Source organism: Pongo pygmaeus, chromosome 1 (assembly GCF_028885625.2).
Source record: "Pongo pygmaeus isolate AG05252 chromosome 1, NHGRI_mPonPyg2-v2.0_pri, whole genome shotgun sequence".
NCBI classification, from domain to species: domain Eukaryota; kingdom Metazoa; phylum Chordata; class Mammalia; order Primates; family Hominidae; genus Pongo; species Pongo pygmaeus.
In genome coordinates, this window is record NC_072373.2 from 124,313,583 (window position 1) to 124,385,671 (window position 72,089).

The following is a 72,089-nucleotide window of genomic DNA, read 5'->3' on the forward strand; positions in this document are numbered from 1 at the left end:
GGCCTCCCAAAGTGCTGGGATTACAGGTGTGAGCCACCGCGTCCGTTTGGGATCTCTATTGATATACTTTCAAAATCACTGAATTTTTCCTAAGCTGTGCCTAGTACACTGATAGAGTACCTAAAAGGACATCTTCATTTCTGTTACACTGGGTTTTTTTGTTTTGTTTTGTTTTGTTTCAGAATGTATGGTATTTCCTTTTGCTTACTTCTAGGGTTTTTATCTCGTTATCTTCTTGCTTGTATTACCCATCTGCTTTTGCATCTTTTTCATTTTTTTACAGTAGAATCCTTAATTTATTAATAATAATTATTTTCAATTGACAGTCTTATAATTCTAAAATCTGTAACACGTAAGAGTCTGGTTTTGATGTTTGCTTTGTCTCTTCAGATTATGTGTTTGCCTTTTAGCATGTCTTGCAATTTTTTTTTTTTTTTTTTTTTTGGATGGAGTTTCCCACTGTTGCCCAGGCTAGTGGCACGATCTGGGCTCGCTGCAACCTCTGCCTCCTGGGTTAAAGAGATTCTCATGCCTCAGCCTCTGAAGCAGCTGGGATTACAGGCACCTGCCACCAAGCCCAGGTAATTTATTATGTTTTTAGTAGAGATGGTGTTCCAAACTGGTACATACCAGTTTGGCTGGTATCAAACTCCTGACTTCGTGATCCACCCACCTCGGCATCTCAAAGTGCTGGGATTACTGGAGTGAGTCACTGTGCCCGGCCTCCTGCAATTTTTTGAAAGCCAAACACCGTGTATCATGTAGTAGAAGTAGAGACAAACAGGCCTTTATCTGGCTAAAATTTAGGCTTCATTTAATCTTTGCTGTAGTCATATGTAGCTGTAGGCATCAATAGTTTCTATTTCCTTCAGTCATTTGTTTCTGTTTCCCCTATTGTCTTTGGGCTTCCCTAGAAACTCATTATGTAAATTATGTGTCTTGTAGCTCTCTCAATTATAATCCACTCTTATGCAGGAACCCTGTTGATATGCTATTAGGTATTAGGGAGAAGAAGTATTCATCTTAAGATTAAATCACTCTCTCTCTCTCCCTTTCTCTTTCTCTGTAAGTGTGCCAGAATCCCTGAGCCGTGGTCTTCTGATTATGTGAGACGGGAATGCTATAAGAGGCTCCAATTGTCTAATGATCCTCCTTCTAGGCCTGATAAGGCTCTCATAAAGTAATTTTTCTTAATAGAAAGCATTTGGTAAGGATAACAAACATTTCCAAGGTGGAAACAACTCCTACTATCCAAAGGTAGAGAATGTTTTCCTCCATTCTTCATTGTGGGTACCTGGTGAAACTCTTGGGGATAAAACTCACAAAAGTATTTCCTCCTCAACTCTTCTAAGACAGGGCTTTCAGCAGTTTTTAACTAAAGCTTGTCCACATACAGCAATTTGTGGATTAAGTGTTCCCACTTTTTTCTGGTTTCTGCTGTTTCTGCTCCTGATAAGCTGTGATTTTCTGCATCTGTCTGACACTAGTTTTCAAGGGAATGGTTTGCTTCATACCTCAATTCTCTAATGGATCTAAGAAAAAATTTTGAATTTTAGTTTGTTCACCTTTTTCTCCTCAGGTAGACAGGAGTGACAACTTCCAGATTCATTAAATGACGTAGTGGAAAACAGAAGTCAAGCTTGTCTATTTCTATAAGAATTTCTGCATCTATAATCAGGAAGAATATTGGTAATAAGACTGACTCAATCAATATTCCTATTCTTTTATCTTGAAAAGACAAAGCTTCCAGGAAAGTTATAATTTTGTGAAAACAAATAGGTCATTTGTACATTATTTATCAAAAACTGTAAATACTTCCAACAGATTACAGTCTATTCAAAATATTCATTAAGCAGTATTCACAATAGCCACGTTATGGAAACAACCTAAGTGTTAATAAATCAGGCACAGAAAAAAAATACATGTTCTCCTTTATATGTAGAATTTATTTTTCATGTTCATGTATAAAGAAACAGAGAATGAAACTGTGGTTGTCAGGGGAAGGGCAGGGCCTGGAGGGAAGAAATGGAGATGTATACCAAAAAACATCAATTAAAAGATATATAGGATGAACAATTCCAGAGATCTAATGTACAACATGAGGACTATATTTAAGGAAACTTATATTTGAGATTTTTGTTAAATAAGTAGATTTTAGCTGTTCTTGTTATGCAAAATTAATTATACGAAGAGAGATGTTAATTTTTTAATATAATATTTTATTATCTCTATATATTCCAAAACATCATGTTGAAAACCTCAAATATACACAATAAAATTTATTTTTTTAAAAAATAAAGTATCCATTTAAGACTGAATATTTCAACTGATTGGAAAATATTTATAAATTGAAGTGTTCTTACTGAGTTTATACCGTTGTCTTGATAAGTGAAATCTTTACCCAATAAGATTAAACTAGATTATTTTTGCAAGTTTTGATTCATTTTCAAGTATTGATTTTAATTAATATTAGTAATCTGTGTTGGGCGCAGTGGCTCACGCCTGTAATCCCAGCACTTTGGGAGGCCGAAGCGGGCAGATCACCTGAGGTTGGGAGTTCGAGATCACACTGACCAATATGGAGAAACCCCTCTCTACTAAAAAAATGCAAAATTAGCTGGGTATGGTGGCCTGTAATACCAGCTGCTCGGGATGCTGAGGCAGGAGAATCGCTTGAACCCAGTAGGCGGAGTTTGTGGTGAGCCAGAGATAGTGCCATTGCACTCCAGCCTGGGCAACAAGAGCGAAACTCCATCTCAAAAAAAAAAAACAAAACAAAACAAAAAAAAACTTTAGTAATCTGAAAGGAAACAAAAAGTCTATGACTACGAAAAGTCCAGCTTCTTTATGACTCACACTAAACCTACTACTTAATGTACTCAAATAATTGAATATGCTCACATTTCTCATTGACCATCTTTAAGAAAGTTGAAACAGGATAATTTCCAAGAAGGCATTCATATTGAAAGGCTTCCACAGAAATCAGATCCAGGTTTGGAATTTTCATACCAACTAGCTGAAATGGCAATATCTGAAATAATGAGAAATCTTAAACTGTATAATGTGGCAGGTACAAAAATAATTCATAGAAATCATAATTCAGCCTCTAAAAGATGACCATTTTCCTTACATATCTCTGGTAGGTTCTACTGACTGAGAAAAATTGCAAGTTGCAGCTTTGTTTTTTTTTCCCCTCTCTGGTAGTGCTAGAAATTGTGGATTTGGGCACTTTTAAGTAAATCACTAATTTTCCATATCTCTGTCATGGTAATGGATTAACAGATTGTACCTTTCAAAGTTAATGGATTAAACAGAATACCACTCAGCTATAAAAGAAAACAAGCTATCAACAGACATAACTTCAAGGATGAATCTCAAAATTATTATGCTAAGTCATAGAAAAACAAAGAAAACAAAATGGAGTATCTACTATATGATTCCCTCTATATAAAAGCCTGTACATTTATTATTAATAAATATTGACAAAAAAGAAGATTAGTAGTTGCCTTGACCCTTGGTGGAGAGTATGGAAGGTGACAGGGAAAATGAGGGTTTGATTTATAAAGGGACTTGACAAAAGGATTGGAGGTGATGGATATCTTCATTATCTTCATTAAAATTTTTTTCATGAATATATGCACATTCAAAACTCAACAAACTGTACAGTTTACAGCAGTGAAGTTTACTGTAAATCACTTATTGTTCAATAAAGCAATATAAAAACAAAAAGTTTTTAAGAGTATCAGTATGAATTCTAGGCAATGGAATCCCAATTTTTATGAAACCCCATAACTGAAATTTCCCTGTGACACTAAACAGAAACAGGAACTGTGCGATTTAATTAAAGTTTTGATTTCTACTCTGCATCTTCTTAGTTATCATAAACCCATAATGCCTATTTATATATGAGTGCTCTGGGCAAGACCTTGGAGGTTAGACTCAATCTCATTTGAATGATCTCAGACCAATTTCTTATTAAAGGTGTTCCAGAAACCCAGTGGCAGATATCTAACCATATTTTCTATAAGCAATAGCAGCATTAAATAAATAACGAGATTTTTCAATTGTGAATTTAAAATGTGCCTTATATTTGATGGTATTTCGTGCTTTCAATTATTGTTAATTATTGAAAATAGGAAACGTTTATTAGCAAGTAAGCTCACATCTTACAAAATTTCATAATGTTTACCCCTGAAACATTTCTATTCATTGCTATGAATTATATCCTCTTGTTCTTTCATTACTTAAAGAAGGGGAAATCCATGACTTTTTATCCTTTCTGTTGTGAACTAAACATGGTTTTAAACAATTTATTAGAACTCTCTGCTTAAAAATTCAAACATTCCTTGTTTGTTGGTGGATCATAACTTAAGGCTGAAATAAGGAAATAGTAGGCAAAATAAGACCTCTCAATGTAACATTAAAGTGAGATATTTTACTAAAAGTAAAATGAGCTCAGATATTAGAACAAATTGCAATTACCAGATGTTGCTTAATTTGTGGAATGTGTAAGATTTAATCTATACCTGCTGTCAGCTATATTTTGGAGTATGACTGCAGAATACAATACATTGTGGAAACAGTAAATGTTTTTACCCATAGTCTACAATTAAAATAAAAAGTTTAAGGATTATCTAACAAGAGAATCACATATGGAAAAAATAACATGGAAGCTGTTGAAATGTATTAGCTGAATATTATGCCAAAAAGGGATCCCTCCCTAAGATCATGAACTATGTAATACTCCAAAGAGTCAATTCATTGGATTTGTGAAAAGATACTGTTATAGAATGTCACTGATCCGCTCTGGAATTTGCAAAAATTACTGGAAAAATTTTGCTTGAAGATTATTTCTAGTACATTCGTGAGAGTTGCATGAGGTGACAGAGACTTCAGGTAGAAACTTTCAAAATATTTGCCATTGTACCTCATCGATAATGGTGAAGATATTTTACTAATCTTACTGTCTGTCTTTTTCTAGTGAACTCCTCATTTATCACAAGCATCATTCTGGAAAAAGTGTCAAAATGGAACATGGACAAAATCCAAGCCTCATTGTCCAATATTTCAAAAAAAATCTTCAAATAGATTTCAAGAAACCACCCACCTGCTACAGGTTTTCGCAATATGTTTGCATTTTTTCCTGACCTTTTTTGATGAATTAAAGCTTTCCATTCCCAAAGAACTATGACTAATGGTAGCATAATTTTTCATTTGATTTTGTGTCCCAGGCTGGGGAATTCCAGCTTATCTGTCCAATGATAGAGACCTTCACTTTACTTGGATTCTTAATAGAGAAATTTGAAACGTCTTACCACTTACTAAGAAATTTTACTGCTTCTGTCATCCTTAATACTCAGTAAAAGTAAAGAGAAACAATGACGTTTTAAAAATACATTAGCAAATATATTTGGCATTCTTGAACTTCCTTGATCAACAGTGTAACCTCTGGCCCTCCTGTTAACAATGCCCATACCAAACTTTCACTAGCAAGTTTGACTCCGTGATGTTGAATATGTCACGCCTGATTTTAAACTCTAGCTTATCTCATCAATACATCACAAATTATTCATATGATGTATGCAATATATCCAGTCTTTTTAATAATAAGTAAAAACTTCCTTTCTTTACATTCTTGCAACAGGCTCTAAATGATCCAATACTAAAGACTATCTTAAGGAAAATATACCAGAAAGAGAAATGCCTTAGAACAATTTTGAAAAGACCCAGTTAAGTACTTTTGAACATTAAAGCAGCAGTTAATCTCCAGCGCATTGATCTATGGCTAAATGTGTTCTGGTTTAAAAGATATAAGACATGGACTGCCACTATATCAGGAAATGTAAAACACAGTCTTAATAATCCTCCAGAAATAGATGGCTTTGGTTGGTGTATCAGTCACAGTGTAGTCAACAGAAAGGAAACCACAAAGTAATTCAAAAAGGAAAAGATCAATATGAAAAGTTATTAACTATAGCAAGGGATTGGAGTAATGTGATGTTGGCTAATGATTAAAAAAAAAAAAAGAAACTCCAAAGAATATAGTACAAAGCCAAGATCCAGAAACTGCTGGAGACGGCAAGGTAGTGACTCACAGAATGGCAGGTAAGTTGTTGGGGTGCTCACTGACTGGACTTCTGAAAATCTGCCCTCTAGAGCTTACTGTAAATCCTTAGGGTTCCAGAAAAAGACAGAGGTAATCTGCTATAGAACTACCGTGGCAAGTGTGGTCGGGGGGAGAAGTAGGTTCCAGGGGAAGCTGTCCACCATATACTGCATGTACTGGATTGTTTAGATGCTACCCACACTGCAGGAGCTGGGAGGTAAGGAAGATGTGTGTGCTTCAGGAGCCAGCCAAGTGAGCACACTGAAAAGAGAAAGAAATATCCTTCCTCCTGCAAGGTCTCTTTAGTAACCTCCACTGACAAAAGTTACCACCATGCCAGCTGGTAAAGAAAACATAGTTAAAGGATGCGGATCACATTTTGCATAGCAGGGAATGAAAGATGAATGTGGAACTGAGAGGCAATAAATAGATAACTGGCACAGAAACAGACAAGGCTTCCCCCAATACTTTCGAATCAAAATAATTGCATTACGTGAGCATCTAATTGTAGGCACAAATTTTATATTTTAATTGGCATGCTGTTATCTAGCTATTATATTTTCTCCTTTCTGGAATAAAGTTCCAGATTGTTAGCATTTTTAAAAATCTCATCCTTGATATTAACAAGGTCTCTATCCTTAATTTTTTCTTTTGTGTATTTAGTCTCTCTTTGGTATTAGAATGCAAACATTGGCTTCACTTTATTTTTTTAATTACAAATCAAAAATCTAAACAGCAAGCCAAACAGTGGTGATTCGGACACTTTTTTTCTGAGTGCCAAACCTCTCCCTTTGGAACCAATGAATTATTTTAAAAATGGTCTTACAACTAATGTACTCTACTGATTTTTTAAAGATGTAATATAGCAAAAAAAAAAAAAAAGCAACCAAAATGCTAAAACTTTTGCACGTCACATCTATGAAGGGAACAACAATGAAACAATACCCAGAGAACATTTGTAAGAGATACCTTCTGTAACTAAACTTTCATACAGGTAAGGTTCAAGAAGCAAACAGATAATGACAACATGTATTTCATAACAATCATAGAAGTTTTACTATGCTTGCAAGTTTTCTTGATTCATTTCTTCCTAATTCTTTATTTTCTTTTTATATTCTGCATATCTAATTATGCTCCTATCTCAGAATGTTACCAAAATTATACAGTAAAATATACCTAGCTTAATGGGGAAATTTTGCCTGGCAACAAGTTATTGGATAACCTCCCAAAATATGGTATTAAATGTATGGCACAAAAGCCTATTGGCCACTAAAAGCCAATTAGATATGAACTTATTATCTTTGTAAACTGCCACAAGTATCAAAAATAGCCCATAAGGTCATACACAGTTCATTTTTGTTCAATTGTTTTTACCAAAATAAAAATAAAAAGAAGAAAAATAATAGAAAGTAGGGATTGCTCAATAACTTGAATCAAAAGGAAAAATTGAGTTCTGAGATCCCAAACTTTAACGCAAGATGAATTATTTGTTGTTTTCAAATCTCTTCATATTATGCTATAAAAAGACATGAGAAATTGGAAAAATTTTGCATGCAATAGTTCAAAGATTGACCAGGGCTAGAAAATGTTATTGGGGTGTTATGACTTCTCACCAAAAAATAAATACATAAATAAAATAAAGGGAAGAGCAGACATAGACATGATATTGTGTTTTTGAAAGATACATGTTTTATTTTAGCAGAATCGTGTACTCAAACATCTAGTGAACCCTCTGAGCTCTTTAATATTATTATCAAGGTCCAGGAAACAAAGGAAAAACTTAAGAAATTATTAAATTTTGCCAATACTCTCATATCTGAAAGTATTAGTATCGAGTATTAGTATTGAGTTCTCAATCCCTGAGAACCAAGGATTGCTTTTCTTGGTTCAGTTTGTGCACTATTGGCTTCTAGTTTAGAAGTGGACTACAAACTTTGAACATAAATCATCTCTTCATATTTATCTTGGTTGTAGTATCCAAATGTGCGATCTCTAGAGTCCCAAACTCTGTTATTCAGACACTCCCATCAAATGATTCAACAAATGATCATTCATCTAAAAGATCAGGTAAACCCAACATATGTAATGGTTCAAATAACTGCCCCTCTACGGTCATGAATATGCAAAGAGTGCAGTAGATCTGAAATTATCATTTCATCAGTTGGTAATGCTCTATCTTCCAACTCATACGAAATAATGAATATAGAAAGAGTGTGAGAATTAAAACCAACCCTCTCACCACAACTTAGATATGACATGGACCACGTATGTCAATATTACTTAGTTTGCTCCAGGTAAATTTTGCTGCAGAGTTAGGACTATAAAACAATAAATTATTTTAATGTGTGCTTGAGGAAATCCCTATAAGTCAATTTAATGAAGTCAGTATTTTGCTCATGGCATCATACAGTTCATGTGTAAAATAAAGATTTACTTCTTTAATGCACATCAAGATCCTCAGTCCTCTAATCCTAAGATACTATGTCACAAATTTTGCCTACCACATTTTTAATCCTGGAAAGGCCCATTGCAAATTATGTGAGCTCAGACCCCAAAGCCCTATAAACATCTTACTTGTAACTTACATTTTCTGAGACACTGATCAGGTGGGATTATTTGCTTTGTTAACAGATTTTGTAGTGCTTTGGGGAGTTCAATAATACTAACCTTTATAATTCCAAATCCTCATTTGTAAATTAAATTATTTAAGCTAAGAAAGTATTTTCCTAAATGTGTTGTTCAAAAATGTTACGAATTAAAATGCTGATAAATATATTTTAAAATGTTTTACTCCAAATGTTTACCAAGAATTTTTAAACATCCTTGATATGATATTATGCATTCTATAATATTAAGAATAAGACATTAATAAGTAGAAATTTCATAATTTATTGTATTTTTAAATACAAACTTTGTGCAAGACGAAGTAGAATAAAATTTACTGGAGATAGGTTGAGAAATATCTAGAATCCTAAGGTTATTTCTGGTTTTAAAATATTATTTTTTCCTGTTTAGCAATTGGGAGATTAGTCTTCATTTAGGTGATATTTTTACCTGCTAATATTTTATACAACATATTTGTCAACGCATTTTTTGAATTTTGGGGGATTTTTTAGTTATTTGCTTTTCTTCATGAGGGAGCTGGCTACTCATCATGAATTGTATTGGTCATGGTACTAGTGAGAGGTGAGAGAAGAGAAGAAAATGATACTGGAAATGTCATACATGCATACTCACCAACTTTTCACTGCATAACTCCTTTCTTTCATAGTGTCAGAATGCAGATACATATGATATGGTATATGAAAGGTATTTTTTTCATGTACACAAAATTTATCTTTTATTTCTTTCATGTAAGATGTATACATTCAATTTTCCATATCAATATATAAATAAAATAATATTTCATTGTTTTAATAAAATATTGAAGATTTTCACTTATAAATTAGATATGATCTCTTAGTTGGCAGCTCACTATAATTTTACTTGATGTCAGTGAGAGTACGGCTGAATTGTTCATATACTTTTTATTTTGTTTCACTTGTGAGACTGTTGCCTTAATCTGGGATAACATAGAGTTTATCTTCAAATATTATATCACTATTTATTGGTTATTTGTTTTTCTTCATTAAGTAGCTGCCTACTCTTAATAAATAATATTGAATGGAGTTTATCTTTGGAATAAACAAACCACTAAGATGAGATCGAATGCTTGAATCCTTAGTAATTTTAACACTATAATTATCATAGCTGAGGTAGATGAACTTCTTTCCTCATCAATAAAAATGTCTTATTTATAGCTTTCAAACCACCTCTCTTAAGCTGCATCTCAAGCACAGATACAGCCAGAGTCCAAGCCCAAACATCTACCTTGATCTATTCTGTTAGACCTGAAAACTAAGCTCCAAATGCAAACATATGTTGTAGAATACAAAATGCTTCAGAAGACCAAATAACAATAATAATTGATCTCCTAGGAAGAAATTTGCATTTAAAAAAACTTAGATATTAACATTTCATTTGAGGATTCCAAAATAGAAGCTATGTTCGATCTTTAATAGAGTGATTTTATATTCAGTAGGACATCATCAAGTGTGACCTACTAATCATAACCCTTTATATTGCTCTCTTATCAGGCTTGTTTCAGCTTGTGTTGTTTCTTTTTCTATTTATTATTATTGCTAATACATTAATGAGGTCAACTCATAAAGCACATTACACAACATTAAAACTTTCATCAAGGTGTACAGTCTTTGATAACGGTATTTTCAATAAAATTATTTTTTAAAAGACTTCTTATTTTACATGCAGCTTTATTTGTTGTTAGTGCCATATAGATTTATATAATGTAATGTACATTTGTTTCTTTTTATAGCAAATTTGTTATCAGCATGACAGATGCTCTTTAAATGAGTGGGTTTTTCTATCTCGTTTTAGCAAACAACTAATGTAACGTATTCTTTATTACTCATGCTGTTCAATAGGCCTTTCTGTGATGGTTGAAATGTGCTAAAACTCCACTGTCTGATATGGTAGCCATTAGCCACATGAGGCTACTGAGTATTTGAAATGCAGCTAGCATAACTGAGGAATTGACTTTAAATTTTATTTAAGTTTACCTACTTAAATTTAAATTAGTATGTGTGACTATTGGTTACCATATTGGACAGCAAACTGTTTTTGAAATATGTCATCACCAATGCCACTTGTTATTGTCTTGATAATTTCCATAAATATATTTAATTTTAAATTTTCAACCATAAGACATATTATTTAATACTATTATATAGCATGTACCTTACCATTCGTTTGTTAAATGGGCATAGGTTTAAAGGGATTAATAGGTTATTTTCCATCTAGCACACTAACTTTATATAGGTCCTCTTTCTCCAACTCACTTTCACATTGTTTATCTTGCTATGAAGTATAAGAAATATGGAAAGTCATCTTAAATATATATTATTAAGTATATATCATTTTATTTATAACCATTGAAGTTCATCTGTTCTATTTTAAGGCAAATAATATATATGTTTTAACAAAATTTGTCATTACAGATATAGCCGTAAATTGCTTTTTGAGAGTTACTGCAGAAACAATAACAGGGACTTAACCTTGTATATTAACATAGACATTTGGATGAGGGGATGACACTCAGAACTCAGTAACTGGCTGAAAGAGTCATGTTTTTCTTCAACAAATATTCGAGTTAAATATTTTGAAGTTTTATTTGACATATCCAGACAGTCACAGTCCATATCTTTCTCTCTGGATAATATTTGGATAACGATTCTAAGCATGACTTTTAATTTGATATACAACATTCTTTTGAAAACTGATATCTGAATGAAAATTGAGTCTTAAATGTCAATATTTTGTACCTACCAGAAAGCTGGCAGACTTTATGAAACTCTGAGTGTCTCTAAAGTAAGAACTTTTCATGAATTTCATTTGTATTGTTTAAATTTTTATTGTGACACTCATCAGAATTATCACTTTACTGATTTCAATAACATTAGAAGATAGTAATTCATTCCCAGAGTTTCTGGAGTCAAGAAAATGTATAAAAACACTATTTTTGTTGTCTCATATCCATTTTGTCAATGTAAATCTTACAAAAGTTGAATTTGTAATGAGAATTAAGACATACCATCTCTTTAAGTTTCTTTAGAGGTGACTAAATAAAAAGAGATTTGTTATCAATTAATTAAGGTGAAAAAGCTTTGTAAACAGTAGATGATAGATGTCTCTTTTTCAATCCATAAAAAGATGTCCTACATGCATTTAAATAATTTTCTATAATTAAAAAAGAAAGAACCATATATTTAGTGGCCACTACATATTTTATTTTGTTTACTTGATTATTTAGCTCAGGAGCAAACATTTGCTTTAATTATTCTTTTGTATTCATAGCAGTGAGTTGACATCAACACTCATGAAGGCCCCCTTCTATTTTATTTGTATATTTGTTTATTTACTTCATTCCTCAAACCCTGTTTCCAAATTTCTCCATGATAATCCATATCCTCCTACTGATACATGTCCTTGTTAAATGTTAATATATAAGGTTTATTTTTAATTTGTTTTAGGTGTATGCATTTTTATTCTAAAATGATATTGCACTATAGATATATTTTTTCTTTACCTCACAGCATTATACTTTTAAGATGTAAACATCAATTGTATAGTCTTCTTATATATTGCTTTTAACAAGTGAATATTATTTCCTAGGGTAAATCTATCTACTTTTTTTTCTTATCTATTTCCCTACTACTGGAAACCAGTTTTCCCCAACTGCCAGTTACCACAATCAATGAACATTTTTTTAATGGACATCGGGGAGAATTTTTCTCAGAAATAGGCCATAAGTTTACATGGTTGTAAAAGTCTATATGTTTACAACTATGCATACAAATTTATGTGCTGTCATATCCCACTTGTTGGCCTTATCTGCCTTTTTAATTATCGCCAGTCTTATGGTTGAGCCAACTGAGTTCAGATTTGAGCAGCATTTAGATTTTCTTGTTGCTATTATTACAACCCTCACAGCACTACAGACTTTAAATATTTCTAGAGTTATCTTGTAATGCGTATAGGGGCTAATTTACAAGTGAGTTGTTCTTAACGTTTGATCCAACCTCAGCTTTAGAGTCTTTTCTTTGCCATTCTTCCTTAGAGAAGATTTTTCTCCTTTCTAACTTCCCCAAGAATAGATTGCTGTTACTTGTTATTTTACTCTGTGGTAGTCTGGAGTTGGTATAGAGTGGAGGAGTAGGACATATTCCTCTTGTTTTACCTTCAGTCTCTTACATTTCCCCTCCTCCTCTTGCTGTAGGAGAGTTTTGATGTTCTGGGACAAGAGCCTTCCCACATCCTACTGCGTCTTCATTTGTGCCCTATGGGTGAGGAGTTTGTTGCCCTTTCCCAAATGGCTTAAATATTTTGTTTCATAGGGAATATTGGAGACAAGAGTCCAAGTGGGTCTTCATGCCTTTTCTCATATAGCTGCTGATCTGCTTCCCCAGGACTACTCCATGAGAGAGATCTTTCTGAGGACTTCAACCCAACTTCTAGTCTATCTTGTGAAAGAAAGTCTGGTGAGGTTCATGAAGAAAAGACTACAAATGGGAACAAATTTCTCTTGTTTCTGTGAATTCCAGGAGTACCAGATCAGTTTAGCTTTTAGAAATTCGTTACAAATTTTAGCTTCATTCTTCTTACTGACCTCCATAATATATGGTGTTTGACATCTTCCCCAGGCAATACTCATGTCATCTCTCCTTTGAAGAGATCTGTTTTTTCAGGTTTCTTAGTTTTATAGTAATCTTAGCTTTCTAATGAGTTTTTTTTTTTAAAAAAAAGCCTTTGTGTTTTGTGCATTATCTGGCTTATTTTGTTGTAAATGTGGAAGCTACACCATTTTAAGCTTCCTGCAACCTAAGCAGAAGCTGAAAGTTTATCAAGGTTAACTTTTTTTTTTCACATTCTGTGAGTAATTTTTCCAAGTATTGCACAAAACACATTTCACCTCTTCCCCATTCATTAGGCATTCTAAATTTACCAAACATCAAGTCCTCATATATTCATATATCTCTGAGTCTTCTATTTTAATTTTGTGACATATGTCACATGTGTTCTTAAACAATACCAAAATATTTTTGTTACTGTAACTTCAGAGAATGCCTTTATATGTAATAGGGAAAATACCATTCTTTGCTCTTAAATTTGACATAAATTGAAATAAAGATGAGATTTTCAAAATTCTGGCCTCTTAATTTCTTGATCTATTTCCTTTCAACTGTTCCTTTCTGCAAGCTTCCTGCTAATTCACCCCTATGGTCCTAATTCAGACATTACCATTGCCAGTAAATATAACCCCTCAAATAACTTATTTCAAATATCCATCTTTGTGGCCATTACCTCTTACCTTTTCTTCTCACATCTTCTAGTAACCCAGTTCTAACTACTCCTTGACCCCACTGAGACATAAAATTAGCTAATACTGCCAAACTGTCATTCTCATTCATTCAATGATTTATTCATCAACAAATATTTAGTATGCATTTACTTCGTGTGAGGTATTTTCTAGTCAGTGAAGATAAAATAGTAAACAAAACAGATACAAATATATACCACTCACAAGTAAGTTGAAATAATTGGATGTTTTATACAGTGAAAAAAATTAAAGAAGAAAAATAAATAAAATAAAGAAGGGAAAATAGAAAAGTCAAGAAGATAAGTGAAATTTTATATATAGTGATATAAGAAGGCCTCACTGAGAAAAAAACTGTTTAACAGCTTTACTGATATATAATTGCCGCACAATAATCTACACATATTTAATATACACTATTTTTTGTCATATGAATATACCCATAAAATCACATGAGTATCACACTCTAGATAATAAGGACATTTCACATCCCTAATTATTTATTCATGCCTCTTTGTAATTTATCCCTCCCATTTTCTACCCCTCATCCCCAATCACTGAGCTCTTGATCTCCTTTCTTTCTGTATTTCTTTATTTCTGTATCTCCTTTCTCCTGTATTTCTCCTGTGTTTCTCCTGTATTTCTCCTGTATTTCTGTATCTCCTTTCTTTCTGTATTTATTTTCTATTTCTAGAATTTGTATAAATTGGTTTATGTGGTATTGATTGATTATCTGACATTTTAAACAGCATAATTATGTTGAAGTTGATTCATGTTATTGAATGTATCATCAGTTCATTTATATTTAAGGGTGAATAATATTCCGTGGCATAGAATGGTGTATAGTTTGTTAAACTTTATCTCTTGAAGAGTACTTTTTTCCTCTCAGATTGTGGCTTCTAAAACTAAATCTACTATGAAAATTCATGAACAAGTCATGCACATACACTCTCATTTCCTTTTGGTAATTGCCCAGGAGTGTAATGGCTGGGTCATATGATAGATACGTATTTAGCTTTTTGAAAAGTAATATTTTTCCAAAAACGATTATATCATGTGTTTCCAACAGCAGTTGTTTCTTGTCAGTTGCAGAACTTGTATGGCCAGTCTCTAAAATTTAACCATTCTATTGGATGAGTAGTGGTATTTCACTGTGATTTCAATTTCATTTCCTCAAATATTAATAATGTTGAATATATTTCCATGTGCTTATTTTCTATCTCTGTAAATGCCTTTGCAGAATGCCAGTTAAAGATCTTAGCAAATTTGGCTGGCACAGTGGCTCATGCCTGTAATCCTAGCATTTTGGGAGGTCGAAGCGAGCAGATCTCTTGAGTTCAGGAGTTCGAAACCAGCCTGGGTAAAATAGCAAAACCTCACCTCTACAAAAAATACAAAATTTAGCTGGGCACGGAAGCACATGCTTGTAGTCTCAGTTATTCAGGAGGCTGAAATGGGAGGATCGCTGGAACCTGAGAAGTAGAAGTTGCAGTGAGCCGAGATCATACCACTGAACTCCAGCCTGGGCAACAGTGAAACTCTAAAAAAAAAACTTGGCCAATTTTAAAACATTTTGTCTACTTATTAAATTATAGAAGTTATATATTCTAGGTATAAGTACATATAAAGACATATGCACTGTATATATTTTATCCCAGTACATGGCTTGAGTTTTATTTTTATACAAATATAAGAAATAAAACTGTCCTTTGAAAATAAAAAATTAAAAAATTTTTGATTTACTGATGTTTTATAGATTGTATTTTTTGTGTATATTTAAGAAATCTTTTCTTATACTGAGGTCATTCAGATTTTCATTTATGCTTTCTTCTTGTATAGGAATAGTCAAACATTTTATTAAAGGACTAGATAGTAAATACGTTAGGCCTGCAGGCCATATGATTTTTACTCCAACTACTCAAATCTGTTGTGATAGAATAAGAACAATTATAAATAATACACAAATGAATGGAAATGATTATGTTAGAATAAATATGTAGAAAAGTAGGCAGCTAGCCTTTATATCATAGTTTGCTGACCCTTGCTCTGAAAGGAGTTTTGTAATGTTAGCTCTTATACTTATGACTAATTTTGAATTAATTTTGTATTTGTTGTAGGTCCAATTTTTTTGTTGTGTTTGTGAATGTGTGTATTTTGGAATATTTGTATCCAATTTTTTCATTGCTGTATTTGAAAAGATTATTCTTTTACTATTAAGTGGACATATTTGTCAAAAATCAATTGACTATATACTTGAAACTATTTCTAGATTCTTTATTTTATTTCACTCATGATATAGCTGTCTTCGTGTTAATAACACAATACAGATTATAGGTTTATATTGTTGAAATAAGGTGGTTATAAATTCTCTAACTTTTTAAGGAAATTTTTTCACATTTGTTTTGTTGTTCTAGATTGTTCATTTTTCATATGAAATTTAAAATTACCTTAGCATTTTCTCTAATATGTTGTGAAAATTTTGACTTGTTAATAGGCATATTAACAATATTGAGATTTTTCTCACTTTAAGAGAAATGAGAAATATTTAAGAATAGACATACTAACAGTTGAATTTAAAAAGAATAGTTATATTTAAGAATAGATATATTAACAATATTAACTTTTTTCTCATTTCACTTTTGATTTTCTCTTTGATCAATCAATGACCTATTGGCAGTGTGTTGTTTTATTTCCAAATAGTAATTTTATGTATATGGCTGTTTATTTATATATCTTTTTATCTTTTAAAATATAAATTTGACTTTATATTCTTTTAAATAATGGGTGTGCTACTGTAGTTACATATTTAAACATTCACAGTCTAGTTACATGTAAAATATAGAAACCTTGCAACCATACAGATCTTTGTAGGTACACACTCCCCATTTTTTGTTGTAGTTATTGTTTGAACTTTATTTATATACACTGAAACCTTCTTGAGACAATATTTTAATGTTTGCTTTACACAGCCATAAGCCTATTGTAAAGAACTTATGAGAAAAAAATGATTCTGTTAGATTTTCTCCAATATTTGTTATATTCAATGTTCTTCATTTATTACTGAACACCCAATTGTACCTTTGGTATTATTTCCATTTAACCTGAGGAAACCCTTTGTAATATTTCTTTTAGTATTGGTCTGCTGGCCACACATTTCTTTTATGTAAAGTAAGTTCTGATTTTGTTTTTCTTCTTTAAGAATATATTTGCTAACTGTAGAAAGTGGAGATTCTCATTTTTCCTTGTAATACTTTAAAGATCCTGCTTCACCCTTTTCTGGTCTTCATGTTTTTTATTAGAAATTTTCAGTCATTCAAATAATTGTCTTCATTTTCTCAATATGTTGATTTACTCTGGCTGATTGCAAGCTATTTTATTCATCTTTGGTGTTCAGCAATTTGATAATTTTGTAACAAGGTAAGGTTTCCATTATATTTATCCTGCCTTATTTTTCTGAAATTCTTGAGTGTATAAATTTATATATTTCACCAAACATGAAAAACTTTTGATGCATACACAAGTATCAGTAGCCAGATCAACCAAATGGAAGAAAGGATGTCAGAGTTTGAAGACCATCTTGCTGAAATAAGGCATGTAGTCAAGATTAAAGAAAAAAATAATGAAAAGGAATGAACAAAGCTTCCAAAAAAATACGGGACTTCATAAAAAGACTGAACCTACAACTGACTGGAGTACCAGAAGTAGATGAGGAGAATAGAAATGAGCTGGAAAACATGCTGCAGTATATTATCCAGAAGAACTTCCCCAACCTACAAAGACAGGCCAACATGCAAATTCAGGAAATACAGAGAACACCATGAAGATACTCCACAAGAAGATCAACCCCAAGACACATAATAATCACGTTCTCCAAGGTTGAAGTGAAGGAAAAACTGTTAAGGGCAGCCAGAGAGAAAGGCCAGGTCACCTACAAAGGGAAGCCCATCAGACTAACAGCAGACTTTTCAGCAGAAACTCTACAAGCCAGAAGAGATTGGGGACCAATATTCAACATTCTTAAAGAAAACATTTTTCAACCTAGAATTTCATATACAGCCAAACTAAGCTTCATAAGCAAAAGAGAAATAAAATCCTTTCCAGACAAGCAAATGCTGAGGATTTTATTACCACCAGGCCTGCTCTGCAAGAGCTCATGAGAGAAGCACTGAATATGGACAGGAAAAGTGGGTACCAGCCATTGCAAAAACACACCAAAATATAAAGACCAATGACACTATGAAGAAACCACATAAACTAGTGTACCAAATAAACAAATAGCAGTATGATGAGCATGATGACAGGATTAAATTCACACATAACAATACTAACCTTAAATGTAAATTGGCCAAATGCCCCAGTTAAAAGACACATACTGGCAAATTGAATAAAGAGTCGAGACTCATTGGTGTGCTATATTCAGGAGACCCATTTCAGGTGCAAAGACACATAAGCTCAAAATAAAGAGATGAATAAAACTTTACCAATCAAATGGAAAGCAAAAAAAAAGCAAGGGTTGCAATTCTAGTCTCTGACATACAGACTTTAAACCTACAGATATCAAAAAAGACAAAGAAGGGCATTACATAATGGTAAAGGGAACAATTCAACAAGAAGAGCTAGCTATTCTAAATATATATGCACCCAATACAGGAGCACCCAGATTCACAAAACAAGTTCTTAGAGACCTACGAAGAGACTTAGGCTCCAACACAATAACAGTGGGAGATTTTAACACCCCACTGTTAGTATTAGGCAGATCAATGAGACCGAAAATTAACAAGAATATTCAGGACTTGAACTCAGCTCTGGATCAAGTAGACCTAGTAGATGTCTACAGAACTCACTACCCCAAATCAACAGAATGTACATTCTTCTCAGTGCCATATGGCACTTATTCTAAAATCGACCACATAATTGGAAGTAAAACACTCCTCAGCAAATGCAAAATAACTGAAACCATAACAAATATTCTATCAGACTACAGTGCAATCAAATTAGAAATCAAGATTAAGAAACTCACTCAAAACCAAACAATTACATGGAAATTGAACAATGCTCCTGAATGACTGATGGATAAATAATGAAATTAAGGCAGGAATCAAGAAGTTCTATGAAACCAATGAGAACAAAGAGACAATGTACCAGATTCTCTGGGACATAGCTAAAGCAGTGATAAGAGGGAAATTTATAGCAACTAATGCCCACGTCGGAAACTTTGAAAGACCTCAAATCAACACCCTAACATCACAATTATAGGAGCTAGAGAAGCAATAACAAACTAACCTAAAAGCTAGCAGAAGACAAGAAATAACTAAGATCAGAGAAGAACTGAAGGAGATAGAGACACACACAAAAAATCCCCAAAATGTTAATGAATCCAGGAGCTGTTTTTTTGAAAAAATATCAACCAAATATATAGACCGCTAGCTAGATTAATAAAGAAGAAAAGAGAGAAGAATCAAATAGACACAATAAAACATGATAAAGGAGATATCACCACTGACCCCACAGAAATACAAACAGCCACCAGAAAATACTATAAACACCTATATGCAAATAAACTAGAAAATCTAGAAGAAATGAATAAATTCCTGGAAATATACACCCTCCCAAACTAAACCAGGAAGAAGTCAAATCCCTGAATAGACCAATAACAAGTTCTAAAATGGAGGGAGTAATTAATAGCCAACCACCAAAAAAAGCCCAAGACCAGATGGATTCACAGCTAAATTCTACTGGAAATACAAAGGATACCTGGTACCATTTCTTCTGAAACTATTCCAAAGAGTTGAAAAGAAGGGACTCCTGCCTAACTCATGTGATGAAGCCAGCATCGTCTTGACACCAAAACTGGGAAAAGACAGAACAAAGAAAAAACTTTCAGGCCAATGTCCCTGATGAACATCGATGTGAATATCTTCAGTAAAATACTGGCAAACCGAATCCAGAAGCACATCAAAAAACTTATACACCACGATCAAGTCAGCTTCATCCCTGGGATGCAAGTCTGGTTCAACATATGCAAATAAAGAAATGTAATCCATCACATAAACAGAATGAAAGACAAAAACCACATGATTACCTCAGTAGATGAAAAAAAGCCTTTTGACAATATTCAACATCCCTCATGTTAAAAACTCTCAATAAACTAGCAATTGATGGAACGTATCTCAAAATAATAAGAGCTATTTATGACAAACTCACAGTCAATATCATATCAAATGAGCAAAAGTTGGAAGCCTTCCTTTTGAGAACCAGTACAAGATGAGGATGTCTTCTCTCACCACTTCAAATCGACATAGTATTGGAAGTTCTGGCCAGGGCAATTAGGCAAAAGAAAGAAATAAATAGTATTCAGAGAGGAGGAGAGGAAGTCAAATTGTCTCTGTTTGCAGAAGACATTACTGTATATTTAGGAAACCCCATCGTCTCACCCCAAAAACTCCTTTAACTGATAAGCAACTTCAGCAAAGTCTCAAGATACAAAATCAATGTGCAAAAATCACAAGCATTCCTTCACACTAACAATAGACAATAATGGAGGCAAATTATAAATGAACTCCCACTTACAATTGCTATAAAGAGAAAATACCTAGGAATACAGCTAATGAGACATGACAGAACTCTTCAAGGAGAACTACAAACCACTGCTCAAGGAAATAAGAGAGGACAGACACAAACAGAAGAACATTCCATCCTTATAGATAGGAAGAATCAATATAGCGAAAATGGCCGTATGGCCCAAAGTAATGTATAGATTCAGTGCTATTCCATAAAACTACCATTGACATTTTTAACAGAATTAGAAAAAAACTATTTTAAATTTCATTTGTGATCAAAGACGACCCTTTATAGCCAAGACAATTCCAAGTAAAAAGAACAAAGCTGAAGACATCATGCTACCTGACTTCAAACTATACTGCAAGGCTACAGTAACCAAAAACAGCATGGTACTGGTTCTTTACCTGATGGGATTACCCATTTTATTTCTCAATGGTTAGTTAATTAATAGTCAGTTTTCCTTAATCTGAATCATGAGAATGGTAATACTAAGTGATACCCTAAGGGATCTTCTGTATTCCAAACACCGTCTTCTTTACCTTTATTGTTGAATTCCTTACCTTTATTGTGGAATTTCCCCTTAGTAGTCAGTATTAATTACCCCAGCCAGTACAGTAACTCCCTTCTTAGCCCATTGATTCAGAGATATGAGGGGTCCAAAGTGACTAGGCAGCAATCTTAACTTTCAGTTCAATGAAATAATTGTGTTGTCTCCTTAAGGATGTACTTCTCCCTTTGGAAAAAGATCTCTAGGCCAACAAAGCATAAAGTCACAGGAACAGACAACAAAAATGTTGCTAGCATGTTACTAGAGTTAACAGTGTGTGGTGAGGATGCCATGCACATAAATCCTAGTCATGGGGGAAACAGCACTATATATTAGAGGTTGCCTCAGAGCATATACAGCCTTGTGGAGAACCTTGTTCCAGTCCTGTAAGATATTGACATTAGGTGATATTTTAACTGTGTCTTCAAAAGGTCATTTTACCATTGTATTGTCATATGCTTCAGGATGCCATGGAACATTCTAAAAACCAGTGAATTCTATAAACATGAGCCCATTGCTGCACTCTATTTACTGTAAAATGAGTTCCTTGGTCAGAAGCAATGCAGTGGGGAATAGCATAATGGTGGACATGACATTCACTAAGTCCATGACTGATAGTGTTGACAGAAACATAGTGTGCAAGGCAGATAAATCTGTGCCAAAGTATACATTCCAGTAAAAAAAAAAATACTTTCTATGATGGAAGCAGTCCAGTATGATGGAAGCAACCCAACACTAGGCACCTGGCTGATTACCCCATGTAATTGCATCATATCAGGGCTCAGTGTTGCTCTCTGCTGCTGGCAGATTGAGCACTTAGAAGTAGTTGTGGCAAGCTCAACTTTGGTGAGTAAAAATCCATGTTGCTGAGCCCACGTATAACCTTCATACCTGCCAAAATTGCCTGTTTGTTCATGAACTCACTGGGAAATGACAAGAGAGCCTAGGGAAAGAGACTGACTGGTATTCATATAATAGGTCATCCTATCTACCTGATTATTAAAGTCTCCCTCTGCTAAGGTCACTCTTTCCTGAACATTCATGTGGGAATTCACATGGGTGAGGGATTCCCATGAAATGTGATTTTTTTTATTATAGCTTTTGCCCATTCATTTCTCTTCCCTGAATTTGCTTGTCAACAATTCTTCCATCATGTCCCTTCCAAGTCCAATTATTCAGCCAACTATTGCCAGTCACAGACCATGAATTGGCATATAATTACATTTGGCCAGGCTCTTTACAAAGTCACAACCAGGTGCTATGCTGAAAGTTCTGCCCACTCAGAGGATTTTAGCTCATCATTATTTTTCAGGAATGTCCCAAAAAAGAGCTGCAGTGGTGCAACTGATTATTTTTATGTAGTGCTTGAATATCATGCAGAGCCATCTGTAAACCAGGCCTAAATCTTCTTTTCTTCTGTCATCCAATTGTAAAGCATTCTCCATAAGCCCATAGGTGCAGACTGGGGAGAAAAGTGTAACATAGCAGGAGGGGGTGGCTATGGGTGTTTGGATCACTTTTTTATGTAGCTTACATATTTATACCTTCAAGGCCTGCTGAGCCTAATTACATATATACCACTTCTATCTGATGATGAAATGTCAATGTACACCCCGAACTTTATGGCTTTATGGGTCATAATACCTAGTTCAAGAAGGGCAGCTCAAGTTGCATAGTAACGTGGTGGCCTATGGATAAGTGTTCAGCTTCTATTAAGTCCCAAGAGCAGGCCCAGAACTCTTTCTCAAAAGCTGAATAGTTGCCCACAGAGGACTTCATGGCTTTACTCCAAAATCCTAAGTACCTTCAGTATGATTCACTTATAGGGGCTGCCAAAGGCTTTATACTGTATTTTTCTCTGCAACTGACACTTCAAGCATGGTTGGATCTGCAGGATCATATGGCCCAAATGGCAGCACAGTTTGCACAGCCTCCTGACCTGTTACAGAGCCTTCTTTTGTTCTGGGCTCTAATCAAAATTAGCAGCTTTTCAGTCCATTCAATAAATGAGCCAGAGTAACATATTGAAATGAGGAGTTTGTTGACTCCAAAATCCAAATAGGCCCACTTGGTGCTGTGCGTATTTTTTGTTTGTTGGAAGGGCCAGATGCAAACTCCATTAAAAAAAAAGTAATATTTTGACATGCTTCCCACATCTGGTCTGGAAATTTCAGTGAGATAGAAGGCCACTAAATTTTCATAGGATTGATTTTCCATCTTCTGCTACAAATGTCTTATCAATAACTCTAGAGTAGTTGCCTATTAGGATCAATCAGCTTAATGCTATCAATGTATTGGGCCAGTATGATATCTTCTGGAAGGGAAAAGTGAGAATCACCACTCCTGCATTTTTCAAATCCTTTATGGTGACAATAATTTCCAAAATCCCTCTAGGAATGTGTTATTTCTTTTGTGTTACTATTTTCCTAGGTATAAGCTGTTCAAGTATATTCCAGTTGGCCTTTCTCATCATTATAGAGCCCACTATACAGGTCAAGAATTAATGTTTGAATCCTATCAGGTACTGAGAATATCTAAGGCAATTGTGCTTTCCAGAATGTGGAAAATAACCACAGAATGGGTTCAGGGACCCACCGGACCTGCTGTGAGACAGATCTGAGCTAAAACTTTGTTGATGACCTGAATTCCTTAAGCCCCTACTCTGACTAGTGGGCTACACTGATGTTTTGTGTCTCCTGGAATTAGTATCAGCTTAGAGCTATTGTCCAGTAGTACCTGAAAGATCTGATGATTTTCTTCTACCCAATGAAGAATTAACGTGATAAAAGGGCATTGGCCCTTTTGGGGAAAGCTAGGAGAAAGGCTAACAGTATGAAATTTTTGGTGACATACCGGGACCCTTCCTTATGGGTTTCTAGTTCACAGACTCTCCTTCATTTAGGTGGCTCTATGTCTGAAAACTCACATAAGTCTTAGAATTGGTTTAGAGTCTCTGATTCTCTAATTTTATGCTTCAAGTTAGATTTTGTTCATTTGACATAGAACTTTTCTGCTTATATAAATCAAGTGAGAGTTCAGTAGGCTTTCTATTTTACTTCTAAAAACACCATGATTAACTAGCCATACATCTACATGAATCACACTACACTGATTGCTGCTTTGACTCTGCTGTCCGTTACAGCAACCATGCCACCTGAGATCCAGTTATTCCCATGGCCTTTAGGTTTCTCTATACAGTTACTACAGTCCTAACTGTTGATCTGGCTTAGAAAGAAGAGTGATCATGGAGTTTTTTAAAGAATGCCAGGGCTCTTCACAAACGTATTTCTATAGTAGAGGTGAAAGGTATGTCTTCATGATCCTCCCAGTCTGAGAGAATAGATTGTATACATTAAATGCACTCTCACACACCAGTCTCCCTAACCCTTTGCATTCCTTCCTCAACATTAAACCAAGGCGGGTCCGGATTTTGTAATTCACTCACTGTGGGCCATATTTTGATCTATCATTCAGCCAATCAAACAAAAGAAACTGATAGAGCCCTTTCTTACTTCCTGAGCTGCAACATTAATTGAACAATCACTGCTTCATGAGCCCATATTAAAAAGTTTATCTAATCCAACTTAATGTTTCTTTCAGTATTCCACATGTTTGGTATCTCTGTTCCCACACAAGTTCCCTGGATTTTTTGACTATATACGTTAGAAAACTCAAATGATTATTTTGGAGGGTAGCACACCTCTGCATGGGTCACACTTTGTACCTCACCTTAGGGGGCTGCTAGGACTTGAGTCCATTTACTGGTCTAGAAGCAAAGAGGGGAAGTAGAAGTGGGTTCTGAGAAGAATCAGCAGTGTCTGGTTAAAATTGCCCTCAGAAGCAACCATCATATTTCCCCCAAGCAATGAAGGGTTAATCCCCTCAAATGAGCATGGAGAAGCCACTATCCCTGGGGGTGAAGAGGTCTCTTCTACTGGCAAACAAGACTCATTGAATTAGGGATTCAATGTCTGCAGCTTCACCAGTGTCTTTCCAAACATTTCCTTTCTAACTTGGACAACACTATTCTTTACCAATCAATGCACTCACTTGTGAATCTGAGAACTCAACTTGTTATGTATTTTAGCCAGTTGCAGAAGGAAAACTTGTGTTTTATCTTCAGCGTCTTAGCCTTCAGCTACAGGCAATAATGGTCCCTTCACAACACACATAGAAGCTTTCCAGTTATTTATGCATCACTTGAGCTAAAAATTCAAATTCCTGAGCTCGTCTTTATCTTTCACCACTTTTTCCAGTGACATTAGGAGAAACCAGCCGACCTCATTATATTCACTAGTTTTCCAAAAATGTTCACAGCCACCCAGCTCCCAGCTTTTTATAAGTGGTTTATTAGGAGTATCCAATAAAATTATTTTGTATATCTCTATTGCCAGATAACACCATGGACTATCAGTGCTCTCTTTTATACTGGAAATAATTGTTAGCATATTTAAGTTTAATCAGATTAAGAAGCCAATTCCATAAAACCAAAGCAAATTTGGAAAACTCATACTTAAAATTCTTTTCCTCTGGGAACTCTCTCGTTACCAAAATCTATATCCGTTTGGATTCTCCAAAGAATCCAAACTAATAGGAGATATATTGATATAGATATAGATATAATTTATTACAAGTAATTGACTCATGTGGTTATATAGTCTAAGAATTCCCAAGATCTAATTTGCTAATCTGGGACCAAGAAGAGCCAATATTTATAGCTCCAGTCTGAGTTTGAAGATCTGAGAACTAGGAGAGTTGATAGTGTAAGTTGTAGTCCAACTCTATAGGTAGGAGAAGATCAATATTCTAGTTCAAGATCTAGCAGAGAAAGTGAATTCTCTCTTACCTTTTTTTTTTTTCTAGTCCTTTATTAAATTAAATGAGGGTCACACACATTGGGTAGGGCAATTTGCTTTACTCATTCTACAAAATCAAATGTTAATCTCAACCAGAAACATCCTCACAAACACACTCAGCATAATGTTTAATATTAATCATTGACAGTTACCAAGGAATTGTGTTTTGAATATGATTAATAAATTTCTTAGTATTCTTGCTAGTAAAGAAGATAGTAAATTCTTGGAACAACGTTAATTGCAGTGAATAATGTAGATTAGATTGCAACTTTTAATTAGACATTTCAAAATACTCCTATTTTGGAAATCTTTAAGCTAATAATCTCAAGGCAATATGATAAATAAGAGCTGATTCTAGGGAACTGTTTTGGTAAATTATTTGTATTCAATTAAAAGGCTATTTTGCAATGACTTCAGATATGTGGTTCATATACCAACAATATTGTGAAATATCTTAAATTTTTCTCACTACATATTTCTATGATTAAAAGTACTAAATGTTGAGACAATATTATGAGTAATGAGAATTTTAAACCTATAAATTATTACTAGTTTGTTTTGGTCACAGTTAAATACTTTTTAATTTACTAAAATGTATTGGTAGATATCAATAGAATTCAGGAAAGCCACAGATATTATTAAGAAATGGGGGGGCTATTTTATACACTGATACATTTGTATACAAGAAGAAATGTCTATTTTACATTCTAATTGCAAAATGTTAATACATTTAAAACAGACACAACGTTATTAAAAATTTTAGTGACTCATGTAAAACACATAAAATTATTATTTGTTATAAATACAATGTTTATGAACAAATTTCCCTTACTCTCATATTTATAAATTGTTATTCATGTGGTTCAGAATTTCAGATAATTAAACACATATTCTGAAAGTGAAAACATTTCCTCTTATGAAAATCATTTAATATAAAGCCAGTTATAGAATGGCCATTGTTTTAAAATATGAAATCAAAACTGAAGTTCTCTTAACATTTGTTAAAATGTTGTAGTGTTAGGAAAATAAATCCTCAAGCTAATATTTTCTCCATAATCTATTCTGTAGTCTGATAGCTATTAAAAGTATTTGCTTCAATTATACAGAATACAGAGGAATTGCTATCAGATTAGTAATCAGAGACTCACATTAAAATCTCTAAATCTTCAGTGATGTTAAATAAATATAAAAAATAATAAAAAAAACACCAAACTGTCATCTCCTACTGATATAATTTTAGAGATAGTAAGAAACTTACTCATTTACTTTTTTTTCTTTTTTTTTTTGAGATGGAGTTTCACTCTGTCACCCAGGCTGGAGTGCAGTGGTGCAATCTTGGCTCACTGCAACCTCTGCCTCCTGGATTCAAGCAATTCTCATGCCTCAGCCTCCTGAGTAGCTGGGACTACAAGCACATGCCACCATACCCAGCTAATTTTTTTTATTTTTCATAGAGATGGTGTTTCACCATGTTGGCCAGGCTGGTCTCAACTCCTGACCTCATGTGATCCACCTGCCTCTGCCTCCCAAAATGCTGGGATTACAGGTGTGAGCCATCACACCAGGTCACTCATTTTCTGTTATTCTTCATCTTTCCTGCCTATTGATAATGGGGAAACACATCACTACTTAAAACATTTGTACCATCTTGGCTTTCTGAATTTTCTTCTGTATCTTTGTTTCTTTTTAATCTCAGTCTCCTTTCTGTTTTCTCAGGCTCCATCTATTTGATATTTCCTAGGATTCCTTGTGTTTTCTTCACAAACAAAGTCTCTCTATATACTCACTCTTGTGGAAGAGTGATTGTCACAGGATCCTTGGTGTGTCACTTTTCCATCCAGAAACCTCTGTGGCACATTTTCCTGAGTTTTACTTGGGCTCACTGGGCTCATTCCGCCAACTTGGCCTGGCAGGCTGTGCTCTGCACATGCTACCAGCCTGGATCCAATGCCTGCCAAGGGCAAGCCAGGTGAGCAGCAGTGAGGGGTGTGTGAGCAAGTGAGCAAGTGGGGAGTGTGGCCACTGCACACAGCCAGGAACACTGGATGTGGCAGAGCAGGCAGCTCAAGGCACTGGCATGGGCAAATCCAGGTGCCAGTATGGGTGCCAGCTCACTATGAGGCTTTAGCTGGACTAGGTGTATTGCTAGTAGTGGTTTCCACAGCTGGCACTAGGGAATGTGGTGGCACCTGGAAACTTGGAGGTACCAGGAACTGGAGAGCCCCAAAGAGGGTGTTACAGCCCTGGCTCAGGGAGTTTCCAGGTCGGGGCTCCCTGAAGGGCCATAGCTCTTCTATCTTTCTCTCTTCTCTCCTTCTTGTTGCCACAATATGGCGAGCAAGGGGCTTGTTTCAGCCCTGTTTGTTACAGCTCTTTCAGCCCTGTCATTCAGCAGGCTCCAAGCTCTTGTCCCATGTCCAGGAATAATTAGGTGCTTTATTGAGTGACAGAACAGGGCAGAGGAGACCCACAAGGTGAAGAGGTGCTTTATTCAACAACAGAACAGGGCAGAGGAGAACTGCAGTGAGTAGCTCCTTTCTGCATGCAGGTCGTTTTGACAAGTGTCTAGCTCTCAGCAGAGAGGAGACCAGCGACCAAGGAGTGGGTAGCTCCTATCCACAGGCAGGTCATCCCATTTTCTGCCCAAGTCTGGCTGAGTCTGGGGCTTTTATGAGCTTCAGAGGGGAGGAAGTGCATGCTGACTGGATCATGGACACCCAGAAAAAGCACCATATTTTCTCACTCTGGTCCATGGAGCTGGCAGCCCAGCCCCAAGGCCTCAGGCCATCCCTAGCCTGAAGGTGGAGTTTCACTGGAAACCTGCCCCTTTCTACCCAGAAGCCTGTCTGCCTTCTGACATCATTATCCTGCCATCCACAGTGCCCACTGCACCCAGGCTGTTTCTGCTGAGAAGTGCCTGCAGGCCTGCACAGAGCTGCCCTTAGTGCCCCCTTGGCCTCCCTCCCATGCTTGCCAGTGCCCAAAGTCTAGAGGAGAGTGAGGCAGCAAGGGACTGGTGTGTCAGTGCTGCCCCAAGCATGTGCACGCCTGGCCAGGTCATGACAGCACTCTGGGTCAGCAACAACTTTACTCTAAAATTGGAGCTGGCCCTGGGAACAGGGAGAGGCCAGGCAGTGGAAAGAGGCACTTCCAGGCCTGTGGGGGTTAGAGGCGTTCCCAGGCCCTCATCAGTGCAGAGATGCCAGGATCTGCAGCTGTGGCTGGGTAGCTGCACTGTGCCCGAGAGGATGGGGCTTCTGCTTTACAACTTGAAAGCGGGCAGGGCTTCTACCTGTTCTTGGCTCCTGCCTTCTCTGTGGAGTGCACAGCCCAAGACATGCCTCTACCACTGCAGCCCGCCTCATGGCACTCCAGATAGGCGGCTATTGCCATCATGATAACATCAAAGTTTATATATAAAACCCAGATCATATGTCTGCTGTATTATCTAAACATTAAAAATCATAAATAACTGATTAAAGTGGTATGCCACAAGTATCTGAAAATCAATAGGTTTAAACTCATCATTTTGGTGTCTTCAAAAATTATCCTCCTTCATTCTCCATTCTGATTCACTTGTTGAGAATCATCTATAACTTTCTGTTTATCCATAATATTTAAGCATTCCTAGATGCTACAATTCTAATTTCTTAAAATATCTTTATCAATATACTTATATTTTTTCCCACTGCTTAAGCTAGGCCCTATTACTTTTTGCAAGATTTTTGTTAAGTAACTATACTAAACTCACAATTTCAGCTTTGTAACAATTAGCCCAATTGGTATTCTCCAGTTATAATTATCTTTCTGCAAATAAACACCAAATATGTTCCCTTTAATACTTACATCAAAACTTTTCATTTGATATGAGATTAATGTTGTAAGTTATAGTGATAATAATTGAATTATTATCATGCCCTATGATATCTAAAGCAATTTACAATAAGTCATCTCACAGTTATTTTGTAATAAAAATATTATTTTAATTTAAAACTTTGAAAATAAAATTTCAAATTCTAGAAACAACATTACCTAAGTTATTGCTGCAGTTTTGCCACCATTTAGGCATGAGACTGTGTGAAAGTCAACTAATCTTATAAATGTTAATGACTCCTTCTGAAAAACAAACAATCATTTTAGATGACCTTACATATGTCTTTCAGCTCTAAGCTTTTGTGGTTCTGCTTATGAAGAGATGGGAGTCTAATCACTTGCATTAGAAAAGAAACATCTATTAAATATCCTGGAAAAGTCACTTAAACTCAATAATCAAATTACGTTTATTTAAATGTTCAAGTATTTTTAATTGATTTAATGTGAATGTAGACTAAGAAAGAAATTCACCTTTTTTTCTCATAATTGAACCACTGCAGCTTTTTTATTGGTACTGCTTGGGTAGATGAATCTCATCTTTTCTCTACATCTATCCAGTAGAGCCCTGCTTCGGTATTAGCAAACTAGATAAATTCAGTACTTTACTGTCTTTACTACCTAATATTTTAAATTCAACATGTCTCCAATGGAATGAAACTGGATCACATATAAAATCAATCCTATTTGAACAATTTTACACTGTCATGCTTGAGAGTACAAGAAATAACCGGAAAATGAATGTTATAATTCACTTTTTCCCTAGAAGATAATTTTAACACAATCACTTATGAATATCATTAAAAAAAACTTTCATTTAATCCTCAAGTTCTGTGGGTTGACTTCTGCTTTCTATGTGCATATGCAAAGTGCAATACCATAATCATAGGAACTATAAACTGATAATTTGCAAATTCAAACACCAGGGATTCACAAATTATATTGGAACCAAAATGCAGTTTTTGCAAGGACTACTAGCACTTTAAACCTACTAGCAGGAGAAATAAAAATGGTTAAATTGATTTTTTCTTTGTTTTGTTCTATTTTTCCCATATAAGAAAAGACCCCAATATCAAGGTACAGAAGGGGACAAGAGGGGACATATCCTCTAGCATAAGGAAACAGGGTGGCAGGAGAAGGAGAAGCCTCAAATGGAAGGGTAGAAGGATAATGTTATTAAGGCAGCAAAATATTATCTGTAAAAAGTTTCAGGAGGTGTCTCCAGAGCCTCAGATATGACGGCAGTGATTGCCTTCTCAGTGGGGTTCTCACCACTCATGTGTCCAGAATAAGGGAAATGGCAGCTTCTATTCCTTCTGTGGCAGCCACTCCATTGCACACTCTGAGCCTTATCTAAATAAAAGTGCTGCAGAGCTGGGAAGGCATAGATTTGCTTATGCAGGACAAAATAACTTTTCCAGCAGTAGTTGTGCTCCATCTCAGGCACCACCGACTGCACTGGGTGAAGCCCTCTGTGGAGAAAGCCTCCATGGGGTAGAGACACATCTTAGGGCCAGTCATACTATAGAGGCAGCCCAATCAGGTTAAAGATTTTGCCCAACTAGTTGGCTTTAGAACTTCCACAGAAGAGAGGCTTTTGAGGAAACATCTCTGCAAAGACACAGCCAACTCTTCACATGTCCACAGATGTTGCCTGTGTAGATTGCAGAAGAACCTCGTGAGCACAGTACAAGAGTGTAACAACCACAGGTGTAAACGCCATCTGGTAGCTATAGATGCTGGCCAGACCAAGTCAGCCAGCTTGACTGTCCCACCACTTGTCACTAGAATGTTCTCTGGCCTCAGATATCAGTGAACAACACAATGGGCATGAAGAAAATCTAGGCCTCTTTGAAACTTGTGCATCAGATCCTTGATGGCCTCAGCTGATGATATGATTTGGCTCTGTGTCCCCACCCAAATCTCATGTCAAATTTTAATCCCCATGTGTTGAAGGAGGGACCTGGTGGGAGGTGATTGTAATGGGAACTGTTTTGAGAGTTCCCATTAGGAACTTGAGGGCCACAAAGTGACCACTGTGGGGATCATAGTCCTTGTACACCGACCCATGGGCACTAACACCAATTTCAGCCACTGGCTCATATTGAGAGGTGGCCATTCTCAGATCAGGGTAGATCCTGTCACCAGGCTGGGAGCTATGAGGGCAGCCAGCATAAGGGACCTGGAGCCAGTTCTTGCAGCACCATATGCCCAAGCTTAAATTATTTTAATGGAAAAAGACAAAATATAAGTGGAGATAGAGTAAGATAAAGAGAAAAATTAATTAGAATAGAAGAAAAAGGAAAGAAAAATTCCAGGTTTGAAATAAAATATGAAAGCCCCATTTGCCCTGCAAATAAAATAGCTTAACAGCAATCTGGAAGATTAAATTAGTTATAATGAGAATCAAAATGGCATTGGGTGGTGGAAATACTTATTCATCGTGGTTCAATGAACCAGAATAACTCTAGATAAGAAGGATGACCTGAAGTGCCAAAATGTAAAGAAAAAAAAAAAGTAAACCCAACAGAAAATCAGTTAAGGGCAGTTCATAGCTAAGAATGCTTGCTGTAGACTGGCATGCATAGAACTGAGTTAGCCTCAGTTGACTATTTCTTAACCTGTTTGCCAAGTGATTATCGCTAGTTCTATGGACTTGGTGTATCTGTATTAATGCATCTGTGCCTAATGAATAATGAAGCTTTTATGTTATGTTCTACTACATATATACCAGATATTGACTCACAATTAATTATTTCATTCAACTTGTTTTATATGATTGGAGCATTATATTAGTTTAAGCATTATAGCTTGGTTTCTTAACTGGGATTATGCCCTATGGTCATATATTTAGAAATAGACAGGCTATTTTCATTTCCAATTCCTGTGTTAATTTATCTATACAGTCAATGCATTTAAGTAAATAGTGGCAAATCGCATAAAAAAAGTAGAGTGATGTTAACTAAGGCATGCTACTCCTAAACCTTTCCTAATGGTATCTATTTCTAGAATCATGAAGAAAATTTCAATGAAAAAGTCAACAGAAATAACTTCTCTGTAGTTGATTTGAAAAATCACTCACAAAGTCCTCATATTCAAAATTTCACTCGATTAGTCTTTAGTAAAATTTTCCAAAAGTAAATTTTCTATTATTTATTGTGTAAAATTAAGAATGACTATGGATTTCTACATTATGAGAAATAGTGGAAACCTATTATATTTTATTCAGACCTTTTTCCTTCATATGCCCAACTAAAAACAATCCCCAAATGTATCTTATTAAAAAATACTGTTTATTTTATAAATGTTTAGGATATATATTTCCTAGCATTGAATTTTATTCTGCAATAGATCACTGCTGAACAAAAATGTTAGCCCCGTTTTCCAAATTTTTTTGCTGAAGGAATGTGGATATGTTTGGTCAACACCAGGCTCATAAGAGTGATTGCATCATGATTGACCTATGCCAATTAAGATTCTGATGTTTTATTCTTTTTGTTACTTGCTGCTAAAAGTAACTATAAAACCTGCAATCTATTTTTAACCAATGACATGTAAAAGGAAGTCTTCTAGAAAGATGAGGGTTGTCTTGGAAAACTTTTGCTGTACCAGTCAAATAAATTGATATAGTGGCACAACTAAATACATTTCACTCCCAACTTAAATTTTATGAGGCTTGAAATTTTGACAAACATTTTACAAACACGAGTAATACAAACTGAAGTCATTTGCAGAGATATTGTTGCTTTACTAAAACACTGTAAGCAGTCACCTATATATAGACTTCTTGATATTAAAAAAAATTAAGCTTTAATTAAGCATTGTCAATTAAGTTTATTGTTTTAGTTGTCCAAAGAACTGCTTTCTAATTTAATCACCAAAACTTGGCAGAAGTATTAATACCACAACACTGGCATTCAAATTTTTATATATAAAAATATGTCGCATATCTAATACATACAAACCAAATACCTGGCTCCAAATTGTGATTTAGGCTGTAGCTTCTATGAATCTCTCAGGGAGGTCTCTACTGTTCTCAGACTCTATTAATCTCATATGCTCAATAAATTTACCATCTAAACCATTAATTTTCTATTTTTTTTTTAGTTAGCTGACATGTAACTAAACTAAAAAGAATTCATTTTTCAGATGTGTTTTCTGTACTAAGAAATGTCGTATTCATTTTTATAGGTAAATGAAGAGAGGATGCCAAATGAATTGATAAGCCAGACGTGCTCAATTCCATATATATCCCAACTCTCCTTTTACAATTATTTATTTTATGTAGTTTGAAGATGCCACCTGCTCTGAGGAAAGTGGTAGATAATGAACACTGGAATTATCAGTGAATCAAATTGACCAACCATCCTGCATTGTCTATGATGCTTGGAGAATATCCCCAGTTTACAATAAATCCACTGAATTAAACTGCTACTTTAAACATCAAAACAAATTTATGAACGAGCAGTTTGGGTTCACAGAAGCTTAGGCTATAAAGTTGGGAAAAAGCTGTATGAATCAGTGTTCATAAGTTGCATTTGATGTGTACATGTTGTGTGCTCCTGTGTACAAATATGTGTACATGCTCCTAGTTGTGTGTTATCCAGTTAGTAAATATTTTGCTTATTGTCCATTTGTTACTATTATTTCTGACATGACTATATTCTAGCTTAATTGAAAAAATTCAATATCTTCTTTAAATACCATTTTATTTGATTCAATTTTCTTTTAAAGATTGCCATTATTTGAATTAAACTTTCAATTGAATAGTCAGTTATACCAATTTTAATCTTAATATCTTTAATTTTTCAACTTCCACAAGAGAATGCTTTTTGTAGGTAAATATGTAAAATATATGTATTTAATATTTGACAATTTCATATGATTTTATACACGCTATATTGTTGAGAAGAAAAATATAAAAATGTTAATAGATCACATCAATATTCTGAATCTCATGACATTTTAATCTGAATTAAAATAATAAATATAAATTAAACACTAGATCAGACGAGATCGGGTGCGTCCAGGGTGGTATGGCAGTAGATTAGAAGAATTAACATTTTAAATATTTAATTTTGACAAGTACTCTCAAATACAAAAGGGCTTTGGATAACTAGAGACAAATTTAGTTAAAATACTTCAAATTTTATTAAGTATATGTATTAATACTATAACACTTTATTCAATAAGCTTATATTTCTCATGAGAAATGAAAAACACCTTTATGTCACCTGAATAAACCTTGATTTCCATTTGGCAGATTATCAAAAATAAGTTTTAGGAAAACTTTTGTCATTGCACTTAGTCAAGACCTAGTGGCTTCTGTTTGCTCCACTAACTTTAGAGTAATTATAAAATAATAAGCTTGTATTGGTAATCCATATCTATGAAGAATCTTGTTGATTTTAACTGAACAATAATGACAAAAAAATAATATTTATTTCACTGGACTAAGCATTTGTAATTAAATCACAGGACTGAAAAAAAGATTAAACACTAATTAGGTGTAAATTATGGATCATAGAGTCTCCATTTTACTGAGTTAACATCAAATTCTAGCAGTATTTAGAAAGAATATTCGATAAAGACATTTATTAATGAGTGGTCATATGCAGTGCACATCTTTCACTGATTGCTTTACTTCAGGAAGACTTAGAGCCTCATTAGTATTTGAATATGAATTCTGAAATTCTTTTCAAAGAAAATATAAAAATGTATTTCCATGCTCTCATCCCATGTAGAAAAATATCTTGCAAAAGTTAAGATCTTGTGATAGTTTTTTTTGGGTTTCCAAAGGACAAACCTAGAATATATTTTATTCTTAAATCTTCTTATTAACATATATAATCATTGGGTCTATGCACTATATTTTCTAAACATCAGTGGAAGAGAGGAACTGCTCAACTTCATCACTGTGTTCTTAACTTTACCAGGTTCTCAACATTATGCTCATAAAATTAAGCAAGAGCCCCACAAATGGTTTTGCTTCCAGGATTTTCGTCTTCTAATATGTCACTCTTACTAATCCCTTATTACTGCTTCTAAATTACAAATATAATAATGTTAGACTCATGTTTAGATTATGTCAGCAGAAACTTATCCTAAATAAAATTCTTGTATGCTAGGTCTTCAGTGATTTGGACCCTGCTTATACCTCCATCCTTATCTCCTGGTGTGATATGTGATGCTTTTCAGTTAGAGAACACATTCATGTTTCTTGGATTTATGACATTGTTCAGGAAAAGGCGTTCTGAGAAGAGACGTAAGCATGAGTTAATTCATAGAAAATATATGTAAGCTGGTGGGCATTCATCAATTTTACCAAGATACATGTTAATAACTTGCACTTTCTTACACTTTGAAGCATGCCATTCCCATGCCTTGCATTGCTCTTTATCTACCTCTTTAACTATCAGGCTTTTCGTTTTTTTGTAGTTCATGAGCCAGTTTTTCAAAAAACGAGTTTGTAATGTTTCCAGTGTGGTTTGGCTGTCCCTAGATCATTAAACTATATTAACTTTATACTGTTATCTGTGTGTGTGTGATCCTTCAAATATTTTAATCCATATATTTCTTTTCTACATTATATTATTGATGGTATTTAATCTATGCCCCAATGTATCTCAAGTATCAAAGTTAATCAGTGTGTAGTTTTCATTTTTTAAACATTGACAAATCTTGAATTTGAATTCCAGGATATTGTCAAAAGTATTTGTGTAAGTTTATTTATGCCATCTTTTTAGTATTCTTTACAGATTTTTAATTCTGTTGCAATGTTCTTTTTCCATTATCTAATGTAGACAACTTGCCTTTTCCCTTTTTTCTAATTATTGTTAGGGTGGTCCATTAATTTTTTCACAAAGCTGAATCTGTTGGGTTTTTTTTTTTACATTTTAGGATGTTTTTCTCATTCTATTGACTTTGCTCTCATATTTAATATTGTTTTCTATTTTACATTTCTTGTTTGTCTCTTACAGTTATTTTTAACTTAAGATTGAAATTCAATAACATATTTTTATTTTTTTTTAGTATATGAATTCAAGACTATATATTTCTTGTTAATGCACTGATTTGGCCACATGAACCAAATTTTGGTGTGCTGTTCAGTCATTAGTTTTCAAACACCTCTATAATTTTGATTTCTTCCTTCATCAGTGAATTATATGGAAGCACTCTAGTTGACTTAGGAATAAGGCTTTTTAAGTTACTTTTTCCTGTATTATTTCCATTGTGGTCAGAGAACATATTCCAGATGAATTAAGTATTTTGAAATTTTCTGAGGCTCTCTTGTTTATTCAATCACATTTCCATACTTACATTACACTTTAACATGTAAGCTTTCATTGTGTGGTGCAATATACTGTTTATGCCAATTAGATTATGTTTATTAACTTTGTTGTTCATGTTATCAATGTCAGTAGACATTTTCCCTGTACCTTTTATATTAAAATCTTTTATTAAAACCCCCAAAATGATAGTAACTTTTTATATTTCTTCTCTTTATGCTGTTAATTTTTGTTTATATATTTTGAAGCCATGCTAGGTACAATTAGGATTGTAATATCTGCCTATCAAATTGATCCACTTTTAATTATAAAATACTCCTATTTACATCTGGAAATGCTTCTTGCTTTAAAGTACAATTTGTCTGATATTCAAACACTCCCTGTGTAGAATTTTTGATAATATTTTAAAATCATGTTTTTTTAAATCATTTTAGAGTAAATTCTTCTGTGTTGTAAAGTGTCTCATAAGAAATATTTGAGGGTTTTTAAAAGTAATTCTGACAATCTTAGATTTTTAATTGCATTATTCAGTGCATTGGTATTTAAATTAGTTACTGGCATATTTGTGTTTGTATTTATTCTTTCAATATTTATTTTATGATTGTCCAATATATTTTTACATATCTGTCTTCATTTTTACTTACTTTTCAATTAAGAAAAAAAATTGGTATTCTAATTTTTATTCCATTAAAATATTAGTTGTAAAATATTTTACAATTTCTAATGGTTACATGGTAGGCTAGAAAAAAGCACACCTGTCACTTAACAACAGGATAATAAAAAATAGTATTATTTGTGACATAGCAGACTGACAGGACTCATTTTCTGGTCACAACCCTGCTGACCAAAACAAGGTCTCGATCTGGTCCAGACAGGATGAATTATCACTCTTTTCTTAGAATGTTCTAAATAACCCATCCCTCAATTTTCACTGACCCAGCCCTGATTTTGCATGTAATTGAAAGTGGATATAAGGGAGTATAAATACAATTGGCAAGAGCCTATGCATTGTCAATTTTGGGCATATTGCCTATGAGTTAGGCCTGCTCCAAAAGAGGAAGTACTGTCCAATAAAAGACTGCTGTCTAAAACCACTGACTCACCCTTGAATTCTTTCCTGGGTAAAGCCAAGAACACTTCTGGGCTAAGGCTCAATTTGGTAGTTCAATTGTCCTGCATCATTTATACGGGATGGTTAGAGACTTATAATTTTAAGAACTCTGTGCCTGTCTTTCTTGCCATTTATATTTTACTGCAATGCTTTTAATTAAATATATGCTTTAAAATGCACAAATTTGTGTGCATGTATTTATAAATGCACACATAATCTTTTCAGCGCTTGTTATTCCCTTATACATCTTCATATTTTTGTTAGAATATTTTTTCAGCCTAAAAAACTTACTTTTATTTTTTAATGTCGCCCTACGAGACACAATTTTTTTTTTCAACTTCTATATCCCTAAATTCATTTCTATGTTTATTTCTGCAGAGCATTTCCACTGGGTACAGAATTCTAGACTGGTATGTTTTGTTATTAATTTCAATGCATTAAACATGTCAGAAAAATATCAAATTGATAATATTTATTTGGTTTAGAGAGCTGCTGTTGTATAGCTAATCTTTAAAGATAATTATTAATTTTTCTTTCTGTATGATTTTAAGATATTATTTTTATTGTATTTTTTACAACTTAATTTCTATCTGTTTTAGTGTAGACTAGTTTTCTGAGCTTTTTGTAAGAAAAAAGATAGCTTTTATCAATTTTGGAATGGTCTTGGTCATCATATTATCATATGCATATGTATCATATGTTTGAATATTTCTTATTCTTTATATTGTAACTTTTAGATTTTGATGTGTTTATGTGTGGTGGTATGTATATATACCCAAACCTGAATAAAGTGAGGCAATAAGCCACACGGATATCTTAGGACAACATGTCCATCAGAAGAAATAGCAAGCATAAAGCTCTGAATAGGAGCATGTGTTACATATGGAAATTCTGTCCCTAAAACTTCCAGAATGTTTCCTCTGTTCTCCATTTTAATTAATGCAGAATTGACTCAGTCTGGATTTGTATTTTTCATCTTAGATAAAGATATGCTAGGCCAGGCTCGGTGGCTCACGCCTGTAATCCCAGCACTTTGGGAGGCTGATGGCGGCAGATCACGAGGTCAGGAGATCGAGACCAGCCTGGCCAATATGGTGAAACCCCATCTCTACTAAAACACAAAAAATTAGCCAGGAGCGGTGGTGCACGCCTGTAGTCCCAGCTACTTGGGAGGCTCAGGCAGTGGAATTGCTTGAACCCAGAAGGCGGAGGTTGCAGTGAGCCGAGATCACACCACTGCACTCCAGCCTGGCAACAGAGCAAGACTCTGTCTCAAAAAAAAAAAAAAGATAAGCTATACATTTTTATTTGTAATTTGTATCATATTCTTATAATTCTTTATTCTCTGACATTAGTATAATTCTTATTATTAATACTTAATGAAAGTTAAGTAAAATAATATTAACTAATGTTTATTCAATAGTTATTACATGTTTCCAGAAAGAAAAGTGGTTATTTTGCACATGAAGTTTAATTTTTTAAAAAACAAGTCATTTTGTGAAAGAAAATAAAGTTAGGCTCATATTTTACCTAAAGAAGAGCCTCAAAAAAGCTTAGAAATCGTCCCAATTTTGTACAAATAGAAAATGGGGAAAATATAATTCATATGTGTTCAAGATTGTGCTAAATTTGGCCAATTTAAATATGAATAAGGGTTTTGCCCTGATCTTGAGGGATTCGTGATCCATTAAGACAGACACATAAACAGACAAGCAAAATATGGTGTAATATATGCAGGACACAAATTGAGCATAGAGATGACAGTAGTTTGATAGACAAGCCTCTTAGGCTTTTCATGTAGCTCTTCTGGTTAAGAGAAAGGCAATGAAGTTTTGGTACAGATCAGAGAACAAGAATAGACAGGAGAGGTAGCCAAAACACAAAACAATCATGAAAGGACTGCAGAATATCAAGAGAATGAAGATGTTCTTACCACTCTGGAGCAGAGAATTGTAAGATGTTGTATTATTCACAATGATGAGCTATCCAGAGACTGTGAGCAGAGCAGTGATATTCTTTGGATTTTTGTTTTGGAAAGACAAGTCCACTGGTTTTCTAGAGAATAGATTAGAAAAGGAACACGGTGATCTAAGAATAGCTATTGAAGTATATTTTACAGCAATATAGGTGAGGGGCAGGTCACAGCAAAGCATCCCTCTTATGTATGATCATTTATTAAGTGTATTTATTTTTATGTGTATAGTTTTTGTCTTATTTTTATTTTTAACGAATGTTCCCTCATTGGGAACATTTTCTATGTTTTTTTTTACATTAAAATGACATAAAATATTTGTGCTAGCTTATGGCTGAGTTTTTAATTAAAATGTAATTTATGACATTGATTATTTTTATGAAGATTAATTTCTTTGGTTGGCAATGTTTTGCCTGAAGAATTTTTTTTCCACTAAGCAATGAGTATAGTCATAGAAATATAATGAAGAGTTGAACGTATGCCATGTATTAGACTTATCAACAACATTGAGGAATAAATAAATTTTTAAGATGGGTTTTTCCTATGTTATCAGCTTGTTACTAGCAGATTCAATTAGTGCACAAAAGATGAGTCATGCTTGATTATATTTAATTTACAAACATAATATTAAATATATCCCTATACTAATCAAATAAACTTATCATATTAATATATTTAGTGAGGGAAATTTTTGAAATGTCCTTTTGGTCAAATCATGCAATTATTTAATTTAATCTTTAGCTTGAACTAATAATTGGAATAGAACATCACAATGTTTGTTTGACTGAAAGTATAATTTTTAGCATATTTTTTCACAAAAGAACAAATGTTAGCCCTAATCGGATAGATATTTTAGACTCTGCAAAGCATATAATTGTTGAAGATAAATTTTACTATATTAACATTAACTGATTTCATGGTATAACTGTGATTTCTATAAATAATTGTAACATATTTGAAAATTATTATCCTATAGGCTTGTCTCTATTTAATTTCCACCCTTTCTCTTGAGATGATCTTAAGATAATAGAGATAAACTTTGAAGAATAGCAATAATGAATTTGATCTATATAACAAAATTTCCCCTCATCAGACTAGTATAGTTAAAAAAGCAGAATCAGGTTTTTATGGAAATGTTTCACTAATTAGCTCTTTGTTCCTGAATCACATCTCATTTTAGCATTTTATGTGATCTGTGTGCAATGAAAAAATATATTAAAATGTTCTATAATTAATTATTTTAATTAAATTGTTTTACTGTATGTAATGACCAACCACAGAATAGATCCTTATCTTTAGGTTAAAAATTAAGAAACATATGCCCGTATAATTTATTTATTATAAAATATGAATAGAACATTTGTTACATGTTATGTAGTGTGTAAGCATTGGAGTGTAACAATAGAAAAGATCCAATCTCTGCTTTTTTTGAGTTCACATTCAGAGGAATAATTAAGAGACTATTTCAGTATAGTTAAAGCTATTTAAGATGTAAATATTACAGTAAAATCCTCTGTAACAGACCTTCATGTTCTGCACATGTATCCCAGAACTTAAAGTATAATTTAAAAAAAAATTAAAAATTATATTTGACTTCAACACAAACTAATCAAAATACAGTCTACATTCTACAGATATCACATTACTTAATGTCTGAATGTCAGCCATTATACAAGTGTACTCCTCCCCCACATAATAATAGCTAGTGTTTTTCAAGTGTTTACACTTGATACACTTTTGTAAAAGACTTACACATTTTAAACATTTATTGCTTACAATATTCTTACAATATTCTAATAAGACAAGTGCTACTGTTATGCCTATTTTGCAAGCAAGGACATTGAAGCCCAGAGATGTCAGATGTCATCTTTCAAATAAGGAAGCCAGTGGCGGTAGTGACAGCTTTCACCAGTTCTGGTCAAGATTATATGTGCATAATTGTTCAATTCTGCTGCAAAAGACAAAAAATGTATTATATTTGCGGACTGAATGTTTTGAGTTAAAAGGCATTGAAGGCTTGATTTAATAAAGCCAACTGTTTGACATGTACAATTTTATTTAATAACCTATCCTATTTTTTTCTTTTTATTATTATTATTATTATTATTATTATTATACTTTAGGCTCTATGGTACATGTGCGCAATGTGCAGGTAAGTTACATATGTATACATGTGCCATGCTGGTGCGCTGCACCCACCAACTCGTCATCTAGCATTAGGTATATCTCCCAATGCTATCCCTCCTCCCTCCCCCCACCCCACAACAGTCCCCGAAGTGTGATGTTCCCCTTCCTGTGTCCATGTGTTCTCAATGTTCAATTCCCACCTATGAGTGAGAATATGCGGTGTTTGGTTTTTTGTCCTTGTGATAGTTTACTGAGAATGATGATTTCCAATTTCATCCATGTCCCTACAAAGGACATGAACTCATCATTTTTTATGGCTGCATAGTATTCCATGGTGTATATGTGCCACATTTTCTTAATCCAGTCTATCATTGTTGGACATTTGGGTTGGTTCCAAGTCTTTGCTATTGTGAATAATGCTGCAATAAACATACGTGTGCATGTGTCTTTATAGCAGCATGATTTATAATCCTTTGGGTATATACCCAGTAATGGGATGGCTGGGTCAAATGGAATTTCTAGTTCTAGATCCCTGAGGAATCGCCACACTGACTTCCACAAGGGTTGAACTAGTTTACAGTCCCACCAACAGTGTAAAAGTGTTCCTATTTCTCCACATCCTCTCCAGCACCTGTTGTTTCCTGACTTTTTAATGATTGCCATTCTAACTGGTGTGAGATGGTATCTCATTGTGGTTTTGATTTGCATTTCTCTGATGGCCAGTGACGGTGAGCATTTTTTCATGTGTTTTTTGGCTGCATAAATGTCTTCTTTTGAGAAGTGTCTGTTCATGTCCTTTGCCCACTTTTTGATGGGGTTGTTTGTTTTTTTCTTGTAAATTTGTTGGAGTTCATTGTAGATTCTGGATATTAGCCCTTTGTCAGATGAGTAGGTTGCGAAAATTTTCTCCCATTTTGTAGGTTGCCTGTTCACTCTGATGGTAGTTTCCTTTGCTGTGCAGAAGCTCTTTAGTTTAATTAGATCCCATTTGTCAATTTTGGCTTTTGTTGCCATTGCTTTTGGTGTTTTCGACATGATGTCCTTGCCCATGCCTATGTACTGAATGGTAATGCCTAGGTTTTCTTCTAGGGTTTTTATGGTTTTAGGTCTAATATTTAAGTCTTTAATCCATCTTGAATTGATTTTTGTATAAGGTGTAAGGAAGGGATCCAGTTTCAGCTTTCTGCATATGGCTAGCCAGTTTTCCCAGCACCATTTATTAAATAGGGAATCCTTTCCCCATTTCTTGTTTTTGTCAGGTTTGTCAAAGATCAGATAGTTGTAGATATGTGGCATTATTTCTGACGGCTCTGTTCTGTTCCATTGATCTATATCTCTGTTTTGGTACCAGTACCATGCTGTTTTGGTTACTGTAGCCTTGTAGTATAGTTTGAAGTCAGGTAGTGTGATGCCTCCAGCTTTGTTCTTTTGGCTTAGGATTGACTTGGCGATGCGGGCTCTTTTTTGGTTCCATATGAACTTTAAAGTAGTTTTTTCCAATTCTGTGAAGAAAGTCATTGGTAACTTGATGGGGATGGCATTGAATCTGTAAATTACCTTGGGAAGGATGGCCATTTTCACGATATTGATTCTTCCTAGCCATGAGCATGGAATGTTCTTCCATTTGTTTGTATCCTCTTTTATTTCCTGGAGCAGTGGTTTGTAGTTCTCCTTGAAGAGGTCCTTCACATCCCTTGTAAGTTGGATTCCTAGGTATTTTATTCTCTTTGAAGCAATTGTGAATGGGAGTTCACTCATGATTTGGCTCTCTGTTTGTCTGTTATTGATGTATAAGAATGCTTGTGATTTTTGTACATTGATTTTTTATCCTGAGACTTTGCTGAAGTTGCTTATCAGCTTAAGGAGATTTTGGGCTGAGACAATGGGGTTTTCTAGATATACTATCATATCATCTGCAAACAGGGCCAATTTGACTTCCTCTTTTCCTAATTGAATACCCTTGATTTCCTTCTCTTGCCTAATTGCCCTGGCCAGAACTTCCAACACTATGTTGAATAGAAGTGGTGAGAGAGGGCATCCCTGTCTTGTGCCAGTTTTCAAAGGGAATGCTTCCAGTTTTTGCCCATTCAGTATGATATTGGCTGTGGGTTTGTCATAAATAGCTCTTATTATTTTGAGATACATCCCATCAATACCTAATTTATTGAGAGTTTTTAGCATGAAGGGTTGTTGAATTTTGTCAAAGGCCTTTTCTGCATCTATTGAGATAATCATGTGGTTTTTGTCTTTGGTTCTGTTTATATGCTGGATTACATTTATTGATTTGCGTATATTGAACCAGCCTTGCATCCCAGGGATGAAGCCCACTTGATCATGGTGGATAAGCTTTTTGATGTGCTGCTCGATTCTGTTTGCCAGTATTTTATAGAGGATTTTTGCATCAATGTTCATCAAGGATATTGGTCTAAAATTCTCTTTTTTGGTTGTATCTCTGCCAGGCTTTGGTATCAGGATGATGCTGGCCTCATAAAATGAGTTAGGGAGGATTCCCTCTTTTTCTATTGATTGGAATAGTTTCAGAAGGAATGGTACCAGCTCCTCCTTGTACCTCTGGTAGAATTCGGCTGTGAACCCATCTGGTCCTGGACTTTTTTTGGTTGGTAAGCTATTGATTATTGCCACAATTTCAGCTCCTGTTATTAGTCTATTCAGAGATTCAACTTCTTCCTGGTTTAGTCTTGGGAGGGTGTATGTGTTGAGGAATTTATCCATTTCTTCTAGATTTTCTAGTTTATTTGCGTAGAGGTGTTTGTAATATTCTCTGATGGTAGTTTGTATTTCTGTGGGATCGGTGGTGATATCCCCTTTATCATTTTTTATGGCATCTATTTGATTCTTCTCTCTTTTTTTCTTTATTAATCTTGCTAGCAGTCTATCAATTTTGTTGATCCTTTCAAAAAACCAGCTCCTGGATTCATTTATTTTTTGAAGGGTTTTGTGTGTCTCTATTTCCTTCAGTTCTGCTCTGATTTTAGTTATTTCTTGCCTTCTGCTAGCTTTTGAATGTGTTTGCTCTTGCTTTTCTAGTTCTTTTAATTGTGATGTTAGGGTGTCAATTTTGGATCTTTCCTGCTTTCTCTTGTGGGCATTTAGTGCTATAAATTTCCCTCTACACACTGCTTTGAATGCATCCCAGAGATTCTGGTATGTTGTGTCTTGGTTCTCGTTGGTTTCAAAGAACATCTTTATTTCTGCCTTCATTTCGTTATGTACCCAGTAGTCATTCAGGAGCAGGTTGTTCAGTTTCCACGTAGTTGAGCAGTTTTGAGTGAGATTCTTAATCCTGAGTTCTAGCTTGATTGCACTGTGATCTGAGAGATAGTTTGTTATAATTTCTGTTCTTTTACATTTATTGAGGAGAGCTTTACTTCCAAGTATGTGGTCAATTTTGGAATAGGTGTGGTGTGGTGCTGAAAAAAATGTATATTCTGTTGATTTGGGGTGGAGAGTTCTGTAGATGTCTATTAGCTCCACTTGGTGCAGAGCTGAGTTCAATTCCTGGGTATCCTTGTTGACTTTCTGTCTCGTTGATCTGTCTAATGTTGACAGTGGGGTGTTAAAGTCTCCCATTATTAATGTGTGGGAGTCTAAGTCTCTTTGTAGGTCACTCATGACTTGCTTTATGAATCTGGGTGCTCCTGTATTGGGTGCATATATATTTAGGATAGTTAGCTCTTCTCGTTGAATTAATCCCTTTACCATTATGTAATGGCCGTCTTTGTCTCTTTTGATCTTTGTTGGTTTAAAGTCTGTTTTATCAGAGACTAGGATTGCAACCCCTGCCTTTTTTTGTTTTCCATTTGCTTGGTAGATCTTCCTCCATCCTTTTATTTTGAGCCTATGTGTGTCTCTGCACGTGAGATGGGTTTCCTGAATACAGCACACTGATGGGTCTTGAGTCTTTATCCAATTTGCCAGTCTGTGTCTTTTAATTGGAGCATTTAGTCCATTTACATTTAAAGTTAATATTGTTATGTGTGAATCTGATCCTGTCATTATGATGTTAGCTGGTTATTTTGCTCGTTAGTTGATGCAGTCTCTTCCTAGTCTCAATGGTCTTTACATTTCGGTATGATTTTGCAGTGGCTGGTACCGGTTGTGCCTTTCCATGTTTAGCGCTTCCTTCAGGAGCTCTTTTAGGGCAGGCCTGGTGGTGACAAATTCTCTCAGCATTTGCTTGTCTGTAAAGTATTTTATTTCTCCTTCACTTATGAAGCTTAGTTTGGCAGGATATGAAATTCTGGGTTGAAAATTCTTTTCTTTAAGAATGTTGAATATTGGCCCCCACTCTCTTCTGGCTTGTAGGGTTTCTGCTGAGAGATCCCCTGTTAGTCTGATGGGCTTCCCTTTGATGGTAACCCGACCTTTCTCTCTGGCTGCCCTTAACATTTTTTCCTTCATTTCAACTTTGGTGAATCTGACAACTATGTGTCTTGGAGTTGCTCTTCTTGAGGAGTATCTTTGTGGCGTTCTCTGTATTTCCTGAATCTGAATGTTGGCCTGCCTTGCTAGATTGGGGAAGTTCTCCTGGATAATATCCTGCAGAGTGTTTTCCAACTTGGTTCCATTCTCCCCGTCACTTTCAGGTACACCAATCAGACGTAGATTTGGTCTTTTTACATAGTCCCACATTTCTTGGAGGCTTTGCTCGTTTCTTTTTATTCTTTTTTCTCTAAAGTTCCATTCTCGCTTCATTTCATTCATTTCATCTTCCAGGGCTGATACCCTTTCTTCCATTTGATCGCATTGGCTCCTGAGGCTTCTGCATTCTTCACGTAGTTCTCGAGCCTTGGTTTTCAGCTCCATCAGCTCCTTTTAGCACTTCTCTGTATTGGTTATTCTAGTTATACATTCTTCTAAATTTTTTTCAAAGTTTTCAACTTCTTTGCCTTTGGTTTGAATATCCTCCCGTAGCTCGGAGTAATTTGATCATCTGAAGCCTTCTCTCAGCTCGTCAAAGTCATTCTCCGTCCAGCTTTGTTCCGTTGCTGGTGAGGAACTGCGTCCCTTTGGAGGAGGAGAGGTACTCTGCTTTTTAGAGTTTCCAGTTTTTCTGCTCTGTTTTTTCCCCATCTTTGTGGTTTTATCTACTTTTGGTCTTTGATGATGGTGATGTACAGATGGGTTTTTGGTGTGGATGTCCTTTCTGTTAGTTTTCCTTCTAACAGACAGGACCCTCAGCTGCAGGTCTGTTGGAGTACCTGGCTGGCCGTGTGAGGTGTCAGTCTGCCCCTGCTGGGGGGTGCCTCCCAGTTAGGCTGCTCGGGGGTCAGGGGTCAGGGGTCAGGGACCCACTTGAGGAGGCAGTCAGCTCATTCTCAGATCTCCAGTTGCGTGCTGGGAGAACCACTGCTCTCCTCAAAGCTGTCAGACAGGGACATTTAAGTCTGCAGAGGTTACTGCTATCTTTTTGTTTGTCTGTGCCCTGCCCCCAGAGGTGGAGCCTACAGAGGCAGGCAGGCCTCCTTGAGCTGTGGTGGGCTCCACCCAGTTCAAGCTTCCAGGCTGCTTTGTTTACCTAAGCGAGCCTGGGCAATGGCGGGCGCCACTCCCCCAGCCTCGCTGCCGCCTTGCTGTTTGATCTCAGACTGCTGTGCTAGCAATCTACTCCGTGGGCGTAGGACCATCTGAGCCTGGTGTGGGCTATACTCTCCTGGGGCACCGTTTCCTAAGCCCGTGGGAAAAGCACAGCATTTGGGTGGGAGTGGCCCGATTTTCCAGGTGCCGTCTGTCACCCCTGGAAAGGGAACTCCCTGACACCTTGCGCTTCCTGAGTGAGGCAATGCCTTGCCCCTGCTTCGGCTGGCGCATGGTGCACTCACCCACTGACCTGCGCCCACTGTCTGGCACTCCCAAGTGAGATGAACACGGTACCTCAGATGGAAATGCAGAAATCACCCGTCTTCTGCGTCGCTCGCACTGGGAGCTGTAGACCGGAGCTGTTCCTATTCGGCCATCTTGGCTCCTCCCCCTTAATAACCTATCCTAAAAGACAACAAAGAGTGCTTTCTCTTTTTATCAAGAAGATACTTTAGATCACAAATAACTTAATGAAAAAATTAAGATTTAAAAATTGAATAACAAAATTTTCAGTATTTTTTAATTTTTTAATATTAGGAAACTTTCTACGGCCTTTTTTTTAAAAATAAAAAAGCAAAATCTAAAAAAATCTTTAAACAGTCTCTGTGTGCACATCATTTTTTATAATTTATTCAACTCATAATTCAACACCTATTGATAATTTGTTCATTGAAAAAATGAGAAGAAAGTGTTTGGGAATTATTCTGATCCCTATGGAACTGAAAATCAAAAAAGCATAACTTTCTTCAGAAAGGTATAAAAGAAAAAGCTCTAGGGAAATATAGCAGGAGCTAATTAATTCAGCCTGCTGCAATAATGTTACGTTCATATTATAAGGCTTCTTTCTGAAAATTAGATGTTAGTTTTGAAGTGTTAATATATTAAAATGAATGCAAATTATCCCAAATAGTCACTAACTGGTGTGGATTCTCATTTAGTTATAACAGTTATAGATTTTGGAGAATCAGATACACAAAAGCTGGGTGATCTAAGAAAAAATCTTTTAGACATAATTAATTGCCAAATTCTTTTGTCTTTAAGAATCTAGCTGGAACTAGTTTCATTAAAATTATTTGTGCTCATTTAAATTTGTGCATTGGTATAACTGAAAATTAAACTGTGCTAAAGCATAGCAATGTTTAGTGAGAGTGAAGTGTTTGTTATAGTTACGCAGCATAAAGTAATCACCTCTAAAGTATGCTACTAATTAAAAAATGGAACATACCTTAAGAGGATTCATCACAGTATAATGTCAAATTATGCACATCATTTAGCCTATACATTAAATATTTAGAAAGCAGTGAAAATGGTAAAAATTTTTACTATTACTATTTTATAACTTGGTGTCAATAAAATGTGAAAGATAAAACCTTGCTTTTAGACACAGACAAAATTGACTTTTTAAAAATTATATATAAAAGATGTATAACATGATGTTTTAATATGCATGTATATAGTGAAATGACTGCTAGAGTCAAATAAATAATCCTATCCATCTCCTCACATAATTAATTGCCTTTTTTGTCTGTGTGATGGGAGCACTTGAAACCTATTCTCAGTAGATTTCCAATAAAACATATAATATTATTAACGAAAATCATGCAGTGCATTGGACCTCTACATTTATTTATTCTACATAATTGCAACTTTGTAAACTATTACCTACATTTCCTCATTTTCACCTCCACCCTCAATGTCCTCACCCCCTGCCCCTGGTAAACACCATTCTAATCTCAGTTTCTGTTTTAGATTGCTTGTTATAAGTGAAATCACAGCTATTTTATTTTCTGTGTCTGGCTTATTTCACTTAGTATAATGTCTTCCAGGTTTATTCAGCTTGTCACACATGGCAGGATTTCCTTTTATTTGAAGGCTGAAAAATATTCCATTGTATGTAATATATATACACATATTTTATATATATTATATATACATATATTTTATGTATTTATTATATATCTATATTTCAACACAATTTCTTATTCCATTCATTCATCTATAAATACTTAGGTTGTTTTTATTTCTTGGCTGTTGTGAATAATGCTGCAATGAATATGAGAATGCAGATATCTTTACCAGTGGTGATTTCATTTCCTTTAGGTACTTACACAGAGGACGGATTGTTGGATCATACAGTAGTTCTATTTTTAATTTTTGAGGAAACGATACTATTTTCCCTAATGATTATAACATTTTACATTCCCATCAACGTCATAAAAGGGTTCTATTTTCTTCACACTCTCACCAACACTTATTACCTCTCATCTTTTTGATAGTGGCCTTTATAGTAGGCGTGAGAGAATTTTCCTTGTGATTTTGATTTACATTCCTGTGATTATTAGTGACGTTGAGCACCTTTTCACTTACTTGTTGGCCAGTTTTACATCTTCTTTGAAATAAGGTCTGTTTAGAACCTTTCTTCATTTTTAATTGGGTTATTTATTTATTTATTTATTTATTTGCTTAGTATTGAGATTTGGGAGTTCCTTACATATTTTGAATATTTATCCCTTATCAGATATATGCTTTGCAAATATTTTTTCTCAACATGTAGCCTGCCTTTATGTTTTGTTGATTGTTTCTTTTGCTGTACAGAAGCAATTTAGTATTATACAGTCCCAATTGTTTATTTGTTGTTTTTGCTTGAGGCTTTAGTGTGAGATACATATATATATATATCTCTCTATATATCTCTCTCTATATATATCTCTCTCTATATATCTCTATATATATCTATATAGATATCTCTCTATATATATCTCTATATATATCTATATAGATATCTCTATATATATCTATATAGATATCTCTATATATATCTATATATATCTATATCTATCTATCTATATCTATATATCTATCTATCTATATATATCTATATATATCTATATATCTATATAGATATCTATAGATATCTATATAGATATCTATAGATATCTATATAGATATCTATAGATATCTATATAGATATCTATACAGATATCTATATATCTATCTATATATATCGATATATATCGATATATATATCTATATATATCGATATATATCGATATATATATCTATATATCTATATATACTATATATATCGGTATATATAGATATATATCTATATATATCTATATAGATATATATCTATATATATCTATATAGATATATATCTATATATCTATATATATCTATATAGATATATATCTATATATCTATATATATCTATATAGATATATATCTATATCTATATATATCTATATAGATATATATCTATATCTATATATCTATCTATATATATATATCTATCATTGTCAAGGTCAATTCCAAAAAGTTTTTCTTCTAAGAGATTTATAATTTTGCATCTTGTGTTTAGATCTTTAATCTATTTAGTTGTTTTACAGTACTGTAAGATAAGGGCCCAATTTCATTCTTTTGCATATAGATATTCATTTTACCAATTCTATTTATTGGAAAAAATTTTTTTTCCCAATCATGTATTCTTGGTTCCCCTGTTAGAACTTAATTGACTTCATATGCTTGGGTTTATTTTCTCTGATATCTTTATTGTGTTCCATTGGTCTTTGTGTCTGGTTTTGTGCCTGTATTACACTTTTATGATTGTGATAGCATTGTAATATAAATTAACTCAGGAAGTGTGATGCCTGTAACTTTGTCTTTCTTTCTTATGATTTATTGGCAATTAAAGACATTTTGTTGTTACATATAAATTTTAGATTTTTTTCTATTTCTGTGAAAAATACCACCGGGATTTTGATAGAAATTGTATTAAATCTGTATATCACATTGGGTAGTACGGACATGTTAACACTATTAAAATAATGTGCCTTGGTGTGGATCTTTTTGGATTTCTAATATGAGAAATTAAAGAACACCAAATATGTGGTATCCTTTAGGCTTACTGTATAGGTATTTCTATGTATTTCCCCGTGTTTGAAAATTTTCCAGCCATTATTTCTTTTAATACACATTCTGTCCCTTTCTCTTTCTCTTTCTTTTCTTGAACTCCCATAAAATGCATAAATTAGACAGCTTGATGGCATCCCATATGTCCCTTAAGCTATCCTCACTGCTTTTCCTCGTTTGTTCGTTTGTTTGTTCCTCTGACTAGATGAATTTCAATAACTTGTCTTCAAGTTTACTAATCCTTTCTTTTCTTTGATCTAGTCTCTTATCAAATCACTCTATTGAATTTTTCAATTCAGTTATTATGTTCTTCAGCTTTATAATTTTCAGTTTTCACTTTAAAAATATTTTCTATCTCACAGTTAAAATTCTTTGTTCACACTTTGCTGTACTCTCATCAATATCTTCATGATTGTTATTTTATAGTCTCTCTCAGGTAAATATTTATCTCCATTTTATTAGAATTGATTTCTGGAGATTAATTTGTTATTTCGTTTGGAATGTATTCCTTTGTTTCTTAACTTTTCTGGACTCTCTGTGTTGATTTCCATACCTTAGGTAAGATAGTTTCCTCTTCTCTCCCAGTCTTAACAGACTGGCCTTATGTAAAAAATTAACTGGCCAGGCGCAGTGGCTCACACCTGTAATCCTAGCACTTTGGGAGTCCGAAGCGGGCGGATCACCTGAGGTCAGGAGTTTGAGACCAGCCTGGCCAATATAATGAAACCCTGTCTATACTAGAAATGCAAAAATTAGCCAGGCGTGGTGGTGCATGCCTGTAATTCCAGCTACTTGGGAGGCTGAGGCAGGAGAATTGCTTGAACCTGGGAGGCGGAGGTTGCAGTGACCTGAGATTGCGCCACTGCACTGCAGCCTGGGTGGCAGAGCAAGACTCCATCTCAAAAATAAATAAATAAATAAAATAAACCTTCCCAGAAATTCTAGGTGCCTTTTAATTACTCGTGCTTATAAACCTACTATCTTTGTTCTTAGTGGCCTTCAGGAAAATAGGGTGTGCTCAGACCCATCTGTGCCCTGAGACAGGGGAAACAGAAGCCATTCCCTCAAGATGTAGATGGAAAAGCTGGGTGTTAGATGTGTGTTCCAATTACTTCTATCCTCGGGGAAAAGGTGGAATCTGGAGTTTACCTCCCACTTGCTCTAAATCAGGGAGAGGATCTGTGAAAAATGTCTTCATTCCAATTCAGACTGCAGACTCAACTCATTACTTTGTTCTTTGTCACCCCCAAGGGTGTAGTAAATGCTAGCTCCTAACTGCTTTTAGAGACAGGCAGGTTAGCTGTAGGATAAGGTCTATCTCTGGTGTAAACCTGAGGGAAGAGTGATAGGAAATACACACAAACCTGTTCAGCATCCTTGCCAACTACCAATTGCCTCCTCTGTCAGCTCCTGTTAAGTGGGCCAATTCATGGCCTAAACCATAAGCAGCATCTGGGAAAGTTAGAACATTAGACAAAAACACTCAGCTTTCAGTTTCTCTCTGAAAGAGCAGTCTGTTTGTTCTGTGCCAAACTGGGGGAAGCAGCTGTTGGAGCTACTCTATCCTCATTTAAAACCATTTTTTTTGTTCTCTGTTGTCGGAGGGGACTTGTGAATGCTGAACTCAATCTGCTCCCAGAAATAGGTGATTTAAAAGTCAAAATTTTCACATCTCAGGGAGAACTTGGAAGTTTTGGATTCTCTCCTGATTGCAAGGCACTTTGCCCCATGTTGGGGTTATTGTGGTCTGTTCTGTCTCAGCTATATTCTCAGTGGTTTAGTGAGTAAGAGTCTCTCAATTCATATCTGGATTTCTCCCAGAGAGAATTGATCCCTATGTTGATGTTTATTTGGTTCATCAGTGCGAGGAGAAAAGAGCAAAAACCTCCTATTCTTCTACCTTGTTGATGTCTTCTCTACAAAACTGACTTTAATTCTTGATTCTTACTCAATGTACAGAAAGAGAAGTAACAGTCATTATGACTATCATATTGATTTCTTAGTATGTTTTAGATATTGTCCTAAGTGCTTTGAATATAATTTATATACATATGAAAAAATATTTTTAATCACCCTCAAACAAAATTTGGGAAAATAAACACCGCTTAAAGGTAAAAAATCTGTATAGCAAGGACTCATAAAAAAGAGCTTTATTTTAATGGAAATGACCTAGAATACTAAATAAAAGTACTTATAAGTAACATGAAAATCATTAACTAAAACAGGGAATCACCTGAAGTCATGATTGCTTCTATATGTCAGAGAGATCCATTTTGTGTAATGTACATTTACAAGTGATTATTCTAGAACAATTGAGAGAAATTTGCTATCTATACCATTTCTTAAATGGTAGGAATTATCTGAAATGTGTATTGCTTAAAAGTCAGCTATTGGTATAAACATGTGACCTAATTGTTATAGGGAGACACAAGAAATTTGACAAACAGTTAAAAGAATATAGTTTGGGAATGAAGTTACCACTTTGAATGTACAGGTGGCAAAAAAAAAAAAAAAAAAAGAGAGAGAGAGAAAGGGTAAAAGACACTGGATTACTAGCATGGTCTGAGATAGCCAATAAGAATCAAGCTGCTTGGAGGTTGTTCATATTATTGAACAATTTGACACAGTCAACCCTGGAGGATATTTCTGCATACCTACAAACATGGTATGGTGGAATATTAAGTTATGTGGAATACTAAGTTATATAATGAGAAAATAAATTGACTTCTTCATAACATTCTTAAAGAGTAAGCTATAAGTCCTGGGTAATGACAAACTGTCTACATGTAAATGAGAGAATAATAAAAGGTGTTGGGGGACAGTGAAATGAAGATATGCCTCCCACCATAAACAACGGCAATAATGACAATAACAAAACAATAAATAAACCAACCTTAGATTTGTAACAAGACATATCACCTATATAATTAATAATATAAAAGCCCTCAACATATTGCCGTAAAAACAAAGAGTTGAATTGTGTTAGTCTGCCTTCACTCTGCTGATAAAGATGTATCCAAGACTGGGCAATTTACAAAAGAAAGATTTAGAGTCTTTCTTGTGGACTTACAGTTCCACATAGCTGGTGAGGCTTCACAATCATGGTGGAAGACAAGGAGAACCAAGTCACTTCTTACATGAGAAGACCAGGAAAAAAACCTGCCCCCCATGATTCAATTACCTCCCACTAGGTTCCTCCCACAACACTTGGGAATTGTGGGAGTTACAATTCAAGATGAGACTTGGGTGGGGACATAGCCAAATAATATTATTTTGCACCCCCCCCACCCCTCCCAAATCTCATGTATTAACATTTCAAAATCAATCTTGCCTTTCTAACAGTCCCCTAACAAATTAACTCATGTCATCATTAACTCAAAAGTCCACCGTTCAAAGCCTCATCTAATACAAGGCAAGTACCTTTCACTTATGAGCCTGTAAAATCAAAAGCAAGGTAGTTACATCCTAGATACAATGGAGGTGCAGACATTGGTTTAATACAGCCATTCCAAATGGGAGAAATTGGCCAAAACAAAGGGGCTATAGGCCCCATGCAAGTCCAAATCCAGAAGAGCAGTCAAATCTTAAAGCTCCAAAATGATCTCCTTTGACTCCATTTCTCACATTCAGGTCCCACTGATAGAAGAGGTGGGCTCCCATGGCCTTGAGCAGCTCCACCCCTGTGGCTTTGCAGGGTATAGCCCTCCTCTTGGCTGCTCTCATGTGCTATTGTTGAGTGTCTGTGGCTTTTCCGGGCACATGATGCAAGTTGTCAGTTAATCCACCATTCTGGGGTCTGGAGGATGGTGGCACTCTTCTCACAGCTTCACTAGAATGTGTCCCAGTAGGGACTCTATGTGGGGGCTCTGACCCCATATTTCTCTTCTTCACTGCCCTAGCAGAAGTTCTCCATGAGGGCCCCACCCCTACAGCAAACTTCTGCCTAGGTATCCAGGTGTTTCCATACATCTTCTGAAATCTAAGCAGAGGTTCCCAAATGTCAATTCTTGACTTCTGTGCACCTGCAGGCTCAACACCATGTGGAAGCTGCCAAGGCTTGGGGCTTTTACCCTCTGAAGCAACAGACTGAGCTGTACCTTGGCTCCATTTAGTTACGGCAGGAGTGGCTGTGATGCAGGGCACCAAGTTCCTAGGCTACACAGAGCAGGGCAGCCCTAGGCTTCATCAATAAAACCATTTTTTCTTTCTATACCTCCAGGCCTGTGATGGGAGTGGCTGCCACAAAGATCTCTGACATGTTCTGGAGAAATTTCCCCATTGTCTTGGTGACACACTTTCAGGTCCTCCTTACTTACGCAAATTTCTACAGTCAGCTTGAATTTCTCCTCAGAAAATGGGATTGATTTTCTTTACTATCACATTGTCAGGCTGCAAATTTTCAAAACTTTTATGCTCTGTTTCCCTTTTAAAACTGAATGTCTTCAACCACATTCAGGTCACCTTTTGAATACTTTGCTACTTAGTAATTTTTTTTTCTGCCAGATACCCTAAATCATTTCTCTCAAATTCAAAGTTCCACAAATCTCTAGGGCAGAGGAAAAATGCTGTCAGTCTCTTTGCTAAAACATAAGAAGAGTCACTTTTGTTCCAGTTCCCAAGTTCCTAATCTCCATCAGAGACCACCTGCCTGGATTTCATTGTCCATATCATTATCAACATTTTGGTCAAAGCCATTCAACAATCTCTAGAAAGTTCCAAACTTTCCCAAATTTTTCTGTCTTCTTCTAAGCCCTCCAAACTCTTCCAACCTCTGCCTATTAACCAATTCCAATGTCACTTCTACATTTTTGGGTATCTTTTCAGCAACACCCCACTCTACTGGTGTCAATTTACTGTGTAGGTCTGTCTTCATGCAGCTGATAAATACTCACTTGAGACTGGGCAATTTACAAAAGAAAGAAGTTTAATCACTTACAATCCCACATGGCTGGTTAGGACTCGCAATCACTGTGGAAGGCAAGGAGGAGCAAGTCACGTCTTACATGGATGGCAGTGGGCAGAGAGAGAGCTTGTGCAGAGAAACTCCTATTTTTAAAACCATCAGATCTCATGAGATTTATTCACTATCATAAGAACAGCATGGGAAAGACCTGCCCGCATGATTCATTACATTCTACTAGGTTCTTCCCATAACATGTGGGAATTGTGGGAGTCACAATTCAAGATGAGATTTGTGTGATGATGCAGCCAACCATATAATAAAGCATTCAAATTGCACAAAATGCATGGAAAAAATAAGGAATATATTTGTGGATACAATTGCTCACATTCTCACTGACTAGACTAGAAATAATGAATACAACAGGGAGACTTGTTATGAGGTAAAAACAAATGTTTACTTCATATGTAGATCATTACATCAGTTATTATTGCTGTATTTTATTACATTTTGAAAATAATTCATGACCAATACTTTAGGATTTGTGCAAATATATTATTTTCTATATTAACAGTAAAAAATGTAATATTCCATGGTTTGAGAATTTTGTTACTTGTGATTACTAAGTAAAAAGTGAACACCTCTTATTAGTAAATTGAAGAGTTTCTTGTGACTGGTAACTCTAATTTATTGAAGATAACTTATTTTAATTATCTTTCGATTACATAGTTATCATAAAAAGAGACTTTGTAAATATAAATGGCATGATTTACCCAATGAAGATGTTTTTTGCATTATAATTAAAATTATCAACGCTTATGGCAAAATTTTTGCAATTCTATTAGTTTTATAAAAAGAAGACTTAAAATATACCAATAAGAATAGTTGTGAGAGAATTTAAAAATTAATTATAAAATAAAACTGATTGTAAAATAAGTTACAATTTAAGTTTTCTGTTACTGTTTGTTTTCTGAAGGTCTAAAAATTACTGTAGAAATCATATGTATCTATATAAATATTTCTTTTAGACTATCAAGATATTCTTTCATAATTACTGATATTCATATATTGGTAATTTTGACATTCACTATGAAATTCATCATTAAAACTTTAAACCAAAATAATCCTGAGAACATGAATATAATTATTTCTCTGTGAGCTTAGGTAATGAATCAGATGGTGAAATTAGACTCACATGAATTTGAGATCTTAACCAGAATCAAGCTTTATGAATTATTTCAAGTATATAGTCAATCAAGTGGCTCAGAAAAATCAGGAACATGTCTGAAACATCAGGGACATCTGTAGTTCTTCCTGCTCAAGCTCAGATATGGACTCTGAAAAAGAATAGAGAAGATTTTAATGAGAAACACTGGTTATTATAAAACACAGAAGGGTGATATAGTCTAGAAAATATTTAATAGGTGATTTTCCAGGTATTCATGATAAATGCACAGATTCTGGGATTATTTACCATATTGGCAGTTTCAGCTTCACATAGACTATACAATTGTGAGCTTTTCATTCCTCAAACTGTTCATGTTCATCAATTTACTCACAATTCCTCAACAATTCACTCACATGATTTGATCTTGTAGTTTCTAATGAAAAATAACTGTACTACATCTGCAACCTCGAATTCGATTTTAAGCATCAATTCTTAAGGATTACCCTCTCCCAACTTTATTTTTTCCAAAAGGTATACCTGACTGCCTTCCCAAGATTTTTTTTACCTTAATAGAATCGTCTAATAAATGTATCTCACCACCTTTTCTTTGACTGTTTAACACCCTTACTATGATCTTGCTACCTACTTTATTCTCAGATATTCATTGTTATCTTCACCTCCTTACCTTTATCCTCAACTTCCTGTGTATTTACTTTACTTTATTTACTTAGGAAAAAACCTCCAAATCTAGCTAAACTTACTTAAAAAAAATGAAACTCTCTCGAATAAATTCTTTTGAAATGAAAGCAAACCATAGTAATAGGTTTTATTTTCATTTATGACAACAAAACTCAAGAAGCCCTAAAGCTGAAATCTCTTTTCTGTTTTCTTAATGAACTTAATCTTTCAACCTCTGAAATGATTATTTTACAGATTGTTCACTACACTCAAATCTCCATTTGCCTTTCCTACATAAACATCATAATATCATCACTGAATTATTTATTGACAATGATAAAAACAGTTGTAAAATAACTACCTAATCTTACAATCTTTGAAGTACAAATCTATTAGTATAATTATTTATATGTAATAATCCTTTTTGTCCTATTAAATATGTAAACTGTCTTGTCTCCTTTTTAAGGTCAAATTTTGCATTTATTTACTTAATGTCAATATCTCCTATCACAGGCTTTGTTCTAGAAGCTACCACATCTCATATATTATGCAATTTTACTTCTCTGTTGCTTTTTGTTATCAGCATAGAAACATTTTCTAATATGTTGCTGTTACATCAGGAAATAAAATGAAACCTTTAAAAATATCACCCATTTCAGATACCATTCTATTCCTCTATCTTTTATAACCAACTTAGAAGAAATTATTATCAATACTACTGCATTTCTTAATACCCAGTTCTCTTTTAATCTCTTCAAACAAGGTTCATGATGATGTCCTGTTTACGTTTCTAATGACTGACTTCTTCTTAAATAAACTGATCAATTATTTCCCATTTTTCTCTATTTCTCAGCAGCATGCAATCCCATGACACTTCCTGCATCACATTTTCTTCTTATATCTCATTATTATGTTTAGTTGCTCTACTTCCAAGTCTTACCATCAATGTTAATATATATTTAATCCAAGACAACTTTATCTATTATCAGAAATATTTCAATAGCTTCCAAACCACCCTCCATGATTTCTACCATTCTCTCCCATGGAGGAGTGCCTCCACTCAGAATTCAGTATCACCTGGAAACATATCAGTCTGGAAACATATCAGTCAGAAAACATCACACCTATGTACAAAATCATCTAATGGGTCTCTTTATCATTCACAATAAAAGACAAAGGTCTTACAAATAATTATAAACTCTGTGTAATATGGATTTCATTTACATCTATTCTAAAAGGAAAGATGTTAGGCAGATATAAAATAGAAATAAATGATATTATAAAATAATGGCAGGTAGTGGGAAATGTCATATACATATAGAAGTGTATTACTCTTTTTTTATGCTGCAGATAAAAATATACCAGAGACTAGGCAAAACAGATGTTTAATAGGCTTACAGTTCTACATGGCTGTGGAGGCCTCACAATCATGGCGGAAAGCAAGGAGGAGCAAGTCATACCTTACATGGATGGCAGCAGGCAAAAAGAGAGCTTGTGAAGGGAAATTCCCATTTTTAAAACCACCAGATCTCATGAGACTCATTCACTATCATAGAAACAGCACAGAAAAGACACACCCCCGTAATAAAATCACCTCCCATCAGGTCCCTCCCACGACATGTAGAAATTGTGGGATTACAATTTAAGATGAGATTTGGGTGGGGACACAGCCAAATAATATCATTCTGCTCCTGGCCTCTCTCAAATCTTACGTCTTCACATTTCAAAATCAATCATGTCTTCCCAACATTCCCCTAAAGTCTTAATGCATTTCAGCATTAACTCAATAGTCCATAGTCCAAAGTCTCATCTGAGACAAGGCAATTCCCTTCCACTTATGAGCTTGTAAAATCAAAAGCAAGTTAGTTACTTCCTACACACAATGGGGCGTACAGGCATTGGGGAAATACCATTGTTCCTAATGGGAGAAATTGGCTGAAACAAAGGGGCTAAAGGCCCCATCAAATCCAAAATCCAGTGGGGCACTCAAATCTTAAAACTCCAAAATAATCTCTTTTGACTGCATTTCTCATATCCAGGTCATGCTGATGCAAAAGATGTGCTCCCATGGCCTTGGATAACTCTGCCCCTGTGGCTTGGTGGGGCATAGCCCTCCTCCTCACTGCTTTCTCAAGCTGGTGTTGAGTGTCTGCAGGTTTTCCAGGCACACGGTGAAAGCTGTCAATGAATCTACCATTCCGGGGTCTTCAGGATGGTGACCCTCTTCTCACAGGTTTACTAGGTGGTGATACAGTAAGGACTCTTTGTGAGTACTCCGACCCCACATTTCCCTTCTGCGCTGCCCTAGCAGAGGCTTGCCATGAGGTTCCTGCCCCTGCAGCAAACTTCTGCCTTGGCATCTAGGGGTTTCCATAAATTCTCTGAAATCTAGGCAGAGATTTGCAAACCCCAGTTCTTGACTTCTGTGCACTCACAGGCTGAACACCACATGAAAGCTGCCAAGGCTTGGGGCTTGCACCTTATGAAGCCCCGGCCCAAACTCTACATTACCCCCTTTCAGTCACAGCTGGAGTTGCTGGGACTCATGGCACCAAATTCATAGGCTGCACATAGCACTGGGACTCTGGCCCTGGACCATGAAACCATTTTTTCTAGGTCTCCTGACCTGTGATGGAATGATAGGAGGGCTGCCGCAAAGATCTCTGAGATGCCCTGGACATCTTCCCTGTTGTCTTGATGGTTAACATTCAGCTCTTCATTGCTTATGCAAATTTCTACAGCTGGCTTAAATTTCTCCTCAGAAAATGGGATTTTCTTTTCTATCACATTGTCAGGCTACAAATTTCCCCATTTAAAACTGAATGCCTTTAACAGCACCCAAGTCACTCCTTGAACACTTTGTTGCTTAGAAATTTCTTCCACCTGATACCCTAAATTATGTCTATTGAGTTTAAACAACTTTCTAGGGCAGGGACAAAATGCCACCAGACTCTTTGCTCAAACATAACAAGACTCACCTTTGTTCTAGTTCCCAATGAGTTCCTCACTTCCATCTGAATCCACCTCAGCATGGACTTTATTGTCCATATCACTATCAGCAATTTCAGCAAGGCCATTCAACAAGCCTGTAGGAAGTTGTAAAGTTTCCCACATTTTTCTTTCTTATTCTGAGTCATCCAAACTGTTCCAACCTCTGCCTGTTACCCAGTTCCAAAGTCACTTCCACATTTTCAGTTATCCTTTCAGCAGCACCCCACTCTACTGCTACCAGTTTACTGTATTAGTCTGTTTTCATGCTGCTGATAAAGATACACCCAAGACTGGGAAGGAAAATATGTTTAATGAACTTACAGTTATACATAGCTGAGGAGGCCTCACAATCATGGCAGAAGGCAAAGAGGAGGAAATCACATACTACATGGATGGCAGCAGGCAAAAGGAGAGAATATGCAGGGAAACTCCCATTTTTAAAAACATCAGGTCTTGTGAGACTCACTCACTATCACAAAAACAGCACAGGAAAGACTGCTACCATAATTCAGTCACCTCCCACCTGGTTCCTCCCATGACTCATGGGAATTGTGGGAGTTACAATTAAAGATGAGATTTGAGTGGGGACACAGTCAAACCATATCAAGAATACAAGAAAATAGGCCCTATGTGTTGAGATAAAGAGTTGTTTTTTTCAGTGTACTAAGAAGTGGTTGCTAAAGACTTGATGATTGACCAAATAGGCTAGTGATACAAAAAATAAAAAAAAGAAATTAGCAAATGCTAAAGTCTAAGGTCATAACAGTATTTGAAGAACAGCAAGATATCGAGGAAGTTAGAAGAGATTACATGAGATGAGATGAGACTAAATCATTTTTTGGTTTGTTAAATTCAACTTTCTATCTTCATCATGTCAACAATCTTTCAACTTCAGGTATCTGGGGAAAAAAAAACAACATAATAACACTGACTGCTTCACTTCGAAGTCATTATCACTAACTGAGAATGCACGCCAAATGATACCTGTCAATCTTACTATATTGTCCTAGTCCATTCATTCTGTCATTTCTTAGACAATATTTTCACAGTCTTTTATCTTCTCAAATTCCCAACACCTCTTTCTCTCTCTGTCTTTTTCTCTCTCTCTCTCTCTTTTTGAGACAGGATCTCCCTCTGCCACCCAGGCTGGAGTGTAGTGGCATGATCTGGGCTCACTGTGGCCTCGACATCCTGGACTCATTCAATCCTCCCACCTCAGCCCCTTGAGTGGCTGGGGTTACAGGCACACACAACCACATCTGGCTAATTTTGTATTTTCTGTAAAGACCGGGTCTCATCATTTTGCCCAAGCTGGTCTCGAACTTTTGGGCTCAAGTGATCCACCTGCCTACGCCTCTCAAAGGGTTGGAATTACAGGCATGAGCCACTGCATTGGGCCCTTCTTCCTGGCCATGATTTTTATTTCAGTGAGAAAATTGAAACTCTCCAAAGAGAACTTTAATATGCTCCTATGGCATTGTTTACCTAACCACTTGCATCTATGCTCATATTCTTTGTAGGTACTCTTGTTACTATAGATAGGTAATTTTTTTTGCAACAGAAGCCAATTTCCCCAGTACTACACTAGCTCCAATCACCTCCTCACTCTCCACTTCCACCTCACCATCTAATCATAGATAACTCTATAAAAATTATCTTGCCTTACTCTGAATTAGCCAGTGTTTTTCTCTTGACTGGATCTTTCTCATCCTTCTACAAACACATTTGATGAAATTACTTATCCACACTTCCCTTCTAGCTACAACCACATTTCTTTCAATTAATTCTATTCCACAACAGTCATTGCTACTACTCTGGAAAAAAACACCATACAATCTTTCTTAAAATACTTTAGTTTTCTAAATATTTACCCTGCTTTTAACTGTGTCCTTTTCTAGACAATTCTCACTGTAATATATAGAGTAAAGTAATTAAAACATAGTTTAATCACATCACCCTTTTTTCAAAATCCAATGGCTTTCCCTCTTGCTCATGATAAAGCCAAAATCTAAGCATTAAGGTGGAAAGGCCTGAATAGTTTGTTCCCCCTGAAACCACTGCCAATACACACACTGAATGCATGGAATTTATTGGCCACTAACCTCTTTCTCTAATCACTCTGCTCCAGCCACATTGGAGTTACCCTTTAGCCTCAGAAACTGAACTTGCATTTTCCTCTGCCTGGAATTTCTTCCACTGATTTTCGTATGGAATCTTGAAAAGATTCCATATGAAAAGAGACAATCTTTGTCTCTTTCAGGTCTATACTGAGAGATCACCTTTTATATGAGGCTTTTCTTGGCTGTATTTGTTTCTCAGGGCTACTATTTAAAAAGTGCCACAAACTTTTGGTACTTTTGGGTGGCTTAAAATAGCAGAAATTTATTCTCTCACAGTTGTGGAGGCAAGAAGTCTGAATTCTAGGAACTAGTCAGGGTGAGTTCCTTTGGAGAGCACGGAGGGTGTAGCTCTTCCATGTTTCTCTTTTAGCTTATGATGACAACCAGCAACACTTACAGTTCCTTTGCTGGTAGATATATCACCCCATCCTCTACCTCTGTTTTCACATGGCATTCTCCCTGTATCTCTGTGTCTTTACATAGCTGTATTCCCTCTGTGTCTCTCTTATCTTCTTATAAGGACACCTGTCCAATTGGATGAAGGCCTCACCCTACTCATGTATTACCTAATTTTAACTAATGCCATCTAACATCTACAACAACCTAACAACCTTATTTCCAAATAAGGTTACATTCTGAGGTTGTGGGGATTAGACAATTTCATATCTTTTTTTTTTTTTTTGATGGAGTCTCACTCTGTCACCCAGGCTGGAGTGCAATGGTGCGATCTTGGCTCACTGCAACCTCTGCCTCCTGGGTTGCAGCAATTCTCCTGCCTCAGCCTCTCGAGTAGCTAGGATTACAGGTGTGCACCACCACAACCAGCTAATTTTTGTGTTTTTAGTAGAGTTGGGGTTTCGCCATTTTGGCCGGGCTGGTCTTGAACTCCTGACCTCAGGTGACCCACACACCTAGGCTTCCCAAAGTGCTGAAATTACAGGTGTGAGCTACCGCACCCAGCCAAATTTCATATTTTTTTTATGGACACAATTCAACCCCTAATACTGACCATCCCATCTAAAATTGTAGCTGACATCTCTATTCCTTTATCTAATTCATTTTCCTCCATGGTATGTATCACTGTTTTACATTCTATCTTAGTAATTAATTTTTTTGTTAATTTAATAAAATGAAGAAAGGCATTTCAGTTTATTTTTGCTCCATGTTCTATTCTCAGTGCAAAAAAAGGAATACAATATAGTTGTTGTAAGTTCATGATAAATACATGTTTAATGAATCAATATAAATGACATCTAAAAGGATCAATGAAGGAATGTATTCCTAGACTATATCAAGCTTTTAAAATATAGTATCATACAAGTCATATGCAGTTTTTGAATTTTTTCTAACACTGAAATTTATGAAATATATATACATAAATTCTTCATAAGCATCAGTTGATATAGCAACGTTTTGTCACCAACAACATGATTAATCACATACAATCCAGAAATTTCCCCCATGATGTGATTTTTTTATTTGCAGTGGAGAAGATACTGCCCTGAAGAAAGCTCCTGCTTAAGAAATAAGTGTTTATTAAGTATTAAACCACAATCTATATTCATTTCTGTGATAAGTTTTATGGCAACATGAATTGATCAATCCCAACGAAAACTCACTTGATATTAATGTTCTCTCTACAATCTTCCAAATCCCATGCCAGTAATGGAAGTACTGAAATCAAAGTAACATCTAATATAATTTTATTTTTACTTTATTGTCCATTTTTTGCTAGTTTTTTTCTTGTACAGACATTCGTGATGTCTTTTTTATTGCTATATACTTTGTAGGCATGTTGAATTCTGAATAGTACTTGTAACAAATATTGTTTGCTCAAAAGCAAAAACCATGTTTGAGTTAATGATGAATTTCATCTTTTATCAAAGTCATCTGAAAATTATTCAGAAATACTCAATTTTTATTCCCTATCATTTTTATAGCTACCAGACAGTAAGAGATATTAAACTTTGAGGATTTTTTAAATGTAGAAACTGAAACTATGTGAAATACAATGAAAGAAAATAGAAAAGAGAAAAGAAACATAAATAATTTAAAATTTATTAGACATCCTCTTCTGAATGTGTACTTTCCCACTTTTTAAATGATAGCAATGTGACAGACTTAGATGAAGAATTGACTTTGGAATATTTTGGTTTCATTCTTGATTATCTTACTGGAAACAGATATGTACATCAGGATGTGTGCCTTAATGTAAATAAGCCAGGTAAAAAGTAGCACAATGAAGGTAATGCTTTCAGTGGGAGCTTTGATCTGAAATATTTTTATTCCTTCTACATCCCTGTGTATTTGAACATATCATTTAACTTTTACAGAAGTTAGTTCCCTCATCAATTAAAATGGCAGAATTAACATTAGTTTAACTCTTATAATATGCCCTTTAGATTTTACTTTAGAAATTTTACAGACATGTATCATTTCATTTGCATAGCACTCTTAAGTAGTATATAGTGTTATCAAATTTTATAGACAAATCAAACCTCTCAATGGTAAAGCTAATGATAGACATGTGGGTATGATGCTATGAAGTTAATTATTATTGAGTTATAAATAAGTGCTACATTCTGAAGTCCATATAATCCATTTAATTTTCATTTTTACCAGAATAATACATGTATGTACCTTAAAAAGCCAGACTCTTAAAATGCATTTAAAGAAAACGCCATGGGATGTTGTTGTGCTCCTTACCATTTCTTACCATTCCCAATCCCTGTCTCCAAAAACTCTCACTTTTTTTTTTAATTGTTTCTTTTGGTATCTATCTCCACATCCCTAGGTAGTGTACTTATATCTCAATTTTTTAAATTTTCAATTTGATGTATCTATTGGTTTTTTTGTAGGAATCAGTAGTTTATCTGCTTTATACTTTCCCAGTCCCCCTACATTCTCACCCACAACACAGGTACTCTTGTCTTTTTTCATAACCTGCCTAAATTTGTTTCATTGTTGAGTTTTAAGATAATTATATTTCTATAATAAAGTCTGTGTAATATTACTCACTGCAAATCATATAATGCTTAATAAACATATGTGCTACTTTGTATGATTTTTGTTTGTCACCGACTTAGTGATTGACTCATAGGTTTTGTTTAATTTTCTATATATACATTATTTATTCATTCATAACTACCGTTTAGAATTTTAAATCTCTTATTAATACATTCAAACACATCAGAGATCTCTCTTTTATTTGCAGGAGGGACTTTTTTGGGAGACTTCCATTCTTCTCCTCAAATATAGACTGATTCTTATACTATTTTCACCATAACACTTCTCAAATATAGCATTTTTAAAAAGTTTATGCCTCCTGTTTATTTTTTTACTTTGTTTATTTCTTCTGCAAAGCATCTTTTATTAGCATTCTGTGAAAAGAACTATGGGAGTATTGCCTATATAAATGCGTTATAGTCTGAAATTATATCTGATTCTCATTTTGCATGTTGAAAGTTTCCAGTGTTGTTTTAAATAAAACAGGAGTCATTCTTGTTATCAATCAATTTTATATGAGCTTTACATTTCTTTACAGATATTCTTTTTTTTTCTTTTTCTTTTTTCAGATCTTTCTATCAGAAAGTGTCTAAAAGCATATCATTTTAATTTGGAAATATACACCCTTTCTTTAAGTAGAATTTCAATGTTTTTATTTTCTAAAATTCTCTCATTTTATTTCTGTCTTGAGTCTCCCTAGTACGTATATTATTTGCACATTTTTATTTTGATCTATTAATTTTATTTGGTCTATTTTACACAGTTTCTGGAAAGTATTCTCAACTTTGTCTTCAAATTTTGTGTTTTTTTTCCTACTATGTTAGCTTTCAATATCTTTTCCTAACCTTTAAATTTGTATATTTATCTATTTATCTATCTAATGATTCATATATTTATATTTTTGTTTCTAGATAGATGCATATTTGCAATAGAAATCAAAAGACTAGTTGTCAAAGGCCTGTTATTGGTTCAATCCTAGAGCAACCCTCCAGCAAAGCATGGGCTACATGAGCCATGCACACAAGCTCTGTGATAAAATATTCTGTAGTGCTCACTTCGAATATGACCACATAGTTTAATAGGAAGAGAATAATTTTCAATAAGGGAAATGTAGATGGCAAGGCACAGAGAATATTTTAAAGTCAATTTCTTATAAATAACATAAATGGTCTTAAAACAAGTATTTTATTTCACTTTCAGAATACTCACACTTGGAAGTCTGGCTCAGTAAGATTTTATTATTGTAATGTACAAATCGCCACTGAGTTTTCCCCTGTTTTTTATTTTCATTTTCTAAATGAAAGTTTTTTGATTACTCTCTTCCCTTTCACTACTCTTTATTGATTAGGAGTGTATGTGGGGCTTGCATTGATGTCTATTTATTAATATTTATAAGTTGTTTTAATAATGAACCATGTCCACAGCTATTGGAAAATATTGTGCAGACCCCAGAGTTCCTAAACATTGAGCTAGACATTAAGCTGGATGCATGCATTGTATGGGACCTTTGAATGGTCTTACTTGATGAGGATGGAGTGTGTTTCATGTACAAAAGGAGCAGGCACATGCATACTTGAGTGGCCAGAGAGAGAATATTGCCAATTTAGTGATTGGTTTTCCTAGCCTTCCTTTAAGATTCATATGGACATGTGAGTAAATGGGTGTTAACAAGATCTGAACGGAAAGATAAGTGTAACTTCAGGATCATTTTACTGAAAACAATACACTTGTCCTATACTTTTGTTTTACTTTTTCCCTCCATAGAAATATGGATATAAAATTGAGCCCTAACACCATGTAAATGAAGACAAAAACCCTTGGAGTTTGGAGAGAGAAAAGGTAAAGAAACATGGCCTCGAATAAAGTCAGAAGTAGAACTATTCTCTTGGCTCAACACTGTCCAACTCTGTAATGTTTTGTGGAAAAGAAATCCAAACCACTATACTTTTTGACTTTTTGTAATAGCAGATTGGTTGTTATGCCAATTAACAGAGAATACAATTCTAAAAATCCTTTGGAAAACAGTTTGCATTTTTCTCCTGAAAATGAACCTGAATATAACCTATTAGAAAATAAGCACAAGGAGGCACATACCATAATATTTTTGGCAGTTTATTCATTTTTGTAAAACACAAACCAACATATCTGTTAGCAATAAAGTTGTATAATTAAATAATGAATTACATAAAAATGCATCAACATTTTGCAGGATTTCATTTCTACAAATTCAGAAAGGAAGGATAAACTTAACATTAGGTTGGAATATATACAGATATGATATAATAGTTATATTTAAGAGGTATAACATGCTAATCACAAAAATAAAAGTAAATTAGTGATTGGCACTAGAGTAGAGAAAGATGCACATGATGGAGAAGAGAACATGAAGAAGGATTCTAAAGAACAGTGATCTATTGATTAATGAGGTTGAGATAAAATAAGTTCTTTCTTTTTAACTACATTGTAAACTATTTTAAACACATATTAAACACATATTTTACATTCTCTTTTGTATATCATTAAATAATTTTCTGTAAAAAATTTGACTTTTGTCATGTGTTATACAGCACACACACTATACTAATTTATTGTAAGATTCATATGAATATAACATATTTATGTGTATATGGCACAGATTTTATGTGCCAATTAGAAATGATAAATCATTCCATGAAGGAACAGAAATTAAGTGGAAAACTTCTGAAAAGGCAGTTTCATTACTTAAAAAATTCAATAGTCTAAAACTTCAATTAACTTTGTATAAAATTAGTTTGAATCTCACAAAGAGGGCTCCTACTGCGAGTCACAGTGGTCTCTCCTGTAACACAAGTAGGGAAGTACCCAAGGGAATAAAAAAGGCACTGTGATTAGAGATTTCTTTTAACCTGGGGAAAAATGCAATTATAAAAAACCGTATTGAAAAGCTTTCCAAAACTCTGTGAAAGCTACAGCATTCTCTGAAAGCATGGAGAGATATTTTGCTTGCTTTTACTTAAAGTGCATGACAGTCAGAGTCTGATTCTGGGAGAGACCTGATTTTTGTTTGGCTCAGCAGGCAATTCAATTAAAGCACAATGTTTAATTTAAAAGGGTCTATTTATATACAGCGATGGCCTTCTCTCATTTATGTGTATTAAACTCTAGTACTTATTTTTTGCTCTGCCTATTCACTATACATATCATTTTTTTAAGGAGCTACATTTTATTGTGTTTTATAAGATTTCCTTTTCTAAAAAGGGCAACTTACTACAATTTACAAGACTGCATCAAAAATGTTGCTTCTTTTGTTCATAAGATTATCTCATTGGTCAGATTATTTTATGATTTTCTATTATTATTCCAGCTCAAAATATTTCTACATGCAAGGTATAAGACAGTTTACAAAAGAATAGACTGAAAAGAAGCAAATCAATATTTCCCTTACATCGCTAATATCTCATTCAAAATAACTGTTTAATTCTCACTCAATCTAGAGGAGAGTGATCACTGGTTACATTATGCTAATTATTTTCTGGGAAAACATAAATTAATTAATTTGCATGGATAACACCTGGAATCTAGATTACACTAAGGTAATAGAAAAGCAAACATGAAATCTTGATAAAGTCCTACATTGATATTGTAAACAAGTGGGTAAAGTTAAATTATTTTTATTATTTCCAGGTTAAATAATTTTTTAGGTAGCATGTGAAAACTTGAGTTAAACAAGTTATTGAATGTGTTCTGTATCTTTCTGAAGAGGTAAATTAATACATTTTTATAGATTTACACATAATATTGTAAATTAAGTACAAAGACCATACAATTTCACCTCTATCTACTCATTCTCTGCTTGCCCTGTATATCCTAGGAAATGAATAAAGTTATTACAACTCAAATGACAGAAACCTCCAACATCACTAAAATTAGGGAAGGTTATTATTCAACAGCCAGAAACATTGACTGAATTCATTATATATAATGCAGATGGGACAAGTTTGATGGAAGACACGAGTAATAGATTTGTAATTATCCCCTCTTAGAAGCAGTAATATCATTATATGGGAAAAAAGAAAATGACATTAGAAATGAAATAATATCCATAACTTAGAAAGGGCTGGAAATGAGGTTATCTGAGGCCCTTTGAAATAACACAAGTAAACACAAAATCCACTGGAATACTATTTTACTACTAGGAATCAGCCACAATTGAAATACTGGAATTCGGAACATTTGGGGATTAAAGAATCCACAGAGTTGACTCCACCTACTTCTTTCAGGCCACTCTATCAAAGATACATTAATATAAATTTAGAGCAATTAGCAGAGCATTACACATTTTAGAGAAGAATTTCTAGAATTATCAAACTAAAAAATAATGAAAATTTTAAAAATGTTTACTCATCCCATTGATCTGTTTAGCATCAGGCCATCACTGTGTTTTTTTATAATTAAAGGAATTGTATACAAATAGCAAAGCAATAGAGCCAACAAGCTGAGACTGATGAGAAGTAAACAACAACAAAAACAAATAAAAAGAAAGGTAAGAATGTACAATTTCCTTCAAAATAACGTTTCCTTGGAAACCCAAAGTAAGATAAAAGAAGGTAAAATATTTTGCCTAGAAGAATTATTGGCATTACTTTTATCACATAAAGCCTCTATACATGGGTAATACTCAATTTTTTGCTCCATTTGAAGAGAAATTATTTCATACAAATTTATTAACTTTGGTAGCAGAATTCTACTTTTTACAATTCACCTACCCATCATGAGGGCTTACAAATGTGATAGGAGGAGAATTTCTATGTCTTCATTTGTCAAAGACCATGTCTTCATAAACCATGACTTAGAACATAATATCATCAGTTTCAGAAAAAATAAAATAAAAAATAGCATATACTAATGATAATAACTCTTCACAAGGCCAAGCATGGTGGGTCATTTCTGTAATCCCAGAACTTTGGGAGGCCAAGGCAGGAGGACAGCTTGAACCCCAGAGTTTAAGATCAGCCCAGGCAACATAGGAGGACCATATCTCTACAAAATAAGATACAATAATAATAATAACCCTAGCCAGGCATGGTGGCATGAGTCTGCGGTCCTAGCTATTTGGGAGGTTGAGGTAGAACGATTGTTTGGGCTCAGGAGGTCAAGGCTGCAGTGAGCTGTGATAGCACCACTGCAACCCAGCTTGGGTGACAGAGCTAGACCTTGTCTCAGAAAGAAATAAATAAAAATAAAAACAAAAATAAAAAAAAACTCTTCACAAAACAGAACTCTGTGTGTATTTGATTGTCTTAAAATTTATCTACTGGAAACCTAAAGTAAACATCAAACTTAATATTGAAACATAAGAATC